The sequence below is a fragment of the Coregonus lavaretus genome (assembly GCF_964263955.1).
Source record: "Coregonus lavaretus genome assembly, chromosome: 17".
NCBI classification, from domain to species: Eukaryota; Metazoa; Chordata; class Actinopteri; order Salmoniformes; family Salmonidae; genus Coregonus; species Coregonus lavaretus.
Genome location: NC_140004.1, coordinates 43,590,018 through 43,662,106, shown reverse-complemented (window position 1 = coordinate 43,662,106; position 72,089 = coordinate 43,590,018). Strand labels below are relative to the sequence as shown.

The 72,089-nt window shown below is 42.9% G+C and overlaps 2 protein-coding genes across 2 annotated transcripts in view; both read right to left on the bottom strand.

Annotated features, from left to right (window-relative positions):
- Positions 1-14,144: 14,144 nt before the first annotated feature.
- Positions 14,145-44,157, bottom strand: LOC311144565 (metal cation symporter ZIP14-like). Its single transcript, XM_084180600.1, has 10 exons — positions 43,937-44,157; positions 33,286-33,370; positions 32,051-32,387; positions 30,704-30,881; positions 23,674-23,843; positions 21,850-21,972; positions 18,262-18,435; positions 15,209-15,431; positions 14,706-14,890; positions 14,145-14,458 (listed from the first exon to the last, which is right to left on the bottom strand). Exons 3-10 carry the CDS (start codon positions 32,336-32,338, stop codon positions 14,306-14,308), a joined length of 1,494 nt encoding a protein of 497 aa, XP_084036726.1. The 5' UTR covers positions 32,339-32,387; positions 33,286-33,370; positions 43,937-44,157; the 3' UTR covers positions 14,145-14,305.
- Positions 44,158-57,151: 12,994 nt separating this feature from the next.
- LOC311144562 (MAM domain-containing protein 2-like) overlaps positions 57,152-72,089 on the bottom strand; it is a gene marked incomplete at its 5' end in the record, with an annotated part of 29,646 nt that continues 14,708 nt past the window's right edge. Inside the window, 9 exons of the mRNA XM_084180597.1 lie at positions 57,152-58,614; positions 60,823-60,910; positions 61,559-61,818; positions 61,966-62,121; positions 64,236-64,332; positions 64,447-64,712; positions 65,242-65,388; positions 66,376-66,469; positions 71,887-72,089. The exon at positions 71,887-72,089 is cut by the window's right edge and continues 54 nt beyond it. Of these exons, the coding sequence (XP_084036723.1) occupies positions 58,553-58,614; positions 60,823-60,910; positions 61,559-61,818; positions 61,966-62,121; positions 64,236-64,332; positions 64,447-64,712; positions 65,242-65,388; positions 66,376-66,469; positions 71,887-72,089 (1,373 nt within the window). The 3' untranslated portion in view covers positions 57,152-58,552. The remainder of the gene's footprint in view (positions 58,615-60,822; positions 60,911-61,558; positions 61,819-61,965; positions 62,122-64,235; positions 64,333-64,446; positions 64,713-65,241; positions 65,389-66,375; positions 66,470-71,886) is intronic.

Below are 72,089 nucleotides of genomic sequence, written 5' to 3'. Positions count from 1 at the left end.
ACTAGGTGCCTCGTCAATGAGCGCTGATGAACATTGAATCAAAAGTGCATTACAGTGGCTTGGAAATACAACGACATTCAAGTGGCAAATAATTTGTAGAAAAAATATTTTGATTTTGCCAGATTGACATTAGATGCAGTATAACGTTAGCTAAGATTGAGGGGAGGACACCGGATTTTAGCTAGCAACCATTAGCATTGGTAGTTATTTTTGACAAACTGTGCTAGCTAATGACAACATTGCCATCTGTCTAAAGTACATTTGACGGCTTGATAATGCTGGAAAAGTTGTTTCCTACTAAAGATTTGACTAGTTTAGCGATGTCATCGTATTCAGGCACCATAGTGGAATTTAGACTAAACAGTTTGTTAACCCCGTCTGCTCTAATTCGCTCACGAAACAGTAATTCAAGAAGATCTAAATGCATATTCCCATGAAACTGATTGAGATCAAACAATTGCCATGCAGACGCAGTTTGTACAACTCACTGGTAAAACGTGAAAAATGATCATTCACGATTGACAGTGACGATGCCATGGGCCATTTTGAAATTAGGTATGCCTAACTTGGTGTTTGAGGGTATTCAAAATATATATTATTGAGACACTGGGTGCGATCGTAAATTCACTCTGGCTATCTACTCCGATTTCAGAGCACTCTCGACTGAGTGTGCCAGAGTGCAGAATAACTGATGAATTTACGAACTCACGGGCCTCCCGAGTGGAGCAGTGGTCTAAGGCACTGCATCGCAGTGCTAGAGGCATCACTACAGACCCGGGTTCGATCCCGGCCTGTATCACAACCGGCCGTGATCGGGCGGCGCACAATTGGCCCAGCGTCGTCCGGGTTAGGGGATGGTTTGGCCGGGGGGGGCTTTACTTGGCTCATCGCGCTCTAGCGACTCCTTGTGGCGGGCCGGGCGCCTGCAGGGTGACCTCGGTCGTCAGTTGAACAGTGTTTCCTCCGACACATTGGTACGGGTATTAAGGGCGGTTTGGCTGGTCATGTTTCGGAGGACGCATGACTCGACTTTCGCTGCCCGTTGGGGGAGTTGCAGCGATGAGACAAGATCGAAATTGGGGAGAAAAATATAAATATAAATTTTAAAAAATAGAATTTACGAATGCGCAACACCCGTTGAATATGACCTATGTCAATAAACGTTGGCAAAAAAAGTAATGAAATTGTTGCCAGCAGCAGAGTTTCAGTCAACAACGCTCTAGATAACATGAAAACAGCCTAACCAGCTCTGCTAGGGCAAATAAAAAGGTCAGATTGAGGCGTTCTCTCACGTGTCTAGCAAGCTAGACAACTTTAGCCAGTTAGCTTGAGTGCTTGACGCTCTGAATTTATGAACGCCCAGAGGTATGTTTTTATTCATCTAGGCTACACTGTCCCGCAAAATTATCCTGTTGTCCCATTTTTGGGCTATTTTAAATGTGGTCACGGACTTGACAAAAGTGATCCGCTCGAACGCGCCCATAAAGTGGTGGTGAGGAGTTCCAGGGTTCTGACTAGAGGGAGTACAGCTGACTGGAAGTTACTTTTTTGTTGCAGGTTAGGAGACGTAGGTTAAGGTTAGGAAAGGTTAGGGTTAGCTAAAATGCTCTCCTAACCTGCTACTAAAAGTCACTTCCAGTAGTAGTTGTACTCCCTCTAGTCACAACTGAGCTCCACAGAGTCCGGGAAGTAATTTAGCCATTAATTGTACACATTGGCGATCTGTAGAGTTGCTATTGGGCGAGTTTTAGTGGTAAGCCGAAAGTAGCCGACCTCCGGGGACAACTTCTGCTGTTTCTAAGGAAACGCAACAATGGCAGACATGGCATTCACCTTTGTATTGCAGATGAAGTGGATGCTATCAAAATTCCACTTCTCCTACACAAAGCTGAACATGCTCGTCGTACATTGAGGACTCATAATTTCTTGCCGAGGCCAGCGGAGTAAAAAAACTCATAATTATCAGCTTCCATTCAGTAAGCGCATAAAACTTCTTCGCCAGGCCAAATACAGTATATACACTCCTTTCTTGAAACATTAACCTAGTCATGGTGGACTGAAGACAGCGGTGCAGAATGCCTTAAGATAAAAACGGAATATTCAATATCTGTAAATTCGACTAAATATTAGCACTTCACTCCACATACTCGTGGGCAATAACCCTCAATCTGGATAACAACACAAAACAAATTATAAGGCTAGAGAAATGTATCTACCAATATTATCAACACAGTCAACACCTAAACATGTCAGAGAGTAAGCATAGAAAACCAATCCCTAAAAGAAAACGAGACTCCTCAACGGACACAGACGATGTATGCTTTTCACCCCCGGGAACGGTAAGTGTAGAAACTGACTTGCTAAATGATAAACTGGGCATACTTGAACTAGTCAGTAAAGACATAAAAGAAGTTGAAGGCGAGCCTCGAGATGAGTGACAAAAAAGCTGCGACAATTGAGAAAGAAACAAACAAGCTAAAAGGTGTCGTCAATAATATTGAAACAGACGTTAAAGAACTTAAGGAGAATATGTTTCTTAGAGAAGCTTTACTTGAAATACAGACTAGATATGAGAGAAAATCTGGTACTTACTGGTATCAAAGAGGATGAGGGTGAAGATCCTGAGAGTGTGGTTAAAGAATAATTTCTTAGAGCACTGCAGATCCCAGGCGATACTGTCGACAAAATCAAACTCGAACGTGTACAACGTTTCAGACAGATATGAGTGCCCAATCGTTGCCAAATGTGCATTCTTTAAAGATAAAATAATGGTTAAAAGCCTGGGCAAAAGACTCGATGGCACGAAAATAGACATGAATGATCAGTTCCCTAAGGAAATTGCAGAATGGCGCAAAGTTCTGTACCCACTCTTCAAGGTGAATAGATTAAAAGGGAAACGTGTAGCTCTCGTGGTCGATAAACTGTATATTGATAACCAACTGTTCCCGAGACGCCAAGACTACTCCATGGCTATTCTAAATAATACAACGTTCCCATAGAGGAGTGGAATAACGGAACAACCAACACTATCCATGGCAGGGATTGTAATAAGTAATATATAGGAAAACAATCAAATACAACAATTGATAAAGAAAAACTACAAATACACTATATCATTCAAGTTAGGGAATGTTGTAAAATAATTAGTATTCGACTGTCTATATTATTTACTGTATAAATAGATAAGACAGAATTAGAAGAAAGGATCATTATTGAAATAATACATATATAAAGGAACTGGAACACAAAAGTACTCAAAAGCCTGAAGTTAGGTAGGAATCAACATGGTAGAGATAAACGCACAGCAAACAGAGGACGTAGAAGGCACAGTATGTGGGTATGTGCGGGTGTATTGTGATGGAAGGTGGGGTGGGTGGTTTTGTGTTTGGAAAAGTGTGGTGAGTTAAGTGAGTGAAAAAGGGAAATGGTTGCAAATGCCAGAGCCTAATGTGTGTCTGCGAGGCAGGAGTTGTGACAGAGAGCTTTCAAATTTTGTGCAGCTATGGAATATACATTTTAAAATAAATGATATAGTTTATTTATTGTCCTATCGTGATGGAATGGTCCCCAACCCTATACCCTAGACACCCACTTGAGCGACCCAAACACTAAGGAGAAGTCCTTATCTGTTTTATGGGCCTAATGCAAGTAGCCTATACGCAGCCAAGACAGAAAGATAAATGCGGTCAGAGACCCACTAAAGCAACACTGCCCCCTCAAGTCTGAGCCTGCCTGGCTGGGTTGGTCCAACAAAGCCAAAGCCCCCGGATTGGTGAGCATAATATACAAGGAATTTCTCAAAACTGCTAATGAGAACCTTGACGACCTTGTACCTAGCCGGTGGGGATTCCAGTGGGGTGACCCCACCCAGGTAGTGGTAATGCTGGCAACAACCCATGAAAATGTAGGTGGAAACGCTTTTATCCGCAAATATTGATATAATAACCATCAAATCGAGGTAAACTTGGAGTCACGCTATGACATGTTGTGTGGTCCTCCCACAACGACTCGGGAAACCATGCAGTTTAAATTAGGCTACAGATGAAATAAATGGTGAACTTCACAGGCTGGTGAAAGTGCAAGGTGATGAGCTTGATGCTCCTTTCCAATAAATATTGAGGGTCTTAATCTGGTGACATGATAATCGATGCTTGGCTGCCATTTGACAAATAAAAATAATGTCCACAATAATAATCTCATCATGTAGGCTATACGTCTGCTCTAGCCAACAGTGTGCAGATAGCTCTGTTAGCCAATACCAGAGTGGGAACACTCGTGTAGCTCAGTTGGTAGAGCATGGCGCTTGCAACGCCAGGGTTGTGGGTTAGTTTCCCACGGGGGGCCAGTATGAAAAAAAAAAAAGTATGCACTCACTAACTATGTCGCTCTGGATAAGAGTGTCTGCTAAATGACTCAAATGTAAATATAAGGCACCATTTTTTTGTGAGAAAACAAATCAGAGTTGAAAATGCGATGGAAACCCATTTAACTTGTATTTTTTATTAGGTACATGGGAATGAAACCACAAAAGGTATTTTTATGTGCACTACGTCATCACGCACAGTCTTATCTGAAACAAGTCAAATTGATGGAAACATCTCTGGTGGGAAAATGGCATATTGTTTTTATGCAGATTGTTGAATATTCACATGAAAATCTGTCGCCAATTGGATGGAAACCTAGCTACTGATCCTAGACATTTAGCACGCAATAATGTAACCTAAATCAAGTGTAGGCCTATTATTTTGATCGATCGCATATAGGCAACTCCAAAAGCCCGCGAGGTTGTGAAATATGAACAGGAAACATGCTTTTGAAAATAGGATTGCTATTATTTTCTAATCGGTATTATGATGAAGATACTTTCAATTTAAGAACCTACGTCTGCTCCCTAACAAAGCGGAGTGAGGTTAGGAAAGAGATTAAACGTGGATCAAAAAAAATCATAGGCTTGGGCTGTTTCAAAATATCACTTTTTTTATACGACAGTGTTTAAGTTCCCATGACAAGTTGTGTGCGAAAAAATGGGCCTGTTTGTAAGTGGGTCATATAAACATTTCCCATATTATAATTTGATTTTACAGGCAAAATACCGTAAATCCTATGTGAAAGCAGTATCACTGTACAATGATGTTACTGTATTCTCTCCCACCCTCCACCCTCCCGCTCACTGGCTGGTATGTTATGTGTATGTGTGATAGTGCATCTACCGGTACAAGGTGGTGACTAATGGTGGGAGTGTCTGTGTACATGTCAAGACCTGAGGTCTTTGAATCGGTCCTGGAATTCCATGTTTCTTTCTGTTGGATGTTTGCCTGAGGGACATGTGACCCCCTCTAAGGCATGCTCTTCCACACATACAGTGGGGGGAAAAAAGTATTTAGTCAGCCAACAATTGTGAAAGTTCTCCCACTTAAAAAGATGAGAGAGGCCTGTAATTTTCATCATAGGTACACGTCAACTATGACAGACAAATAGAGAATTTTTTTCTCCAGAAAATCACATTGTAGGATTTTTAATGAATTTATTTGCAAATTGTGGTGGAAAATAAGTATTTGGTCACCTACAAACAAGCAAGATTTCTGGCTCTCACAGACCTGTAACTTCTTCTTTAGGAGGCTCCTCTGTCCTCCACTCGTTACCTGTATTAATGGCACCTGTTTGAACTTGTTATCAGTATAAAAGACACCTGTCCACAACCTCAAACAGTCACACTTCAAACTCCACTATGGCCAAGACCAAAGAGCTGTCAAAGGACACCAGAAACAAAATTGTAGACCTGCACCAGGCTGGGAAGACTGAATCTGCAATAGGTAAGCAGCTTGGTTTGAAGAAATCAACTGTGGGAGCAATTATTAGGAAATGGAAGACATACAAGACCACTGATAATCTCCCTCGATCTGGGGCTCCACGCAAGATCTCACCCCGTGGGGTCAAAATGATCACAAGAATGGTGAGCAAAAATCCCAGAACCACACGGGGGGACCTAGTGAATGACCTGCAGAGAGCTGGGACCAAAGTAACAAAGTCTACCATCAGTAACACACTACGCCGCCAGGGACTCAAATCCTGCAGTGCCAGACGTGTCCCCCTGCTTAAGCCAGTACATGTCCAGGCCCGTCTGAAGTTTGCTAGAGTGCATTTGGATGATCCAGAAGAGGATTGGGAGAATGTCATATGGTCAGATGAAACCAAAATAGAACTTTTTGGTAAAAACTCAACTCGTCGTGTTTGGAGGACAAAGAATGCTGAGTTGCATCCAAAGAACACCATACCTACTGTGAAGCATGGGGGTGGAAACATCATGCTTTGGGGCTGTTTTTCTGCAAAGGGACCAGGACGACTGATCCGTGTAAAGGAAAGAATGAATGGGGCCATGTATCGTGAGATTTTGAGTGAAAACCTCCTTCCATCAGCAAGGGCATTGAAGATGAAACGTGGCTGGGTCTTTCAGCATGACAATGATCCCAAACACACCGCCCGGGCAACGAAGGAGTGGCTTCGTAAGAAGCATTTCAAGGTCCTGGAGTGGCCTAGCCAGTCTCCAGATCTCAACCCCATAGAAAATCTTTGGAGGGAGTTGAAAGTCTGTGTTGCCCAGCGACATCCCCAAAACATCACTGCTCTAGAGGAGATCTGCATGGAGGAATGGGCCAAAATACCAGCAACAGTGTGTGAAAACCTTGTGAAGACTTACAGAAAACGTTTGACCTGTGTCATTGCCAACAAAGGGTATATAACAAAGTATTGAGAAACTTTTGTTATTGACCAAATACTTATTTTCCACCATAATTTGCTAATAAATTCATAAAAAATCCTACAATGTGATTTTCTGGATTTTTTTTCCTCATTTTGTCTGTCATAGTTGACGTGTACCTATGATGAAAATTACAGGCCTCTCTCATCTTTTTAAGTGGGAGAACTTGCACAACTGGTGGCTGACTAAATACTTTTTTCCCCCACTGTAGGACTGAGTTGTTGTAGTGGCACACTTTTTCAGTTGAGGTGGAATCATGGTGAGTGGCAATTGGCTGGGCGAGGTGACATGAATGACCACACACACCTCCACCTCTGGTCCTGGCCTGGCTATGGTTTGGATGTCTGGACCTGTATTTAACTGACAGGATGTGGTTCCTTGTTCTTCCAGGTCCAGAGGTTTCAGTCTCTCCCTGATTCTCTTCTCCCATTGGTTTCTCCTCTCTCTTTAGTCCTGTGTTCTGTTTGTCGTTCATTTGATGACGATGATGTCAAAGCTAATGATTCCATCACTCCAAATATTTGTGAATGGATTTGTTACATGCCAAAAATAAAGCTTGTTTGTCATTCTTCACTCACTCAGTCAGTTGACACTTTGGTTAAACTGAAACTACAAATCATATCGGACCAAATAAGTGAGGTGTTTCGTGTCCCTTTAAACATTCCACCAACAGGGCACTTGGCAACCAACAAAGTTCTGTTATCGTTGTTCTAATTATTGGCAGGAAAACTAGAATGTCTTTACTGATAGATAACAGAAAAAGGCCAACAGTAAATGGCGGTGACTCTCCCGGTAGAAAGATGATCTGACTGATGAAGAGGAGGACTCTGGGACTTTGGAAGGACCCTGGGTAGGGGTCATCAATCAGGGGTCATGACCATTGTCCTTTCACCTCAAGAATGGCTAAGCCCAGAGTCTTCCATCTATTGCCTTTCTTTCTTTCTTTCTTTCTTTTCTTCATTCATTGGCCACCAGCATCCCTTCTTGTACACACCATCCAGTTGGTCAGTTGGTTGGTCTCCATGGCAACACTTCCTGGTCAGTCATCAGAAGGGGATCATGCCTTTGTTCCTCTTGTAGCCGGACATTGCCCTGCGGTTGTTGTTGGTCTCTGTAGTCTGGCCCACCACACCTCTCTCTCTGGCGGGCTCCGGACGGTACCTGAGGAGGAGAGGAGGTGTTGAAATGGGAAACACACCTTGCTCATGAACAAACCTCAATTTAGGATGCCTCACATTGCAATTGCAAGACATGTTGCAGAACCTTTTATGGCAAATACAGTGCCTTGCAAAAGTATTCATCCCCCTTGGCGTTTTTCCTATTTTGTTGCATTACAACCTGTAATTTAAATGGATTTTTATTTGGATTTCATGTAATGGACATACACAAAATAGTCCAAATTGGTGAAGTGAAATGAAAAAAATAACTTGTTTTCAAAAAATTCAAAACAATAAATAACAGAAAAGTGGTGCGTGCATATGTATTCACCCCCTTTGCTATGAAGCCCCTAAATAAGATCTGGTGCAACCAATTACCTTCAGAATTCACATAATTAGTTAAATAAAGTCCACCTGTGTACAATCTAAATGTCACATGATCTGTCACATGATCTCAGTATATATACACCTGTTCTGAAAGGCCCCAGAGTCTGCAACACCACTAAGCAAGGGGCACCACCAAGCAAGCGGCACCATGAAGACCAAGGAGCGCTCCAAACAGGTCAGGGACAAAGTTGTGGAGAAGTACAGATCAGGGTTGGGTTATAAAAAAAAAATCAGAAACTTTGAACATCCCACAGAGCACCATTAAATCCATTATTTAAAAAATTTAACGAATATGGCACCACAACAAACCTGCCAAGAGAGGGCCGCCCACCAAAACTCACGAACCAGGCAAGGAGGGCATTAATCAGAGGCAACAAAGACACCAAAGATAACCCTGAAGGAGCTGCAAAGCTCCACAGCGGAGATTGGAGTATCTGTCCATAGGACCACATTAAGCCGTACACTCCACAGAGCTGGGCTTTACGGAAGAGTGGCCAGAAAAAAGCCATTGCTTAAAGAAAAAAATAAGCAAACACGTTTGGTGTTCGCCAAAAGGCATGTGGGAGACTCCCCAAACATATGGAAGAAGGTACTCTGGTCAGATGAGACTAAAATTGAGCTTTTTGGCCATCAAGGATAACGCTATGTCTGGCGCAAACCCAACACCTCTCATCACCCGAGAACACCATCCCCACAGTGAAGCATGGTGGTGGCAGCATCATGCTGTGGGTATGTTTTTCATCGGCAGGGACTGGGAAACTGGTTAGAATTGAAGGAATGATGGATGGCGCTAAATACAGGGAAATTCTTGAGGGAAACCTGTTTCAGTCTTCCAGAGATTTGAGACTGGGACGGAGGTTCACCTTCCAGCAGGACAATGACCCTAAGCATACTGCTAAAGTAACACTTGAGTGGTTTAAGGGGAAACATTTAAATGTCTTGGAATGGCCTAGTCAAAGCCCAGACCTCAATCCAATTGAAAATCTGTGGTATGACTTGAAGATTGCTGTACACCAGCGGAACCCATCCAACTTGAAGGAGCTGGAGCAGTTTTGCCTTGAAGAATGGGCAAAAATCCCAGTGGCTAGATGTGCCAAGCTTATAGAGACATACCCCAAGAGACTTGCAGCTGTAATTGCTGCAAAAAGGTGGCTCTACAAATTATTGACTTTGGGGTGGGGTGAATAGTTATGCACGCTCAAGTTCTTGTCTTATTTCTTGTTTGTTTCACAATAAAACATATTTTGCATCTTCAAAGTGGTAGGCATGTTGTGTAAATCAAATGATACAAACCCCCCCCAAAAAATCTATTTTAACTCCATGTTGTAAGGCAACAAAATAGGAAAAATGCCAAGGGGGGTGAATACTTTCTCAAGCCACTGTATCTGTATTCCCAGTCATGTGAAATCCATATTAGGGCCTTGTGAATTTATTTCAATTGACATATTTCCTTATAAAGAACTGTAACTCAGTCAAATCTAGCTAGCTAGCTAGCTAGCATGAGCAGCTGAGCTTGCCAACCATTCAGCTCGAGAGTTGGCTTGTAATTACTAGCAAGATACAATGCATTGGTTAACCCCATTAAAATCATGCAATTTTCTCATGACATTGTCCATAAGAGCAATGATAAACTCACTTCTTATTTTTTATTTATTTTTTATCTACGGCCATTATGAGCCGTGCCACTGTTCTGTTTTGCAAGCAAGCGATCTGCGTGAGGGTAGCTGGAAGCGCCCAAACATGTTTACGTCGCACACGCGCAGCTCCACGTTCGGGGTGAAACGAATCACGTTCAAGCTTTTATAAACCCCCATTACAATACCTCTTCATACCTCTGTGCCTAATAATACTTCAGAAATCAGCAAATGTCATGTATTATAAAAGGGTGGCAAAATAAATAATGACACATTTGGAAAAAGCACAAGCTTTTGGTCACCCTTTAACTTATAAATGATCTGTTTAGAATGTATGTATTAGTTCTAATAATGAGGACTTTATGAAGTACCTTTAACTTTATACATTGTAAATTGTGCAACAAAGTAATGAGACATGAGTTAATTTAGGAAAATTGTTTATATAAAAAAAAAAATGTCCCAGCTCCCACAACACATTGCAAAAGGTACAACACTTCCTTGACACCGCTATTCACAGGAGTCCGACTTCTTTACTTCATCAATAAATAACGTCTTTAAAAAGTCTAGTCAGTTTGAATCAGGGTTGGGGTCAATTCCATTTCAATTGAGGAAGTACACAGAAATTCCAAATCAAATTCTCTTTAATGCTTTTCAAAATTGGAATTTGGTTTGCTTTCTGAATTGACCAGAATTGACCCCAACCCTGGTTAGTCACACACAATGAGGTGTTTGAGACAGCAAAATCCTGCATGGAGGTATGGACTTGTCGAAATGGAGACTGAACATGTCGAGATGGAAATGTGTGTCGACTGTGAATGTACTCTGAATTGAGAAGTGTTGTATTGATGTATCCATATGACTAACAAATGTGCGACATGTAAATTACAGCTTAGAAGAAAATTAAATAAATACAATAAAAATATTGCATCATTGTCTAGTTTCCCATGGCTTGTGTAGTCTGTAGTGTGCATAAACTTAAATGTAAAATGCATTTAAAACATTATGGCTTAAACAATAACACGTGATTAGCCATTCAACTAACCGTTTTCAAAAACGTTCAATTCATTATGGTTGACATTGTACATCATTCATTTCATGAGATGGTTTATTTCATATAGATTAACTCAGAAAAGGGAAAGAGTAATTATTCACCTAATCATTTAGGATTTTGACCTATTCTATGCTAATAACAACAAGATAATTGTAGACTGACATTGAAGTCAATGCATAGCAATTATATAGTACTGTTCTGAGCAAATATTCAATGAAGGGGGAAACAAAACATTCTCTACTGCTCTATGCTGCTACATTTCATAAGCGGTGTCTCCCTCTAGGGGTCACATAATATTACTCAAACTTGATGGTACAATACATTCTTCTCCAATCACAAACCCTAAATTCTGTTGGGACTGAGGAAGACTACTGGTCCTGCATCGTCCTGATCTTACAGTTTTGTTGACGTCACGTCACAGCACATTTATTTTACTACCACATGGTCCCTGATGGCAAAACTCCTATCAATCCCAAACCTATAACAACTGTTCCTTATAACTCCTCTCTCCATAACAACTGTTATAACTTTTGTACCACTATAGCAGTGTCATGAACACTGCACTAATACAACGCTTCATAACTCAATGATCTAATCAACCATTTACATTGTAGAAGCTGATTATTTTACAACTTGATGTTAGATGGTTCCTCACCCTGAAAGTAGTCTATGGGCCTGGAGAAACTGTAATCATCGTTCAGTTTTCATTAAAAACAGCCATTCCCAACTTTAGCCAACGCTAGTTAAAAAATCAATGGCAGTGATGGAAGCAGGTGAGCATGTGTTTTTTTATTTTTTTATTTTAAGGCCAAATCACTTTTAAATAACATCAAACAAAATATATCATTTATTTCAGGTGATTTGGACATTCTACTTTTTAAAACATGCTCACATACCCATCACTTCCATAGATTTTTAACTGGCGGTGGCTAAAATTAGGTGAAGTTTGTTGCGGCTGTTTAAAGAAAACTGAACCGAGGATTACAGTTTCTCCTGGCCCACAGACTACTTTCAGGTCGAGGAACCATCCAACATCACGTTGTAAAATAGTGAACTACCTCTAAGTGTGACTATGGGTTCTGTGTAGTCTTTGATTCTAACCATTAATTCATCAATACATACATACAAATAATAAAACAATAGACGTTATCTCAATATGACAACGGTATGGGTAAGGAATGGAGGATTGCATTCAGAGAGTCAAAGAGTATTTGAAAAATCTAGTCATTGACATACGATGGGCACAGATGGTTAGCTAGTTGGGGAACTAATTGTGAGAAATAGGCTGTGGCTTCAGGTGCCACCATAGTCCGTCCATCCATCAAACATAAGTTTTGTCCAAAATGGCACCCTATTCCCTACAGTGCACTTATTTTAGGTTCTACCAAAACGTAGTGCACTATAATAGGGCGCTATTTGCTGACATCTTAGTAGAGAACAATGTCAGACGAGGAAACCAGGAAAGAAAGCTAAAATCAGGAGGAAGTTGTTCTTCACTCTTGTCACACTTTGGAGGATAAATAACACGTCTCAATGGAGACCTTCACCATGAATGGTCCGTCTGTCCACATTTGGTTGTTAAAATTCACAAGTGCTGCGTTTTTGTCTGGTTCCTCCTCAAGTAAAACATAACATCTACGTACTCACAAAGACACTTTAGTCCCATGTTGGGGAAATGATTTGTTCTTCTTCACGCCGGCTTGCTCAATTTTCCAGTTCAAGTTGATATATATATATATTTTTTTGGTATGGAATGAAAAAAGGCTTTGCACTCTGACAATGAAAAAAGGAGAAAGTCCAAGGATGTCTACAATACAACTGCTATTACCTGATTGTGCTGCTGAGGCCACCGTAGTTTGGCCCATGGGCACACAGAGGCATATGGGTAATATAAATACACTATTTCCAAGTCCCTGGACCCTGGGATGTAATCATCACGCTGATTCTGTTGCAAAATGTTTTGCAACAGAAACCGTTTACTCCAAACGGAAAACGCAAATAAGCGTTTCTATTGGACAAATTCTGGTAGGTCCCTTCCCGTTTTGTTCCGTTTGCTCTGTTTGGTTCTAAAATGGTTTCCGTAGTGAATACACCCTTGGTTGCTCAAAAGGTCCAAGTCAAGGCTCATCATGCATGTCCAAAATAACCAATGAGAGAAGGACATGATCTCCATGACAACAGCAGAGTCTTTGTAGAGCCGAAATGGTCTTTCAGTAGTCTGGGGAACAAGGAATTGTTTGATTAAATAACGTTTTTTTAATTTAATTTTTATTCAACCAACAAATTCTTATTTACAATGACGGCCTATACCGGCCAAACCCGGACGATGCTGGGCCAATTGTGCGCCGCCCTATGGGACTCCCAATCACGGCCGGTTGTGATACAGCCTGGAATTGAACCAGGGGGTCTGTAGTGACGCCTCAAGCACTGAGATGCAGTGTCTTAGACCGCTGCGCCACTCGGGAGCCCATTTATACCCAGTTAAGAGTTTATATATAGACTTTATATATGAACTATGTTTATATAAATAGTTTGTTGATATTGCATGTCTGTTGGTCATCAGCATAGGAGATAATATGGTTGTCCTGCCCCCTGACTATGGCTTGTACCGGTCCCTGCAGGTGGCATAGAACAGAAGGGGGGGCTAGTCAGCTAGGGGTCAGAGAAAGGGAGTAGGGGTCAGAGAAAGCCCAAGAGAGATGAGGGAGGGGGGGAGAGAAGGCCCAAGAGTGATGAGGAAGGGGGTACCCCTGCCAGTGTACTAGGGGGGGAGAGAAGGCCCAAGAGTGATGAGGGAGGGGGGGTACCCCTGCCAGTGTACTAGGGGGGGAGAGAAGGCCCAAGAGAAATGAGGGAGGGGGGGAGAGAAGGCCCAAGAGTGATGAGGAAGGGGGTACCCCTGCCAGTGTACTAGGGGGGGAGAGAAGGCCCAAGAGAAATGAGGGAGTAGGGGTCAGAGAAAGCCCAAGAGAGATCAGGGAGGGCGGGTACCCCTGCCAGTGTACTAGGGGGGAGAGAAGGCCCAAGAGAAATGAGGGAGGGGGGTACCCCTGCCAGTGTACTAGTAGCTACTGCATATGGGAACTGCTTATGAAAGTGTTTTGAGAACTTAAGTCTTATAATGTGCGTTCCTGCCGCACTAGAACCGAAGCCCCGGGTCTCTAGGGGGAATTCAGGGCAAAATGGGGCCTGAGAGGGAGAGAGGGAGCCTGGGGAGGGAGGGCCAGGCATTCCCTTTCAGCTCCAAAGGGAATCATTCCAGTTATAAGCGGTTGGATCTGGTTGAAACCGGTAGGGTGTAGTTGTGTGAGTGTTAATGCTAGTCTATAGTGATGGCTCCAGAGTAGGTGGTGAGTAGCAGCATGATGGCGAAGCCGGTTAGGAGGCCCGCGTTCTGGATGATGAAGGTCACAAGGAAGCTGCTGCCCCCCGCCTCCTCCTCCTCACGACTCACCTCGTTCATCTCTGGGAACTAGGGAGAGAAGGAGGGGGGGGAGCAGGTCAGTTCCTTATTGCCCACACAGTTATCCTTAGAAATTACACTGGATGGGTAAATGGTAAATGTTGTGCTCTATATCCATTCTCAGTAGATACACAGACAGACCCACACAGAGAGAGACGCACGCACGCACCCCCCCCCCCCCCCCCCACTCACACCCCTCACTCCACCGGACCAACCCCGCCCTTGTCCACCCCTCCACGTCCATCCCCTCTCTCACCATGTCTGCCAGGGCGATGTAGAGGAACATGCCCCCTGCCAGGGCAAAGACCCATTGAGGTGAGAAGCTGTTTCCTGCCAGGATGCCAAAGCCCATGCCCAGGTAGCAGCAGCAGGCAGACAGGAAGTTAAAGAACAGAGCCTGCTGGATGCTCATCCCAGCGTTCAACAAGATCACAAAGTCTCCTGGAGAGAAGTAAAGAGAGAGAGAGAAGTAGAGAGAGAGAAGTAAAGAGAGAGGTAGAGAGAGAGAGGTAGAGAGAGGTAGAGAGAGAGAGAGGTAGAGAGAGAGGTCGAGCGAGAGCGAGAGAGCGAGAGAGCGAGGGGTGAGGACAATATCAGCACAGTCAGACAGATATTGCTTGGATAGGTGGAAGAGTGCTGGATTCACATAAGCCCAGTTATAATCCCAAACATATAAAACATTAATTCATCCTAGATGTTTTTTTGTTTTTGGGGTGCTGGACTCACCCCTTCATTAGACTGTAACCATTGAACACTCACCCAGCTCATGGGGAAACTCCTCACAGAGTATGGCCACGGAGGTGCTGATGCCCTGGAACGTTGAGGCAGTGAAGGAAGCGCCGATGGCCAGGCCGTCGATGAAGTTATGGAGCCCGTCGCTCAACGTGATCATCCAGGCCAGCGTGCCGATGTCAGAGTACGCTGTGCCCTTCAGCCAATAGCAGCCTCCTCTGCTGTTCCCTCCGCCCAGGCTCTGAGAGTCCTGTTGGAGAGGAGGAGAGGTGTGAGGGAGGGATGGACGGTATGTGAGCGTCTCTCACCGGTGGGGTCGGTACGGGCGTGAGTGTATGTGTGTGAGAGTCTGTGTGATGGAGTGTTTGTGTGCACTCGCGCTCTCACATCGGTGGGGTACGTGCTGGGGTGTGTTTTAGAGCTGGGACAATAAACCGAAAATGACCGACATTCCCCCTCCTCTTACCGAAGCATTTTGCTTAGGGTCGGTAATTTTCTGTGATTTTGCTACACAACGTTCCTGCAGATTTCTTTGTTGTAAAACCATTATTTGGTCAACAGTAATAGCCTATCCATTATGTTGACTCCTGCTATGAAAGTATGAGCCTGTCCCTGTTTCGCTGTAGGCTGCTATATGAGCGAGCCACTCTCCCTCCCCTTCCCCACTGTGAGGAGAGGGAGAGATGCATTTTGATAAGCAAAGCATATTACTTTCTCAAAATGCAATTTCAGGGAAAAATACAGTTCTAAAAGCAACTATTGTTGTTCTAGTTACAGAGAGAGGAGAGTCACAGCTTTCTGGGAGTATACAATGTATTTCAATATTGAGTTCATAGCACGACTAGCTGAGCTGCGCACGCCATTTGCAGTGAATAGGCCTACATCAAGTAGCCAAGGCCTAGCACTGGAAAGTTTTGTAGGACATTACATTTACTGATAGATTAATCATTTAGCCTACATTGCTATCTAGCAACAATACCATATTCAGGAGTTATCAATCTAGTGTTTTGGGTTCCCACTTCCTCAGGTGGTGAATTATATAGCCTAGACCAATAGTCCTAGGTACAACGATGTCAGCAAATTCATCTCTGAAGAGACTAAAATAAATCTGATCGTTCTGGATCCTATTTTGACCGGTTGCACATCAACATATAAAATCATGCATTCCCTGGACACGTTATATGAAAGTTTTTTAAATTTTTTTATCATAGGCTATACCATCTCATACTTGGCACTGTAAAAAAAATCCCTGCCGCTAATGGAAAGTAGGCCTAACTGTAATCGTTGTATTTATCATTAGCGCAAAATAGTTACATTTATTGCCATATGAAGTTTTGTCCATATCGCCCAGCTCTATTAGGTTTGTCCTCTCACTGGTGGGGTCAATGCGGGGGTGAGTGTCTCTCTCTCTCTCTCCCTCTCTCCGGTGGGGTCAATGTGGGGGTGAGTGTATGTGTGTGTCTCACTGGTGGGGGTCTCTCTAACCCGGTGGGGGTCAATGTGGGGGTGAGTGTGTTTACTCTCACTGGTGGGGGTCAGTGCGGGGGTGAGTCTCTCTCTCTCTCTCTCGCTCTCTCTCTCCGGTGGGGTCAGTGCGGGGGGGTGGGGGGGTAGTGTCTCTCTCTCCGGTGGGGGTCAGTGCGGGGGGGTGAGTGTGAGTGTCCTCCACACCCTTCCTCTCTGCGGACGATTTTATCAACCACTTTGAAAAGAAGGTTGACGACATCCGCTCCTCATTCACTCAGCCTATTGAGTCCACTGATCCCATTGTGTTTCTTTCATTTGCGAATAATCGCACCAACTGTTGTCACCTTCTAACCAAGCTGCTTGGCGATGGTCTTGTAGCCCATTCCAGCCTTGTGTAGGTCTACAATCTTGTCCCTGACATCCTTGGAGAGCTCTTTGGTCTTGGCCATGGTGGAGAGTTTGATTGATTGATTGCTTCTGTGGACAGGTGTCTTTTATACAGGTAGCCAGCTGAGATTAGGAGCACCCCCTTTAAGAGTTTGCTCCTAATCTCAGCTCGTTACCTGTATAAAAGACACCTGGGAGCCAGAAATCTTTCTGATTGAGAGGGGGTCAAATACTTATTTCCCTCATGAAAATGCAAATCAACTTGTAACATTTTTGACATGCGTTTTTCTGGATTTTGTTGTTGTTATTCTGTCTCTCACTGTTCAAATAAACCTACCATTAAAATTAGACTGATCATGTCTTTGTCAGTGGGCAAACGTACAAAATCAGCAGGGGATCAAATACTTTTTTCCCCTCACTGTAAAATGGTCTCACCGGTTGGGTCAGTGAGGGGGTGTGTTTCACTGGTTGGTTCAGTGAGGGGGTGTGTCTCACTGGTTGGGTCAGTGAGGAAGTGAGTGAGTGTGTGTTTTCACTGGTGGGGTCAGTGAGGGGGTGTGTTTCACTGGTTGGTTCAGTGAGGGGGTGTGTCTCACTGGTTGGGTCAGTGAGGGGGTGTGTCTCACTGGTTGGGTCAGTGAGGGGGTGTGTCTCACTGGTTGGGTCAGTGAGGGGGTGTGTCTCACTGGTTGGGTCAGTGAGGGGGTGTGTCTCACTGGTTGGGTCAGTGAGGGGGTGTGTTTCACTGGTTGGGTCAGTGAGGGGGTGTGTCTCACTGGTTGGGTCAGTGAGGGGGTGTGTTTCACTGGTTGGGTCAGTGAGGGGGTGTGTTTCACTGGTTGGGTCAGTGAGGGGGTGTGTCTCACTGGTTGGGTCAGTGAGGGGGTGTGTCTCACTGGTTGGGTCAGTGAGGGGGTGTGTCTCACTGGTTGGGTCAGTGAGGGGGTGTGTCTCACTGGTTGGGTCAGTGAGGGGGTGTGTTTCACTGGTTGGGTCAGTGAGGGGGTGTGTCTCACTGGTTGGGTCAGTGAGGGGGTGTGTCTCACTGGTGGGGTCAGTGAGGGGGTGTGTTTCACTGGTTGGGTCAGTGAGGGGGTGTGTTTCACTGGTTGGGTCAGTGCGGGGGTGTGTTTCACTGGTTGGGTCAGTGAGGGGGTGTGTCTCACTGGTTGGGTCAGTGCGGGGGTGTGTCTCACTGGTGGGGTCAGTGCGGGGGTGTGTCTCACTGGTGGGGTCAGTGCGGGGGTGAGCATGCGGTCCCCCTCTCCTCCGTCCACCTTGGGCAGGTTAAGGCCCGCCTCTCCACTCTGCTGCAGCTTCTCTGTCACGCCCTCCTCCATGTCGCCGTTGGCTGCAGCGTACAGCTGCTCTGAGGCTGGGAAATTGCTGTGGTCATGGCCCTGGAGAGAGGGGGGGGGGAGAGAGAGAGAGAGAGAGAGAGAGAGAAAGAACCGTTAGCAAGGGAATCAGAAGTCAAGTCACATGAAAAGTATTTCCCACCAGGAAATGGCAGGGATATAATATAGATAGATTGCATGAAGGATTTCTCCTCAGTTAACAGATAGTTTCAGTGAATAAACATCGTTATTTAAAGTATTACTGCGTTACTGTCAGACTGTGTTGGACGACACCACGTTGGCCCCTGTACAGTATATGGGTCAAGTAGACTATATAATTGGCTTAAGAGGCCACACCAGACCAGTGTTAGTTAAGGTATTACATTGGCTTGGCTGTACCATAAGGTCTAAACCATATGGCTCAAAACTGCACTATGCTGAATGTCCACTAGGAGGAAGCATCACCTCAAACAATGTCAACAAGAGACATGAAAGGCAGATGGCATATTATTATACAGTACTACATCAAGGGGTTACTCTGGGTCATATCAATACATAAAATAAAAAACAGACATCTCATCAACCACTAAACTATCCACTGATACTAGCATAGCTAAGATTTCAAAATCCACTGATGCTAACATAGCTATTCTACCTTCCCGGAACTTTCCCTGGGCTACAGAGACATGTCCAGTGTTGGTGGTAAAGTGTTCTTTCATGTCTCTACTCTACCTTCTCATTTTCATGGCTTGGTTGATGCCATTTTCCCCACAAGTAAACAATGTGAAGCATATTTTTAAAGGCAGAGTTCACACTGCCACTCCAAATCAAACTGGTTTCTTTCCTGGATGGCATTCTCATTTATCATCAGTGACTACTGTGCGTGTCTTAGATGCCATTCTTCCACACTAAACAATGTGAAGCATTTCTCCAGTGGTGGGAAAAGTACCCAACTGTCATACTTGAGTAAAAGTATACATACCTTAATAGAAAGTTACTCAAGTAAAAGTCAGCCAGTAAAATACTACTTGAGTAAAAGTCTAAAAGTATTTGGTTTTAAATGTACTTAAGTATCAAAAGTAAATTAATTTCTCAAATATACTTAAGTATCAAAAGTAAACAATTCCTTATATGAATCAAATCAAAATGTATTTGTCACATGCACTGAATAAAACCGGTGCAGACCTTAATGTGAAATGCTTTCATACAAACCGTTAACCAACAATGCAGTTAAGAAAAATTGAGTTAAGAAAATATTTACTAACTAAAGTAACACAATAAAATAACAATAAGGAGGCTACAGTATGTACAGGTACCGAGTCAATGTGCTGGGGAACAGGTTAGTCCAGGTAATGGAGATAATATGTACATGTAGGTAGGGGTAAAGGGGCAAAGCAGCCCGCACCATTGTCTTGTTTTTTAAATGTATGGATAGCCAGGGACACACTCCAACACTCAGACATCATTTACAAAAGATGCATTTATGTTTAGTGAGTCCGCCAGAGGCAGTAGGGAGGACCACCTGTTCTCTTGATAAGTGCATGAATTTGACCATTTCCCTGTGGCAGCGAGTACAGCTGTGAGTCTTTCTGGGTAAGTCTCTAAGAGCTTTCCACACCTGGATTGTGCAACATTTGCCCATTATTATTTTCAACATTCTTCAAGCTCTGTCAAATTGGTTGTTGATCATTGCTAGACAACCATTTTTCAGGTCTTGCCATAGATTTTCAAATAGATTTAAGTCAAAACTGTAACTCGGCCATTCAGGTAAATTCACTGTCTTCTTGGTAAGCAACTCCAGTGTAGATTTGGCCTTGTGTTTTAGGTTATTGTCCTGCTGAAAGGTGAATTCATCTCCCAGTGTCTGGTGGAAAGCAGACTGAACCAGGTTTTCCTCTAGGATTTTGCCTGTGCTTAGCTCCATTCCGTATTTTTCGCATTTTTCCTTTAGTGCCTTGTTGCAAAACAGGATGCATGTTTTGTAATATTTGTATTCTGTACAGGCTTCCTTCTTTTCACTCTGTCAATTAGGTTAGTATTCTGGAGTAACTACAATGTTGTTGATCCATCCTCAGTTCTACTATCACAGCCATTAAACTCTAACCGTTTTAAAGTCACCATTGGCCTCATGGTGAAATCCCTGAGCAGTTTCCTTCCTCTCCAGCAACCGAGTTAGGAAGTCACACAAACGCCGTTAGCAAAATGCTAACGAGCAAAAACGAACAAACTAAATTGCAAAGACAAGCAAATCCAGTTCATAAAGTTATACAAGCATAACTTGTAGCTACTGAATGTCATTTTCGGTGAGTGTGGACATTTACAAGCGAAAGTGAATGAGAGAAATTGTGCAAATGATCAACGTTGTGATGCATGCTTTTCTATATATAATCTATATTTAAAACATTTTAAATTCAGGCTGTAACAACAAAATGTGGAAAAAGTCCAGGGATGTGAATACTTCCTGAAGGCGCTGTATGTGAACTTGTGGTGCAGGTGTCTACTTCACTTCAGTCCGTCTTAAGTACACGTGTAATTATAAATGAGCCTCATATGACATTGACTCACATCCAAGTATGGCCCTCCTCCCTTCTACACCACACAAAGCATAAAGACTGACGTCATCATCCCAGAGAGTCATTAAGCCAATGCTACATTACACACCTGTTTCAGTCCAAGCCTACAGGTGAAACTTTACTGTTCAGAAAAACAACGCCCTGTTACACAAACTAAACCGGACTTGACTGATGTAATTTTTTCGCCTGTTCACAATGCATACTGTAATATCTCTCCACTCCATCTAAAGAGCGGATGCTTATCTGTGTGTGAAAAGCCCTGGTTGAGACTAGTGGATGTTTACGAGCATCATAGAGCCGTGCTACAGAACAGTATTAATCAACCTTCCGTCTTCTTGGAAGAAGGAATACCAGTCATTTCACATTTTTTTGTTCAATTCCAACACTAGCACACCGGATTCAACTTGCCAAAGGTGTTAGTCCCGTGTGGCTCAGTTGGTAGAACATGGCGTTTGCAACGCCAGGGTTGTGGGTTCGATTCCCACAGGGGGCCAGTATACATTATAATTTTTTTTTTTTTAATATTACAAAAAATGTGTATGCAGTCACTAACTGTAAGTCGCTCTGGATAAGAGCATCTGCTAAATGACGTAAATGTAAATGTGTTATAAGTGAGACACTACACTAGAGTCAGGTGTATATGGTTATATAATGCATGTGCAGTATATAACACTTTTCTGATTTCTGATCAATCCCAATGGGTTCACATATTAGCCACTGAGGGAAAGGAAACACTCGATGTGTTCGCACCAGGGAAAACTAAACCCCTTAAACCATGCAAAAAAGATCGGGTGAAAGAAATGACGAATCCCATGTTTGTCATCCTTGTGCATTTTTCAGTCAGTTACTTTGCTGTACCCAAAGCAAATACCAGCAAAAAAAGGTTCTTGAAACGTGGACTCACCTTATCCTTGGGTCTGAGCAGCATCTTGAGGACCTTCTCAGTGAAGAAGAAGAGGTAGAACCCTCCAAACACCACCGTGGACTTAGACACATAGTTGTCCACCATGGGGTCAAAACCAAACGCCTAGGAGGACAATATACACAGTTAACTAAAAAGGCATCCGTCAAATTGGTTAATAACAGGGTATTACATTTGACTGTGAAAGGATTTGTGTAAAAAGCGTCATTGGCTTGACTGAACTAGGTAGGGCCCTATTACATTGGAAGTATCAATTATGTCTCTGTCACGATTCCGCACAATTCAAGCTGAACATGTCAGTTATGTCCCGTGTAGCTCAGTTGGTAGAGCATGGCGGCTTGCAACCCCAGGGTTGTGGGTTCGATTCCCACGGGGGGGACCAGTATGAAAAATGTATGCACTCACTAACTGTAAGTCGCTCTGGATAAGAGCGTCTACTAAATGACAAAAAAATGTAAATGGCTGGTGAATGAGGCGCTATTGTCTCACTCTATATCAAGGTTTTTGACCTACTGTATGTGTTTGGCATTGGGAATGAAAAATAAAAAGGATTGGTAATACCAAACAACCTTAACTTCACACTGACAGACTGTTCTTTTATAAATGGTATGTGAACAATACTAGGTGCCAACTAATCTCAAGAAGTCAAGTGTTAAGTCAATTCTCCCTGATATCTTATTGAGACTATGGGGCAGAGACATAACAATCACTGGCTGGCTGTCTGGAAGGACAGTACATTATGAACGCTAGCCAGCTTCTCTCCTCAAGGACACAATAAGAGGCTAAGAGATAGGCTACTGTTATAAACATCACCAATAAAAACACTAATTAGAGAGCACTATTAAAATGGCAAAATACTGCTTCAAGCATTTTTTTTTAAAAGGCAGACATTGTATCTACATTTCACTGTAAAATCTTTGAATGGCACATCAGCACATTGGCTAACACCTTGGGCTATTTGTCGGCTAAAGGTAAACTACTGTGGCCCGGTTCCAAATATGGTAGTGCTTTTCAGCCAACTCTTCTCTGCTATGTTGGTTTGGTGTCATGTGATAACTGATATGTGATTAGCTTTCTGGTGCAAAATGGACCCATGTGGATGAGGTGAATTTCTATTCCATCTAAGAACAGCCTAAAGCAACAAATGCTATTTTCCTCAGTGCTTCCCCTTTCCAGGCCCTCAGAGAGGCAAGGCCCACCAGCAGCTCAAAGGGTCTGCTTTTCAGAATCACATTTGGGGTCAATAAAGTGATATACTGTTAATTAAGTGGATGGTTCACCTAATTAAATCTATGGGCCAGGCATGACTGTAGTTAGTCTGGTTTCATTTGGTTCCATTTTGGCTGAGGGCTGCTTGAAGGGGGGGAACAACTGAGGTAGTGGACCACATCCGATTTCCTATATAGTGCACTACTTTCGGCCATAGCCTCAGCCAAACGTAGTGCACTATAAAGGTGAATAGGGTGCCAAACGTAGTGCACTATATAGGGAATAGGGTGCCAAACGTAGTGCACTATATAGGGAATAGGGTGCCAAACGTAGTGCACTATATAGGGAATAGGGTGCCAAACGTAGTGCACTATATAGGGAATAGGGTGCCAAACGTAGTGCACTATATAGGGAATAGGGTGCCAAACGTAGTGCACTATATAGGGAATAGGGTGCCAAACGTAGTGCACTAAGAGGGAATAGGTCGCTAAAAATATTTCACCACATAGGGAATAGGTTTCCGAAGTTGTTCACTAATTAAGGGAAAGGGTGCTAAAGTAGTGCACTGTGTAGTGAATAGCATGCCCTTCACACTACCTCTGGGATGAGCTGAAACAGGGCGTTGGAGTAGAGGGTGCCAATGGCCAGGGCTATGAAGTAGAGGAGCAGGCGCTTGTAAAAGGTTTTCCTCATGAAGGGGACCACACTGGCCCCAACCAGCGAACACAGAGAGATGATGGTCACGCATAGGAACCCGTAACCCCAAACTGACCACGACCAGGGGGGAGGGGGGGAGAGAGAAAGAGGGGTGAGAGGGAAGGGGGACCAAAAAGAAGAGGAAAAAGGACAGAAAAAGGGGAAGATTATCATGAAATCATTAAAGATATTATTTTTCCCAGTAGAAGGATTAACCGGAGGATAACACCAGTAGATGTCAGCCCTGAAGAAAAGAATCACATCACCCTTAGTGCTGTTCCCGGAGAACAGGAAATGCCCAATCAATCGACACTGACTGTCTATTCACAATCAATGTCCATTCACAGACCTGTGCGTGTGTGTGTGTGTGTGTGTGATCACTGTATGATGAGGAGACACCATGATTTGTTTCCCATCAGACCAGTGTTCTAACCCCAAACAGCCTGTGATTAAGAGGAGCGGGAGATAATGATGTCGTCACAGATCAGAGGAAGCAGAATCCTCAGGCCTTTATGATGCATTCTGGAACCACTGGTGCTTTGAGCTGGAGCCGTCACACAATACAGGTGGAAATTAGGGAGTACGCAACACTGATCAGATAAAACCAGAGAAAGATAGGGACATGGTAGCTAGAGATACACACACACACACACCATTGTCTTTCAGGCCAGGTGTGTGTCTGCTCTGAACCACTCCACTAGCTAGCTGCCAGCAGCCCCTGGGCATGATCTGAGCTCCTGTCGCCTCTGGCTCACTGCAGACAGACACTAAACAGTCACGCTGCCTGAATAGAGGGGGAAGCTAGAAAGCATTTATTGTCTCTTGTAGAGGTTACTCATCAACTAAGGGACTTTATAAGGGCACCTTGCTTTTTATGCCTTAAATTGTAATATTCACCAATAGTATTTTGAGAAAGGGGGTAAAGTTGTGGGACATTGGGAGCAGCAAATACCCACCTGGTCTGGTTTCCCTGAGGTGAGGTTAGAGGCACTGTTCAGCCAGCCAGCCAGCCAGCAAGCCAGCCAGCAAGCCAGCCAGCCAGCCAGCAAGTCAGCTAGCCAGCCAGCAAGTCAGCCAGCCAGCCAGCAAGTCAGCTAGCCAGCCAGCAAGTCAGCTAGCCAGCCAGCAAGTCAGCTAGCCAGCCAGCAAGTCAGCTAGCCAGCCAGCAAGTCAGCCAGCCAACCAGCAAGTCAGCCAGCCAGCCAGCAAGTCAGCTAGCCAGCCAGCAAGTCAGCTAGCCAGCCAGCAAGTCAGCTAGCCAGCCAGCAAGTCAGCTAGCCAGCCAGCAAGTCAGCTAGCCAGCCAGCAAGTCAGCCAGCCAACCAGCAAGTCAGCCAGCCAGCCAGCAAGTCAGCCAGCCTCTCTCCAAGGAGAACCAGTCTCACAGATTGCATATATTCCACAGCCAGTGAAGAATGAAGAGTAGACAGACCAGCCCATGTAGACTCACACACAGATAACAGACAGAGAGAGAGAGAAAACAATCCATCCAGAATTCCAGTGGCAGAGAAAAGCACTGAGGCAACCGTAGAATCACAGTAGCTCTTTGATGACCGCTGGTCGGTTGAACACGACAATTCCCAAGCTGCTAATTACAATCCCAGGAAGGGAGGGAAGAGAGAGAAAGGAGGAAATGCCCAGAAGGAAGTGAAGAATTGAGAGTGCTGTGGTCAGTGGGGCATTGTTGTTAAGGGAATATATATAGAGAGGGAGGGGAAGGGGGAGAAGTATTCTTTTTCCAACAGGGGATTGATGGATACCGCACCTCTGGTAGCAGCTGGAACACAGCGGTGGAGTAGAGAGTTCCGATGGAGAGGGCGATGAAATAGATGAGCGCCCGGCGCATGTGACTCGTCCTCATGAGGGGAACCAGGAACACACCAGTGAGAGAGAAGGCACTGACCAGGGTCACACTCAGAAAGGAGAAACCCCACACTGTGATGGGAGGAGGAGGGAGGAGAGGAGGCACACAACACAGCAAAGAGGGGGTTTGAAGTGAACACTAAAACACACATGCTGTTTGTGTAATATGAGAATTACTCTGTGTGCTGTGACAATGATCACAGAGGACTGTGACTGCAGGAGCAGTAATGATCACAGAGGACTGTGACTGCAGGAGCAGTAATGATCACAGAGGACTGTGACTGCAGGAGCAGTAATGATCACATGAAGAACAGGGAGGAAAGGAAAAACAATGACATCATAGATATGAAGGATATGTACAGTGGGGAAAAATAAGTATTTAGTCAGCCACCAATTGTGCAAGTTCTCCCACTTAAAAAGATGAGAGGCCTGTAATTTTCATCATAGGTACACGTCAACTATGACAGACAAAATGAGAAAAAAAAATATCCAGAAAATCACATTGTAGGATTTTTAATGAATTTATTTGCAAATTATGGTGGAAAATAAGTATTTGGTCAATAACAAAAGTTTCTCAATACTTTGTTATATACCCTTTGTTGGCAATGACACAGGTCAAATGTTTTCTGTAAGTCTTCACAAGGTTTTCACACACGGTTGCTGGTATTTTGGCCCATTCCTCCATGCAGATCTCCTCTAGAGCAGTGATGTTTTGGGGCTGTCGCTGGGCAACACGGACTTTCAACTCCCTCCAAAGATTTTCTATGGGGTTGAGATCTGGAGACTGGCTAGGCCACTCCAGGACCTTGAAATGCTTCTTACGAAGCCACTCCTTCGTTGCCCGGGTGGTGTGTTTGGGATCATTGAAAGACCCAGCCATGTTTCATCTTCAATGCCCTTGCTGATGGAAGGAGGTTTTCACTCAATCTCACGATACATGGCCCCATTCATTCTTTCCTTTACACGGATCAGTCGTCCTGGTCCCTTTGCAGAAAAACAGCCCCAAAGCATGATGTTTCCACCCCCATGCTTCACAGTAGGTATGGTGTTCTTTGGATGCAACTCAGCATTCTTTGTCCTCCAAACACAACGAGTTGAGTTTTTACCAATAAGTTATATTTTGGTTTCATCTGACCATATGACATTCTCCCAATCCTCTTCTGGATCATCCAAATGCACTCTAGCAAACTTCAGACGGGCCTGGACATGTACTGGCTTAAGCAGGGGGACACGTCTTGCACTGCAGGATTTGAGTCCCTGGCGGCGTAGTGTGTTACTGATGGTAGGCTTTGTTACTTTGGTCCCAGCTCTCTGCAGGTCATTCACTAGGTCCCCCCGTGTGGTTCTGGGATTTTTGCTCACCGTTCTTGTGATCATTTTGACCCCACGGGGTGAGATCTTGCGTGGAGCCCCAGATCGAGGGAGATTACAAGTGGTCTTGTATGTCTTCCATTTCCTAATAATTGCTCCCACAGTTGATTTCTTCAAACCAAGCTGCTTACCTATTGCAGATTTAGCCTTCCCAGCCTGGTGCAGGTCTACAATTTTGTTTCTGGTGTCCTTTGACAGCTCTTTGGACTTGGCCATAGTGGACTTTGGAGTGTGACTGTTTGAGGTTGTGGACAGGTGTCTTTTATACTGATAACAAGTTCAAACAGGTGCCATTAATACAGGTAACGAGTGGAGGACAGAGGAGCCTCTTAAAGAAGAAGTTACAGGTCTGTGAGAGCCAGAAATATTGCTTGTTTGTAGGTGACCAAATACTTATTTTCCACCATAATTTGCAAATAAATTAATAAAAAATCCTACAATGTGATTTTCTGGATTTTTTGTTCTCAATTTGTCTGTCATAGTTGACGTGTACATATGATGAAAATTACAGGCCTCTCATCTTTTTAAGTGGGAGAACTTGGCACAATTGGTGGCTGACTAAATACTTTTTTTCCCCACTTATATATATATATATATATATATGACATCTGTGAAGGGGAGATATCACAGGGCGGTAAGGAAGGGAAAGGGAATCTGTGGAAAGGGAAGTAAGATGGGATCAGTGACATTGTGGTAGGTGCAGTCGACATGTAGCCTACATTGCGGTGGTGTTGAGCATAAAACTACTGTAATGTTTGGTAAATGAACGGTTAAAGAGTTTCCTCTCTGATCCTTTCAGCACACAAAAAGCACCTGTACCCTGTGGGAGAGAGGAAGACGTGGCAACTTTGGTTGTGGTGTGGATTGCAGAAGTGACACACGGTCTGTAAGAAGAGTTTAGTTTATTATTAAATTCGACCATAAAAAAAAAGCCATAGACGCACATGAGTAAAATCATGGAGGATAACACACAATAACGCCTGAGACTTATTTCCATTGAGACAAGATGGCTAGGCAAGAGCCAACATGGTGGAACACAGTATGACAGAGAGATAATACAACATAAAAACAAAGAAGAAGAACATCTATCTCATCAGTGCAGTTACATCGTAAGGTACATTCAAATGGGCACAGAAGACATCAAACCGTTTTTTACTTTATTTTTTAAAGCTCCCCCAGAGAGGATGTAGTTTTTAAAATGGGCAGAGGCAACTCATTCCAGTGCTATGCAAACAAGGAGAAGAGACTACTGCAGTGTAAACACTTGAAAGGACAGTCCTCCTTAGCATTATAGTGTGACCTGCAAAGAAGAGGGAAACATTTGAAGGACGGACCAAACCCGCCTACCCTCCAAACCCTCCTTCCCTCTGCAAAACGAACACACATTGTCTCAATAGGAATCAGTCATCTTGAAATACAGTGCTTGAAATCCAAAACAAAAAATGGGACAAGCACAAATCTTGGAGCAAAACAGAGGAGGAGGCCATTTCATGAACAGAGACTTGTAAAAGGAGGGCAATGGGACACATTGAACTGACCTCACTCTGCCCCCACTGCAGCAGCTAGCAACTGGGTTACATCGAGACACCTCAGCCCGAGTCACGGCTGGCCAAATACCATGTCCCAGACCTGGGTTCAAATAGCATTCGAAATCTTTAAATATACTTTAGCTGTGATTGAGCTTGCCTGCCGCAACAGAGCCAATGGAATCGTTTCAAACGTGCAAACCATGCCACCTACCACTCCAGGTTTGGCTTAAGCAAACACAGTAGATTTCAAATACTATTTGAACCCAGGACTGCACTGGGGAGAGCGCTCTAGGCATTAATGGAAGATGAGAGTGAAAATATATCTCTGGCCAAAACACATGCTGTATCAATGCTTCTCCTGCCAGAAATTATGACACAGAAAGGGGCAAATACCATAAACAGTGAGAGGTTTTTAAACATCTTCTTGAACAACATCAAGACAATCACAGTACAGCGTTCTCTTCCAGCATTGTCAGTTCATGTGTTAGAATCTTTGCAAATTGCAACTAGAACAACTGTTAGCTGGTATAGAGATGGAGGCAAAGCATATCAACATTCTTGACTTTGGTTTCTAAACACACCACAAGTGCTGTAGACCACATAAACAGAATATGTAGAACCTGACACGGCTCTAAAATCCTCATGACTTTCTACAGCCAGTTCCAATGTCCTTTTCTATGTCCTGTAATTCTAGGTGCAGTGGCCCAGTGCGAGGATCACACTAGTTTACTACATTCTCCAAGCCTGTCATTAACAGTCTTTTTATATCCACCACCTACACCAGGGACAATTTAGACTGGGCTCTGATGAGAACTAGCTAGTAGCTACTGTTCTTGTTTGTATGTTATAAAACTAAAATATACCCTAAAAACAGCCTGTACAAAAGCGTACGCTGCAGCCCACATACATCCACAACACAAGCACATAGATTAGACCCAGATGCTAAAATGGCTTCCAGAGTAATAACAAGGACATCCAGTTACATGGCCTGCCAACCTCTGATGTCAGCAGTCTGAGAAGCTGCGGGCAGTGCGAGCCAGACGGATCCAAGATGGTGGTGCCTTTATGTATTATTTGTACCTGCTAAGAGGATTCTGTACCTAGTATCTGCTGACAGTGGCGTTCTAATAATGGCTGTTCTGTGCTAAAGTGGACCAGGAAGTACAAGATGTTGAATGCTGGATGAGAAACAGAACCCACTGCCTTTGAGGGAGAACCTTGACCTCCCTTTGAACTCCATATTGCAGGCAAATTCTAACCCACAACGGAATTTTAGAGAAGAGGGAATTCCATTCTTCTAATGGAAACTTCTTGGAGAAAGTTTAACATGTGACAATCCAGTTGAAATTGGCAACACTTTACGTTATGTTGCCATTGTTGTGTCATATAGTGACTTAACTTACTTGATAAACAGAATGTAAGCAGTCAGCAGTACACTGTAACTGCAGTGTTGATACATCAAACAATGATTGAATTGTGACACCACTGCAACTAGCACAGTTGTAGTGGCCCCCAAAAGTGTATTTGTGGCGGGGGGGGGGGGGGTTAGTTTTGTCTGAAAACACTAAAACTATCAGGAATTCAGCTAAAAATGAGCTTCAAAATAAATCGTCCTGCGGCTGACTATTAGCGTACCCCTGACGTAGGCAGGCTATAGTAAATCAGTGTTGATATTCATTTAGCAGCAATTGTTGCCGCTACTCCCAAAGACAAAAAGAAAACTGATATAAAGTATGACGAAAAGATAAATGGAGGTATTTATATATTTTATAAGATCATCTTTGAGAGGTAACAATTACCTAAATAGAAACTAGTCAGGGAGAATCTAAAATTCCCAAAATGGCATGGGTCCCTCATTGATTTTGTTATGTTTGAGTCAGACAGCGTAACAACACAGCATAAGCCATGGCAAAATGTGTAGAATTGCACAAAAAAACAAAAAAAAAAAACTTTTCAAACTGCACATTTTCCCTCAGATCCCAAGGCAAAATGTATAGAAATGCAGGAAATTTACTTTTTTTAATTGAGGACGGTCACAAAAATGTTCGGTCAGAGACTGTGCCATTGGCTACGCCCACTGCCACCCCCCCCCCCCCCCACGCAAAAAAAAATCCTAGGGGAAACACTGCAAATATATTATGAAAGGGTATATGAGTTGAGAGGCTCACCTTCAGCAGCAGTGGGTTTGGAAGGTGGGTCTTTGATAAGCTTCTCCCCTTTCTCCACCCCACAGGCACCCGAGTCCAATTGCTGTAGCATTGTGGGGCAGAGCTCCTGTAGGCCACGCCCATCCAGACGAGACTGCTCGCTCATACTGTACACTGCCAGGGTGTCTCCAGGTAAGCACTGTGGAGGGAAACACGCAATCAGTCACTGACACACACACACACACACACACACACACACACACACACACACACACACACAGACCACAAAAAGAAACCACCTCTGACCTCAGACAGACCCTAATCATTTACTATCTGATAAGGGACATTATGTTTTCCCTTCATGGAAAACTAAAGTGAGATTAAGTTATCCATATAGATATGATGGAACTGGTCTATGGAAGGTTCCATTCCTTGAGCACACAAACTCTGGGAAAAAAAGGTAAACTCATTCCCTTAGCTCAGGGACACGGGACACGACCACGACCACGAACACACAGCTCTCTCTAACATGAAGAGAAGCCACAACTAGTGAGTCAACTACATGGCATTAAAGCCCGGTAAGAATATCAAGCATCCCAGCTCAGTGTTTCAGCTGTGGTCATTTAGCCTCCGCTGTGGTCATTTAGCTGTATACAAGCTACTGATGCGAGCCTTTGGAACATCTACATTTTATTAAAAATCAATAAAAAAAATATATATTTAAATATACACCATCACAATAAATCCATTACTTATTTTAGTCAGGTCTAAAGAAACACTATTGATATGAATAAAATGTATGCCAACTAGTTGAAAGACCACATTTGGAATCTGGCTAATGATTAGCCCAATAGGGTAATCATTTTAGTAATAGCCTATTTATTTATAGCCAATATGCTGCATCAGTTGGGCTGATAATGCTTATTGCTAATAGCATACCTGATAATATGGACCATGCATACATAGCTAGGTTGTATGCATGGTCCAATATGTTAAAAATAATTAACAAATAATAACTGTACCAATATGTTGTTATTTGGCTCATATCTGGAGGTGGAAATTATATTTTAGATGGTGTCAGCATAATTGTATTTTCATTCATGTTGGAATAGAATGTCCTTTTAAAAAGTAACCAAAACTGAGATTCTTAGTCCTTCTACATAAAAATTATCCGGGGGGACACGGACCCGCAAAACGGGGGGGGGGGTGCACCATTCAACCCCCCCTCCACAAGCCATTTTCTTTCTCCAGAGGAAACACTGTCCCAGCTATTTGGGTGAAAGTGGAAGCAAGACGGACTGGATATAGGGATGTCACTTATTTTAATTTTACAAAAACAGATATAAATATGTATATAAATATACATACTTTGGACAGGTTGACTCTGGGCGGCGGCGGTGGAGCTGTCCCCTGTGCTACGGTGGCGTTGTCCCCCTGGCCAGGTGCACTGAGTCGGGCCAGCAGAGAGCGGAGCTGGGGGACAGAGATGGTGGCATTGTCCCCATATCGCTCCAGCAGGTCCTGCAGCACCTGGGCCGGAGAAGCCTGGTCTTCTCCTAGTGCTCTCCCCAGGGGACACAGCAGCAGGGCCAGGGCCAGGAAGACCGTCAGCTGGGCCACACAGACAGAGCAGCCATGGACGGGACTCTGGGTCATGATGATGATGATGATGATGATGACGACCCTTCCACTGGCTGGGTTACGGCTGGGGAACAGGAAGAGAGCAAAGTGGGTTAGTTAGCAGCTCTGGCTGAGGGGAGGCGAGGTCACTGAGGTGGGTTGGTAGGTAGGTCTAGCTGAGGAGAGGTCACTAAGGTGGGTTGCTTAGGTAGGTCTGGCTGAGGAGAGGAGAGAGCCAAGGTGGGTTAGTTAGTAGGCCAACACAGTGGGTTCTGGCTGGGGAGAGGAGAGGTCATAGAGTGGGGTAAGTAGGCAAAGAGTGAGTGGTTCCCAAACATTTTTGTGCAGCCAGCAGGCCACACACACACACCAAGTTTCATTGTCTTACACCTGGTAGAATGAACAGAGGAGTGGGCAGGGAAAATCGATCCCCAGCACCTCAGCCCAAACTGATCTCGCATAACGGTAGCCCTTACACGAGAGGAAGTTGGGGAACCTACAATGATGCACATTTGTGCATGGGGGGCCTTGGGAGCCTTGTCTAAAAGGAAAAAGTCAGTCTAACCCACACAAAGGACCAATTCAGTCAACACTCCACAGTCTAACCCACACACAGAGGACCAATTCAGTCAACACTCCACAGTCTAACCCACACACAGAGGACCAATTCAGTCAACACGCCAGAATCTAACCCACACACAGAGGACCAATTCAGTCAACACTCCAGAGTCTAACCCACACACAGAGGACCAATTCAGTCAACACTCCAGAGTCTAACCCACACACAGAGGACCAATTCAGTCAACACTCCAGAATCTAACCCACACACAGTGGACCAATTCAGTCAACACTCCAGACATCAATAATCCATATCACATCATGGCAGTTGACTAACTGAGGTAAGGGAGGGAGGCGAAATAAATGCAGAGTAAACTGTTCAGAACAACATTTCCATTCATTGCCTTGCAGTATGAAGGACTTACCTCTTCCAACCTCTGCGTGGTGTGGCTTTTACGTAGAGCCCTTGGTGCAGAGTGGAGCTCTTAGGTCTTCAGTCAGGCTTGGGCGCTACAGAGAAGAGATCCTGTGGTGAGAATATAAACAAAACCCCCTAGAACAGCGTAGCAGCCAGTCACCACGGAAACACAACTTGTATCCCCCACTTGCCTCACACTAGAGTGTAGCAGCCAGTGAGAAATCAAACAAGATGCCACAAACCCACAACCGTCATTGTAAGAACTGCAGTGACATTGTTTGTGGATTCCGGTTTAGTTTGATATGCTTTATAAAGTTCCGTGCCATTATTTTATATTATATGATTTTATAGTAAGAAGAAGTTTAATTGAACTCAGCTGAATAAAATAGAAAGGATATTTTTCCCCATTCTGGAGCAAGTGCGCATATGAAGTGGCTACTGTTTGTTGTAAAAGCGATCATTTGAAACAGATCCTATAAACTAGATTTAGAGTTATTTGGCAACTTTAGTTGTGAATGATACAATCTTTATAATCAAAACATATGGGCTGCATGATGCGACTACAGGCTATTGAGTTGAGAAAGTCGCAAAAAAAAGCTTGCTCTCGGTTCCTTGCCTCAGGCTGCACAGCTGTTCTCTCATCAAATGATCACATTTTAAACCCATCAGACTATTCTCAATGTAATCTTGACTTTATTAATATGTTAAATTAGTTTAGATTTAGAACGGCCCATTATCAAATGGACAGGATCAGGGGGGGAAAAAAAATACATGTAATCCGTATGTACTACAATAGCGAATGGAGGCTTTCCAGTCAGTTCATTTTGTAGACTACTTCGATTTTATAGCGGAGCCTGTGCTTAATATGAGCAGCTGAGAAAGAAATATAAGAGCACTTATTTCACTCCAAACATCAACCACTGTTTCAGGGTGATATTCCACCCAAACTCCGTATGTCATGGGCTCCCCAACCCTGTCCCTGCAGCTACCCAGTACTTCATTTGGGAAACCAAGTGAAATCTGTTCTGGACCATCGATAGTAACGTTTTCACAACTAAACATATTTCACTAAACTGTTGACAGCCCATCTGCACACTCGAGAAAGGAATAAAGGAGAGAGAGGAGGAGATGGGAACGCACGGTGATGAGATATTCTGTATAGCTAAAAAGGTAAAGTGTCACTCAATTAATTATGAAAATATATATTTTTTAATCCTATTACTTGGTTTTTCCAAATCAAATACAAATTCACTATAATTGCTGACTAACTGTAAGCCGCCCTGCACAATCAATGAACCAACAGCATCGCCTAGGCCTATACGTTCTCTCCCAGACTCTTGGATAGAAATGTTGGAGCGTAGCTAACCACTCCATCCAGTATGCATAATAATACAGTCCACACTAAGGTGATAACTCAAATGTGTTTAATTTTGGAGTATAGGCTAGACCAATTATGTACCAAAGACATCTTAAATCAGTTTTGTTTTATGTTTTTCTGCCAGTGCGTAATATGTGGTAGGCTATGTATTGTATAACAGCAAAATCATTTTAATTCAGGTTTTTCCAGGCTTGGGCCCATAAGCCTATGCACATCCCACAGGGGTATGAAAGAAAAAAATGTGTGTATGCACTCACTAACTGTAAGTCGATCTGGATAAGAGCATCTGCTAAATGACAAAAAAAATAAAAAAAAATAATATAATATAATATATATATATATATAAGCTCTAGATGCGTATGGTTGTTCTGAAAAAGTGCTGTCCATTTCATTGTGTTAAGCTTTGAAACAACATCCACAATGACCATGTTTTCCACTCAGTTTCAACCTGCTGTTGAACTTCTTTCTTCAAATTGATCATCGCAGTGAGGTGAGTTTTAAAAGCATGATACTGTGTTTGATGTGATTTTAGATTGCATTTGCATTGATGTCAGAGTGGTTAGAGGGACAATAGAGCCCTGAGTACCAGGTCATTAGGACCTGATGGTCGTTAGCAAGTTGGGTGCTACCAAAGCATGCCCAGAGTGCAAAACAGGAGATTACCGTGACTCATTGGTCACGTGGAATTTTACTGCGGTCATGACTAATGGCCTGCCAGTGTGGCGGTAATACGGTCACCGCAACAGTCCTAGTTGCACTCCCTTTTGCCCTCAGAACAGCCTCAATTCGTCAGGGCATGGACTCTACAAGGTGTCAAAAGCGTTCCACAGGGATGCTGGCCCATGTTGACCCCAATGCTTCCCACAGTTGTGTTAAATTTGCTGGATGTCCTTTGGGTGGTGGACCATTCTTGATACACACGGGAAACTGTTGAGCGTGAAACACGCAGCTGTTTGAAAAGATTGCCTGAAATTTCAGCCCGTTTTGGTGGGATGGAGTTTCGGCCTGCCTGGTGACAGCACCAGGCGGTAAATTAGTTAATAGACCAATAAGGAAAAAAATGATCTGCCAATAACAGCTCGTTTTCAGTTTTCCCCTTCCCAACTCAGACCACTGCCAGACAGTCCTAGCAAAATTCTTGCTTGGGAAATTGCTCTCTGCTAAGAAGAATATTTTTGTTTATTTTTTTAACCATTTTAATTGAAAACACAGTAAGGTACTTGATCGTTACCCAGAAATGATTTGATATTGAGATAAAAACAGATGCACTGGACCTTTCAATACTGTGGTCCAAAAATTAAAGGAATGGATAGAAAACCCCCATAATCCCGTGCAGGGCTGACTCAGTTCTCAGAGTGATAATAGTGAGAAGGTTCACAAGGCCCAGGCATCTGTCTTAGAGTCCAGAGGCTATTTCTAGACCACATATAGATAAGGTGGTGGGATCAGTCAGTCTGCTCTGCACGTCTGCCAGGACCCTGGTTTCTGACCCGCGTGTTGGCTGTGCTGCTGCATAGAGAAACTACGGTTTGGGACTATGATGTAAAAGACTACACATATTTAGGTTATTACATACAGTACTTGACATGGATGGAGACAGAATAGACTGGAAACCACTAGGCTACGTGGATGGAATACCAAAACACTAGTCACATCCACCTACCGTGGGGTGCAATGGCGCAGTCTCCGGCCGAACATTTTAGAGGCTCTCCTCTTGGCCGCACACACAACATGTTGCTATTTTAAAATGTAATATCCGGCAATTTCTAGACATTTTGCCAATGGTGTGAAGAGAACATTTTACAGTTTTAAAGCTGGTTTCCTACAACTCTACACATTTTGCTATGGCTTTATGCTATCTCCCTGACTCTAGTCTTTCATCTTGTGGTTGTTAGTTCTCAGAGAAGATATTATTTAAAAATATGCAGCTCTGTTTTCGACATACTTTACATCTGGTTTTAGTCGTTTAAGTTTAAACTGAAAACGTTTTATTATCCAGAAATAATGGATAACGGTAAAGAGCTAAGAAGCTATTTGTTTCTTTTTGACCATTTAAATTTAAAAACAAATCACAGTAAGGTACTTGTAACCCAGCAATGATTTGATATTGAGATAAAAACCGCTGCATTGCACCTTTAACTAGCGTGCGACAGCACACACAGTTCTGGGACCAGGCTTAACGACCTTTATCTGCAGAGTCAGCAGGAAACTCCTGATAGGACGCCAAGAATCAGGGAAAGCGTAAGACAATCAGTAGGAAACTCAGTGCAGTAATACTTTAATAACCTCAAAAAAGGGACTGGTGTTCTCTTTTATCACCGTCTGTCTGTAACACAACACTGTCCCAAGCCTGCTAGAGGTTATTCAATGGAATGCAGGCTATCACAACACACCGACAGGAAAAGCCAATGGAAGGAAGTGAGATGGGGTTACAGTTAGACACTACAGCAACTTAAAAACGAGCTTGGCGTTTATGCACGCAATGTGCACAAGGATGACTTTCTCTAACCAGCGACAAGTTGTGCCATAAAGCCATATATGCTACACATCATTGCATAAACCATATCTTTATGAGAGAAAGTCAATCATTGTGACGGCGCTACTCTTTTGACTAGACACTTCGCATCTTCTTGCAAGTGTGAAGTCAGCCTTGCACAGACAACCCACATTCAGCTAGTGTAAGAAGTTGGCGCCTGGCCTCCATAATAAAAGTTAATCAAAGCAATTTGATGACTGTAAAAAAAAGAACAGTGATGGTGGAACACTTAAAAGTCTGTTTAAGGTGTGTGTATAAAGTTTCCTCAAAATCGGCTGAAAGCAGCACTATCCTGAAGACGTAATTCTAGACACACAGCAGAAATGATACACTACCAGCAGCCCACTTAACCAGAGTTCTCAGCCTACTTTAGAAACCTTTGTAATATTCTGTCTCCGACAAAATCACAGTGCCCCCGAACTCCACATAGCCTAACAAGCACCAAACTCTGTACAGGTTGAAAATCAAAAGTAACTTGCCAGCTTCAGAAGATCTTTTCTCGTGAGAAGAAACGTTGATAAAAGCTGAAGCTTTCACCTCAGAAACAGGTTGCACTTCTTCAAGAAGCTTTGACTGACAAGACTATCTTATAGTGTAGGGGGAGATTGGGGGAGGGGGGGGGGGGTGTAAACCATATAGAGGGGAGATGGGGGAGAAAGCACACAACCCTAACATTATGTGGGAACGTAATTATAGAGTTCAGTAAAAATCTCAGGACAGGTGATGTTATTAACCACTGACAGAGCATTTACTAGATCAGGGAGACTCAGAAAACACACACACAGTCACCAGTCAAACAGACCTCAGAATGAGCGCACAGGAGTGGCAGAACACAAAGTCATCATGAGAAATGCCATTACAATGTATAGAGCATTCTATGTATTCATTATATGGGCGGGAATACTAATCCATCCATGAATAGAATTCCTCACAGAAGTAAAAAAATAAGTTATGCAAGCTTCTACAACAGCTTCTGGCAAGATCATTTACAAAGACCGTGTGCTTCTTTGCTCCTCCTTTGATAAACTGTAATGTTAACTTTAGGCATAGGAATTAGTTACATTGAAACAATAGCTATTGAAGACAGCAAAGTGGTTTGATGAATGACACGAGATAGCTGCAATCAACCCTCTTTAGTTCTAGATAAGACGTCTACAGCACTCTCTCTCTCTCTCTCTCTCTCTCTCTCACCCTCCTCCTTGATCAAACACTTTTACTAATCAGCGCAGCGGTCATATCAAAGTAATATACAGAGTAACAAGCATTATCTTACGCGCACACCCCCCCCCCCACCCCCACATTTAGCTACTGTTGACCTGGCTAGACTAACCCAGATTAGTTAGGGGATTAAATAACTAACGTTAACTAGTAGATAGTAAAGCTAGCTAGCTGGTTACATATATTTCTAGCTAACTAGCTTGTGATGCGTAGATGAGGTTGATGCAGCTCCTCGAGTTCATAGCTGGAGAGTCGAGACCCAACCAGTGTGATAGTTAGCAGCTAGCTAACCCATTCATACACGCTAACAACCTTTAGTGCCTATTGATGATAGGATCTTCTGGCCGGGGAGATTTTGTTAAGACATACTGCAGTACTTTGGCGCTTAGAAAGTATTCTATAAAACAACCCGCTTTGGGCTGGATGTGTCAAAGTGTAGTTCCTTCACCCCTTTTTGACTTTTTCCACATTTTGTTGTGCAAGAATTTAAAATGGATTAAATTGAGATTATGTCACTGGCCTATACAGAATAGCCCAAAATGTCAGTGGAATTATGTTTATAGAAATTTCTACTAATGAAAAGCTGAAATGTCTTAAGTCAATAAGTATTCATTCCCTTTTGTTATGGCAAACCTAAATAAGTTCAGGAGCAAAACATTTGGTTAAACCCCCAAGGTCGATATAAATATGACAGAGCTAGAGCTGCGTTTGTTAGACCATGAGACATCACGAAAATTGGTCTTCTCACAAAATCGTCTGTAGCGTCCGAACGGTTTGCCCTACAAACTAATATGACCCCTCTCTGGAAAGATGAGACTCTCACGAACATGTCAGTGTTTTGCTGTAGGACACCCACAGGACTCACAAGACTCATCTGAAGGTCCCCCTGTACAAGTCAAAAAAATTAATGGAAGTATATTGAACAAAACTATAAAACACAACATGCAATAATTGCAATATAAGGAAATTAGTCCATTTAAATAAATAAATTGGGCCCTAATCTATGGACAACCTATAGGAGGGTAGATCTCCAGGAAGCGGGTTGGAGAGCCCTGCCCTATAGGGTTAGGGTCACCATACTGCCATATTTCCATGTTACAGTGCTTGTTTATAGAAAACAGACGTAAAACATTGGCGTACCTTTACCATGGTTATCCCATGGATATTCAGTCTGAAATAAGTTTGCCTAAAAACAATGCAAGAGTCTCTACAACCCAGAATGTTTAATAAAATATTTACACTTATATTAACGGTTGCACAGTGCATTCAGAAAATATTCAGACCCCTTGTCTTTTTCCACATTTTCTTACGTAACAGCCTTATTCTAAAATTGATTAAATTGGGGTTTTTTTTCTCATCAATCTACACACAATACACCATAATGACAAGGCACAAACTGGTTTTTAGAAATGTTAGCAAATTTATAAAAAATTAAAAAACTGAAATAGCACATTTACGTAAGTATTCAGACCCTTTACTCAGTAATTTGTTGAAGCACCTTTGGCAGCGGTTACAGCCTCGAGTCTTCTTGGGTATGACGCTACAAGCTTGGCACACCGGTATTTGGGGAGTCTCTCCCATTCTTCTCTGCAGATCCTCTCAAGCTGTCAGGTTGGATGGGGAGCGTCACTGCACAGCTATTTTCACGTCTCTCCAGATGTTCGAACGGGTTCAAGTCCAGGTTCTGGCTGGGCCACTCAAGGACATTCAGAGACTTGTCCCGAAGCCACTCCTGCGTTGTCTTGGTTGTGTGCTTACAGTCGTTGTCCTGTTGGAAGGTGAACCTTCGCCCCAGTCTGAGGTCCTGAGCGCTCTGGAGCAGGTCTTCATCAAGGAGCTCTCTGTACTTTGCTCCATTAATCTTTCCCTCGATCCTGACTAGTCTCCCAGTCCCTGCCGCTGAAAAACATCCCCACAGCATGATGCTGCCACCACCATGCTTCACCGTAAGGATGGTGCCAGGTTTCCTCCAGACGTGATGCTTGGCATTCAGGCCAAAGAGTTCAATGTAGTTTCTCATGGTCAGAGTCCTTTACCTGCATTTTGGCAAACTCCAAGCGGGCTGTCATGTGTCTTTTACAGAGGAGTGGCTTCCGCCTGGCCAATCTACCATAATGGCCTGATTGGTGGAGTGCTGCAGAGATGGTTGTCCTTCTGGAAGGTTCTCCCATCTCCACAGAGGAACTCTAGACCTCTGTCAGAGTGACCATCGGGTTCTTGGTCACCAACCTGACCAAGGCTCTTCTCCCCCGATTGCTCAGTTTGGCTGGGGGGCCCGCTCTAGGAAGAGTCTTGTTGGTTCCAAACTTCTTCCATTTAAGAACGATGGAGGCCACTGTGTTCTTGGGGACCTTTAATGCGCAGAAATGTTTTGGTACCCTTCCCCAGATCTGTGCTTCGACACAATCCTGTCTCTGAGCTCTAGGGACAATTCCTTCAACCTCATGGCTTGGTTTTTGCTCTGACATGCACTGTCAACTGTTGGACCTTATATAGACAGATGTGTGCCTTTCCAAATCATGTCCAATCAATTGTATTTACCACAGGTGGACTCCAATCAAGTTGTAGAAACAGTTCAAGGATGATCGATGGAAACAGGATGCACCAGAGCTCAATTTCGAGTCTCATAGCAAAGGGTCTGAATACTTATGTAAATAAGGTATTTCTGTTGATATATTTTTAATAAATTAAGTCTAAAAACCTGTTTTTGCTGTCATTATGGGGTATTGTGTGTAGATTGATGAGGGAAAACATGTATTTAATCAACTTTAGAATAAGGCTGTAATGTAACAAAATGTGGAAAAATTCAAGGGGTCTGAGACAAAGTGGAGTCACAATTCAACGGCTCAGACACGAGACGTACGTGGCAGGGTCTACAGACAATCACGGACTACAAAAATAAAACCAGCCACGTTGCCGACACCGATATCTCGCTTCCAGACAAGCTAAACACCTTCTTCGCCCACTTTGAGGATAACACAGTGCCACTGACGAGGCCCACTACCAAGGACTGTGGCCTCTCCTTCTCCGTGGCCGACATGAGTAAGACATTTAAGCAGTTTAACCCCCGCAAGGCTGCAGGCCCAGACGGCATCCCTAGCCGCGTCCTCAGAGCATGCGCAGACCAGCTGTCTGCTGTGTTTACGGACATATTCAATCTCTCCCTTTCCCAGTCTGCTGTTCCCACATGCTTCAAGATGGCCACCATTGTTCCTGTACCCAAGAAAGCAAAGGTAACTGAACTAAATGACTATCGCCCCGTAGCACTCACCTCTGTCATCATGAAGTGTTTTGAGAGACTAGTCAAGGATCATATCACCTCTACCTTACCTGTCACCCTAGACCAACTTCAATTTGCTTACCGCCCCAATAGATCCACAGACGATGCAATTGCCATCACACTGCCCTATCCCATCTGGACAAGAGGAATACCTACGTAAGAATGCTGTTAATTGACTATAGCTCAGCATTCAACAGCATAGTACCCTGCAAGCTCATCATTAAGCTCGAGGCCCTGGGTCTGAACCCCGCCCTGTGCAACTGGGTCCTGGACTTCCTGACGGGCCGCCCCCAGTTGGTGAAGGTAGGAAACAACACATCCACTTTGCTGATCCTCAACACTGGGGCCCCAAAAGGTGCGTGCTCAGCCCCTTCATGTACTCCCTGTTCACCCATGACTGTGTGGCCAAGCACGCCTCCAACTCAATCATCAAGTTTGCAGATGACACAACAGTAATAGGCTTGATTACCAACAATGACGAGACCGCCTACAGGGAGGAGGTGAGGGCTCTGGGAGTATGGTGCCAGGAAAATAACCTCTCAACTTCAACAAAACAAAGGAGATGATCGTGGACTTCAGGAAACAGCAGAGGGTGCACCCCCCTATCCACATCGACGGGACCGCAGTGGAGAAGGTAAAAAGCTTCAAGTACCTTGGCGTCCACATCACTGACAAACAGAAATGGTCCACCCACGCAGACAGTGTGGTGAAGAAGGTGCAACAGTGCCTCTTCAACCTCAGAAGGCTGAAGAAATGTGGCTTTGCACCTAAAACCCTCACAAACTTTTACAGATGCACAATTGAGAGCATCCTGTCGGGCTGTATCACCGCCTGGTACGGCAACTGCACCGCCCACAATCGCAGGGCTCTCCAGAGGGTGGTGCGGTTTGCCGAACGCATTACCAGGGGCAAACTACCCGCCCTCCAAGACACCTACAGCACCCAATGTCACAGGAAGGCCAAAAAGATCATCAAGGACATCAACCACCCGAGCCACTGCCTGTTCACCCCGCTATCATCCAGAAGGCGAGGTCAGTACAGGTGCATCAAAGCTGGGACCGAGAGACTGAAAAACAGCTTCTATCTCAAGGCCATCAGACTGTTAAATAGCCATCACTAGCACATTAGAGCTTGCTGCTGCCTAATGAAATCACTGGCCACTTTAAGAAATTGAACACTTGTCACTTTAATAATGTTTACATATCTTGCACTACTCATCTCATATGTATATACTGTATTCTATTCTATAATATTCTACTGGATCTTAGTTCATGCCTCTCTGTCATTGCTTGTCCATATATGTATATATTCTTAAATTCCATTCCTTACTAGATTTGTGTGTATTGGGTATATGTTGTGAAATTGTTAGATATTACTTGTTAGGTATTACTGCACTGTCGGTGCTAGAAGCACAAGCATTTCGCTACACCCTCAATAACATCTGCTAAACACATGTATGTGACAAATAAAATTTGATACATTTCAACATTCTGACTTGTAATTGGGATGTTCGGGAAAGCTGAGCCTACATGTTAGAGACGAGAGTGTAAGTATTTCACTCTTGGATTCTAAAAAGAGGCAAAGTCGTACCTTTGCCAATTTGACAACAAGAGCAGGTCCTTGTTTTGTTGACCAATAAAAAGCATGTGCCATTAAAATGCAATTGTGTGTGGGCCCAATACAAAAAAATGTTTTTTGGGGGGAATATTGTGAAACACATTCCACCATTACTGTAAATATAAAGACATTTTCTGAAATTACAATCCAAAAATATTACTTTTACAGTAGCTCCTTTAACACCGGGCAAAACAGTGTACAGTAAGTGTACATTTTGCATTTGTACAATTATTTTGCTGTGATATGAAAGTAGATGGCTTTATGTTTCTTGATCTACGTTTCTTGAACCGTACCGCAATTGAGAATTGATTCACGTTTAAATGGAGTATTTGGCCGTTTTGGCCGCCAGAGCCAATTCGCATCTTAACAGAACAGGTCCGTCATAAGGAGTAACGTTAGGCTCCTTTGGTCCATTATTGAACTAGCAGCTAACGTTAGATAGCTAGCTCTGTTAGTTAGCCCATTCACAGTGAGTCGCACAATTAGCAAAGCCTATTCATACAAGAGACATGTTAACATTGATAATAGTCAGCTAAATTGTATATTCGTCAACTAGCTAGCAAGCTACCACGACAGACCAAGAAGCCAAGATGATGCATCATTAGATGACGTGATGCATGCTCACCTACCCGCTGGTGAAGATCAGCTAGCTAGCTAACTAACTCCCGCACGTGTGTGACGTCTTCCTTCCTTTGCATATATTGCAATCACTCGTCCATAAAGAAGGGCCCTTTTTCAATGCATCAAAGTTGCAACAAGGCTACAAATCTCCCTCTCTCATGCCAAGACAACGCTGGACCAGATTTGGTATTATATCTTGGCCCATTCGCTTTCTGCGTTCACGTGTGAGGCGGTGACAAGCCGTCTATCAGTGACGTCGAAAGTTAAAAGACCGCCCCCTTCGGCGCATGACATTTTGGCCCCGTTTCAATCGGTCTCAATCCGTTTATGTTTGAGCCCTCGTTCTTCCCCTCTAAAATGGTCAACAATTAAATTGTGGATAAACTATGATTTTCAGGTAATATTCTGATTAGAGCATAATAGACAGAGGATTTTTTAGCAGGCTTTGCATTTATATAGCTACTGAATAGTTTTCTAGACTTACATGTTGATGATGACGTTCCATTCATGAATGAACCAGTATTTTCTTAGGATTTAGCGCCCTCACGTGGATATAACAGATATGCCACATATACTTGTGACAGGATAGGACCCAATTTGGTCAGTGGTTCGCAGGGGACCCTAATTAATGGGGAATAATTAGGGTCCCCTGACTTGGGCCAGGGTTTTGCTTCTTTACTGCAGTTTAACTGACGCCCGGCCCAGAAAGACAATGTCCATATAGAGAAATCAGATTAGAAAATTCCTAATAAGACACTTTAGTCATCACCTTTGTGCACAAAACATCCATTCAATTATTCAAATAATTGTGTATAGGCTGTGTGTGTTTAGGCTGTGCGGTGTATAAGGCTGTGGCGGTGTCATTGCTCTCCTAGTCATTTGTTTGAGGCTTTTGAGAGCCGTTTGAAAACCATGCTGTCCTGATTGTTTAGGGTGCTAGAAGGTATGTTTGTTTAACCCTCCCGTTGTCCTAGGGTCAAAATGACCCGCCACTGTGTTGAACCAACTTTATTTAATTTTTATATTTTTTGGATCATTTGTGAGAAGGAGGCAGTGATACTTTCTTTAAAGTCTCACTGCCTCCTTCTCACAAATGATCCCAAAAATATAAAAATTAAATAAAGTTGGTTCAACACAGTGGCGGGTCATTTTGACCCTAGGACAACGGGAGGGTTAATCAGTGTTTGTTTATTTATGTTTGATAATATTACAAATAATTGTGTAGAGTTATGTCACTGCAGTAATACCCTGTTTGGAGAGGCTTGCGGTCCAAGCAGTTAAAAGCACCCTCCCTTATAAGGTGATGAATTGTCTTAGTAAACTAATTTGTATTTCTATTCAGTTTATTTGTCTGGTGCAGACAATCGAAACTGTGTAGAAATGATAATGGACCTACATTCATACAGTTTATTGACTGTGTCCAGCTCGCTAATAATAACTGAGATGAAAGGTAGACAGTCAGGGAGCATCGAAAATTCGAAAAAGGATGGATAGAGGACTATTTTTTGCTAATTTTGACTGTGAGGAAACTTTAAAATATGATCTATCACTTCAAAATCTACATACCAGACATGATCGGAATGACCCTATAGTGCGTGACCTTGTGTGCTGTGCCAGTGCAAGTGGGCCGTTGCCCAAGGAGAGAGAGCGCGACATGACAGACAGACTAACTAGATTCAAAACATTATTTGTAGCAGTTATCTACACTCTAAAAAATGCTGCGTTGTTTGAATGAACAACTGCTGGTTTGCAAGCATTGGGTCACTTAGTTGGGTTGTTTTCTTTAAAAAGAGCAAGGTTGGGTTGTTAATGCTGGGTTATTGATGTTGGGTTATTGAGAAATGACCCAGTGGGTGGGTTAATTCTCCCACCAAATCCAGAAGATCAAAGTGATCCTGCACGCAATGAAGATTGTTTCAGCTGTGTAGCAAGTCTACCAGACAGTGCAGCCAGCACTGAGTGGAATTAGCTAGCTCAAACTCATTTTAAAATATTTATTGCATTTAAAATATATAAGGTTCAATTTTGACAAAAAGCCTTGTGTTTTTTTCTCCTCTGATTCAGAATCTACAGAGAGCTTTTTTAAAAATGCCGCCATTCTAGTAAACTATGGATTGAAATTCATGAATGGTTGTGTATAAAATCTCCCAAATTAGCCATGTTTAACTTTGATGATGTTAAATGGCGTTATGCTTATCCTTGTAATTCTGATCACAACTATTTTATTAACATTATTATTCTCTTGGACAAATATTATATTCACAAATGTAAATGGGGTGGAGACAATGTACAATGTAAGAAATCCCTCAAACTTGTGAAACTGAAAAAGTTAGATTTTTTTTTTTAGAAGTCATGTCTCTGAATGTCTGTCAATGTCTTATCGCCTTGTCACATCTAAAGATGTCCTGAATTATTATTATCATAATTACATATTACATATCTCAGTCATTGACCATTTTTGATAATCTTAGCTAGCAAGCTAGCTAGCAAACAACCCCATGAATGCTAGCTCAAACACTAACATTTGCTAACATAGCTGGCGACTGTATTTTCCTGTGCTGTGTGTGGTTGTAGTAGGAAACATTTGAGGTTTTTGTTGAAGTTTGGCTAGCTATGTCAGTGTGTTACTGTGCGGTGCATTATTTCACATCAAGCCGCACTGCTTCTTGACACACTGCTTGCTTAACCCGGAAGCCAGCCACACCAATGTGTCGGAGGAAACACCGAACAACTGGCGACCGTGTCAGCCTGCATGCGCCTGGCCCACCACAGGAGTCGCTAGAGTGCGATGGGACAAGTACATCCCGGCTGGCCAAACCCTCCCCTAACCCGAACGACACTGGGCCAATTGTGCGCCGCCTCATGGGTCTCCCGGTCGGCTGCGACACAGCCCGGGATCGAACCTGGATCTGTAGTGGCCCCTCAAGCACTGCGATGCAGTGCCTTAGACCGCTGCGCCACTCGGGAGGTCCCTTGAAATGAAAGGAGTGTCTCCATTGTTCATCCAAGTTTAGGCTATCCATTTTGACTCTCCACTTAATCTGTGTGAATGTTATGTCTTTGTCCCCCACTGCCCAGATACTAGAGGCTGCATGGCCCTGAGAGTGCTTATCCCACCACCAGTGAATGCAGGTAGCTACATATTGAAATGAAAATAGTGTCTCAAATGTTCATCCACATTTTTTCCATTTTGTCTGTCCCCTAAAACCTTGTTATGTCTTTCTCAACCAGGTACTAAATATATGATCCTGAGAGTGTTTCTACCACCACCAGTGTAATGAGTTGTAAAGAAGACTGCCCGCCCAAGCATTGATGTCATATTGTAGCGTAAGTATACATGTGGAATATTGAATACTATTTAATATGTAATACTGTAAACCAGAGGTGGGAAGTAACTAATTACAAATACTCTCGTTACTGTAATTGAGTAGCTTTTCCAAGTACTTTTTGTATTTTTCAAAGTCAGTCATTTTACTTCTACTTGAGTCAAATGTCATTGAAGTAACAGTACTTCTACTTGAGTGGGATACTTCAGTACTCCTCCCACCCTTGCTGTGTACAGCTGCATCAAAATTGGGACCGAAAGAATGAAAAACAGCTTCTATCTCAAGGCCACCAGACTGTTAAAAATGCCATCACTAGCCGGCTTCCACCCGGTTACGCAACCCTGCACCTTAGAGGCTGCTGCCTTATATAAAGTACCAGTCAAAAGTTTGGACACACCTACTCATTCAATGGTTTTTCTTTATTTTTACTATTTTCTATATTGTAGCATAATAGTGAAGACATCAAAACTATGAAATAACACATATGGAATCATGTAGTAAGCAAAAAAGTGTTAAGTGGTTGAAAAACGAGTTTTAATGACTCCAACCTAAGTGTATGTAAACTTTCGACTTCAACTGTATGCTGAGCACTTGTTGGCTGCTTTTCCTTCCCTCTGCCGTCCGACTCATCCCAAACCATCTCAATTGGGTTGAGGTCGGGGGATTGTGGAGGCTAGGCCATCTGATGCAGCACTCCATCACTCTCCTTCTTGGTAAAATAGCCCTTACACAGCCTGGAGGTGTGTTGGGTCATTGTCCTGTTGAAAAACAAATGATAGTCCCACTAAGCCCAAACCAGATGGGATGGCGTATCGCTGCAGAATGCTGTGGTAGCCATGCTGGTTGTGTGCCTTGAATTCTAAATAAATCACAGACAGTGTCACCAGCAAAGCACCCCCACACCATAACACCTCCTCCTCCATGCTTTACGGTGGGAATTACACATACGGAGATAATCCGTTCACCCACACCGCGTCTCACAAAGACACGGCGGTTTGAACCAACAATCTCCAATTTGGACTCCAGACCAAAGGACACATTTCCACCAGCCTAATGTCCATTGCTCATGTTTCTTGGCCCAAGCAGGTCTCTTCTTCTTATTGGTGTCCTTTAGTAGTGGTTTCTTTGGAGCAAATCAACCATGAAGGCGTGATTCACACAATCCCCTCTGAACAGTTGATGTTGAGATGTGTCTGTGACTTGACCTCTGAAGCATTTATTTGGGCTGCAATTTCTGAGGCTGGTAACTCTAATGAACTTATCCTCTGCAGCAGCGGTAACTCTGGGTCTTCCATTCCTGTGGCGGTCCTCATGAGAGCCAGTCTCATCATAGCGCTTCATGGTTTTTGCGACTGCACTTTAAGAAACTTTCAAAGTTCTTGAAATGTTCCGTAGTGACTGACCTTCATGTCTTAAAGTAATGATAGACTGTCGTTTCTCTTTGCCCATAATATGGACTTGGTCTTTTACCAAATAGGGCTATCTTCTATCTTCTGTATACCAACCCTACCTTGTCACAACACAACTGATTGGCTCAAACGCATTAAGAAGGAAAGAAATTCCACAAATTAACTTTTAAGAAGGCACACCTGTTAATTAAAATGCATTCCAGGTGACTACCTCATGAAGCTGGTTGAGAGAATGCCAAGAGTGTGCAAAGCTGTCATCAAGGCAAAGGGTGGCTATTTGAAGAATCTCAAATATAAAATATATGTTGATTTGTTTAACACTTTTTTGGTTACTAAATGATTCCATATGTGTTATTTCATAGTTTTGATGTCTTCACTATTATTCTACAATGTAGAAAATAGTAAAAATAAAGAAAAACCGTTGAATGAGTAGGTGTGTCCAAACTTTTGACTGGTAGTGTACATGGACTTGGAATCACTGGCCACTTTAATAATGGAACACTAGTCACTTTAAAAATGTTTACATACTGCTTTACTCATCTCATATGTATACAGTGCCTTGCAAAAGTATTCATCCTCCTTGGCGTTTTTCTTATTTTGTTGCATTACAACCTGTAATTTAAATTGATTTTTATTTGGATTTCATGTAATGTACATACACAAAATAGTCCAAATTGGTGAAGTGAAATTCCAAAAATAACTTGTTCCAAAAAATTCAAAAAATAAATAACGGAAACGTGGTGCGTGCATACAGTGGGGAGAACAAGTATTTGATACGCTGCCGATTTTGCAGGTTTTCCTACTTACAAAGCATGTAGAGGTCTGTAATGTTTATCATAGGTACACTTCAACTGTGAGAGACGGAATCTAAGTCCAGAAAATCACATTGTATGATTTTTAAGTAATTCATTTGCATTTTATTGCATGACATAAGTATTTGATCACCTACCAACCAGTAAGAATTCCGGCTCTCACAGACCTGTTAGTTTTTCTTTAAGAAGCCCTCCTGTTCTCCACTCATTACCTGTATTAACTGCACCTGTTTGAACTCGTTACCTGTATAAAAGACACCTGTCCACACACTCAATCAAACAGACTCCATCCTCTCCACAATGGCCAAGACCAGAGAGCTGTGTAAGGACATCAGGGATAAAATTGTTGACCTGCACAACGCTGGGATGGGCTACAGGACAATAGGCAAGCAGCTTGGTGAGAAGGCAACAACTGTTGGCGCAATTATTAGAAAATGGAAGAAGTTCAAGATGACGGTCAATCAACCTCGGTCTGGGGCTCCATGCAAGATCTCACCTCGTGGGGCATCAATGATCATGAGGAAGGTGAGGGATCAGCCCAGAATTACACGGCAGGACCTGGTCAGTGACCTGAAGAGAGCTGGGACCACAGTCTCAAAGAAAACTATTAGTAACACACTACGCCGTCATGGATTAAAATCCTGCAGCGCACGCAAGGTCCCCCTGCTCAAGCCAGCGCATGTCCAGGCCCGTCTGAAGTTTGCCAATGACCATCTGGATGATCCAGAGGAGGAATGGGAGAAGGTTATGTGGTCTGATGAGACAAAAATATAGCTTTTTGGTCTAAACTCCACTCGCCGTGTTTGGAGGAAGAAGAAGGATGTGTACAACCCCAAGAACACCATCCCAACTGTGAAGAATGGAGGTGGAAACATCATTATTTGGGGATGCTTTTCTGCAAAGGGGACAGGACGACTGCACCGTATTAAGGGGAGGATGGATGGGGCCATGTATCGTGAGATCTTGGCCAACAACCTCCTTCCCTCAGTAAGAGCATTGAAGATGGGTCGTCGCTGGGTCTTCCAGCATGACAACGACCCGAAACACACAGCCAGGGCAACTAAGGAGTGGCTCCGTAAGAAGCATCTCAAGGTCCTGGAGTGGCCTAGCCAGTCTCCAGACCTAAACCCAATAGAAAATCTTTGGAGGGAGCTGAAAGTCCGTATTGCCCAGCGACAGCCCCGAAACCTGAAGGATCTGGAGAAGGTCTGTATGGAGGAGTGGGCCAAAATCCCTGCTGCAGTGTGTGCAAACCTGGTCAAGACCTACAGGAAACGTATGATCTCTGTAATTGCAAACAAAGGTCTCTCACAGTTGAAGTGTACCTATGATAAAAATTACAGACCTCTACATGCTTTGTAAGTAGGAAAACCTGCAAAATCGGCAGTGTATCAAATACTTGTTCTCCCCACTGTATGTATTCACCCCCTTTGCTATGAAGCCCCTAAATAAGATCTGGTGCAACCAGTTACCTTCAGAAGTCACATAATTAGTTAAATAAAGTCCACCTGTGTGCAATCTAAGTGTCACATGATCTCAGTATACCTGTTCTGAAAGGCCCCAGAGTCTGCAACACCACTAAGCAAGGGGCACCACCAAGCAAGCGGCACCATGAAGACCAAGGAGCTCTCCAAACAGGTCAGGGACAAAGTTGTGGAGAAGTACAGATCAGGGTTGAGTTATAAAAAAATATCCGAAACTTTGAACATCCCACGGAGCACCATTAAATCCATTATTAAAAATGGAAAGAATATGGCACCACAACAAACCGGCCAAGAGAGGGCCGCCCACCAAAACTCACGGACCAGGCAAGGAGGGCATTAATCAGAGAGGCAACAAAGTGACCAAAGATAACCCTGAAGGAGCTGCAAAGCTCCACAGCGGAGATTGGAGTATCTGTCCATAGGACCACTTTAAGCCGTACACTCCACAGAGCTGGGCTTTACGGAAGAGTGGCCAGAAAAAAGCCTTTGCTTAAAGAAAAAAATAAGCAAACACGTTGCGTGTTCGCCAAAAGGCACGTGGGAGACTCCCCAAACATATGGAAGAAGGTACTCTGGTCAGATGAGACTAAAATTTAGCTTTTTGGCCATCAAGGAAAATGTCTGGCGCAAACCCAACACCTCAAGAACACCAGCGGTACCCATCAAACTTGAAGGAGCTGGAGCAGTTTTGCCTTGAAGAATGGGCAAAAATCCCAGTGGCTAGATGTGCCAAGCTTATAGAGAAATACCCCAAGAGACTTGCAGCTGTAATTAATGCAAAAGGTGGCTCTACAAAGTATTTACTTTTGGGGGGGGTGAATAGTTACGCACACTCAAGCTTTCTTTTTTGTCTTATTTCTTGTTTGTTTCGCAATAAAAAATATTTTGCATCTTCAAAGTGGTAGGCATATTGTGTAAATCAAATGTTACAAACCCCCAAAAAATCAATTTTAATTCCAGGTTGTAAGGCAACAAAATAGGAAAAATGCCAAGGGGGGTAAATACTTTCGCAAGCTACTGTATACTGTATTCTATTCTACTGTATTCTTAATTCCATTATTTTACTTAGATACTACTGCACTGTTGGAGCTAGGAACACAAGCATTTCGCTACACCCGCAATAACATCTGCTAAATATGTGTTTGTGACCAATAAAATTTGATTTGATTAGAATAGACTGTATAGGACTATAGCATGTTCTGAGCAATAAGAAAGGCCACAATTTGTCCGTGCATGCGCAGGCTTGTGCAAGAGGGTGCGATGAATTTCTTGATTATTGTTCAACATTTTATAATCATATTCTCTGATCCCCAGGCTGGAACCAATATGGCTGAATATCTCCGCCAGGTGAACAAGAGACCCAAACCCTTCGTTCTGACTCTCGGAGACAATCGCCTCTACTCACTGGCATTCACCATCATGAATGGGCAGACTCTGGAACAGGAGACATGTTAGATTCTGGAACAGGAGACATTATGTTTCATTGTTTTGAATAAATTGATGTTTGAAAATGGATACCTGGTTGGGTAAAAGGTTTACTTTTCTTCAGCCCCGTTCCTCAGCTTTAATTGGCTGCTGGGATTTTTAAAAAGATGGATTGTGCATCTAAAGTTTTTGTTTATTTGTGTGTTTCTTTTGCCTGATTTCATTTTGTAACTGAAATTAATATCTGAAAATAAACATTTTGTATTTTCTATACAATTTGGACATGATTGGCCATTTGTCATTTTAAGAATTTCATAGACTGTGTAGTAGCGTTATAACATTGATTGTTATTGTTAGAACTATTTGTACCTTTAGAAAATTAACAGATTCTGTAAATAAGAGGTGGAGAAAAATTACCCAGCAAAAAAAGTTAAAAGCAACCCACTTTTGGGGTAAATCTAGTAACCCAACGTGTTAGGTCATTCACGTAACCCAACAGTGCGGGGTCAAAATAACCCAGCGCTGGGTATGTACTATAGTGACCCAGCTGGGTATGTACTATAGTGACCCAGCTGGGTATGTACTATAGTGACCCAGCGCTGGGTATGTACTATAGTGACCCAGCTGGGTATGTACTATAGTGACCCAGCGCTGGGTATGTACTATAGTGACCCAGCGCTGGGTATGTACTATAGTGACCCAGCTGGGTATGTACTATAGTGACCCAGCTGGGTATGTACTATAGTGACCCAGCGCTGGGTATGTACTATAGTGACCCAGCTGGGTATGTACTATAGTGACCCAGCGCTGGGTATGTACTATAGTGACCCAGCTGGGTATGTACTATAGTGACCCAGCTGGGTATGTACTATAGTGACCCAGCTGGGTATGTACTATAGTGACCCAGCTGGGTATGTACTATAGTGACCCAGCGCTGGGTATGTACTATAGTGACCCAGCTGGGTATGTACTATAGTGACCCAGCTGGGTATGTACTATAGTGACCCAGCTGGGTATGTACTATAGTGACCCAGCGCTGGGTATGTACTATAGTGACCCAGCGCTGGGTATGTACTATAGTGACCCAGCTGGGTATGTACTATAGTGACCCAGCTGGGTATGTACTATAGTGACCCAGCTGGGTATGTACTATAGTGACCCAGCTGGGTATGTACTATAGTGACCCAGCGCTGGGTATGTACTATAGTGACCCAGCTGGGTATGTACTATAGTGACCCAGCGCTGGGTATGTACTATAGTGACCCAGCTGGGTATGTACTATAGTGACCCAGCTGGGTATGTACTATAGTGACCCAGCTGGGTATGTACTATAGTGACCCAGCTGGGTATGTACTATAGTGACCCAGCGCTGGGTATGTACTATAGTGACCCAGCTGGGTATGTACTATAGTGACCCAGCTGGGTATGTACTATAGTGACCCAGCGCTGGGTATGTACTATAGTGACCCAGCTGGGTATGTACTATAGTGACCCAGCGCTGGGTTACAGAAATGACACAAATTGGGTCATTATTGACTCATCTCTGTTTTGGTGTAGTTAACTATAGCTAACTAAGCATTAATGTTGTTCTTGCCTTTCCACTGGCCTAAATACATCTGCACTGTTGGAAAGCTGGGATTCCCCTCTATTAAACAATGGCTGTGTAATTGCAACAACTTTGAAAATATTGACAAATAACTTGCTGTGCATAGATCTCCCCTGAAACGTGAATGTTTTAACCTTATATATAAACACGTCTAGTTAGCAACCTTGCTTTGAAGTAGCCCACCTTATCCATTTGATCCCTGATTCATTGAATGAGGGAATCATTTTATAAAGATACAAGTATTTGGTTGTAATGTTGCAATATTTTAGATCAAGGGTGGCAACCGTCCTCCAGGATAGCTACTGGGTGTGCAGGCTTTTATTCCAGCCCTGGTCTAACCACAATGTAGCCTGAAGATCAGCTCAACAGGACCTTGATAACCAGACTTGGGTGTTTCAGGGCTGAATCAAACGCCACATCTGCACACCCAGCAGCTCCCCAGATGGAGGGTTGACCACATGTTGACAACATGTGACTAACAGTGCAGTTCTTCTTTGTGGGGGGTTAAGTGCCTTGATCAAGGGCACAACGGCAGGAGACGGTAGGCCTACAGCCTTCCAGTGTCAATAATACTTACTTTTTCATGTAGGCTATAATAATAGTCATGGAAATGTGGTTAAAAGTCATGGAGAAGTCATGGAAAATGTGTTTAAACCCTTAACAGTAAATAATCAGAGGTCTCTACAGCATAATGTCATTTATGAATTTCGGTGAACATAGTCTAATGGACCGACTTGGAAAGACAGCTCCTGCACTTTCATCCCAAGTCAAGCACTGAGAGCATTAGCCTATTTATTTCTGCAACAACACACTCATCACAACTTGTAAGCATGCTAGTTACAGTGCCTCCTAAATATATTATTGAAATCAGGAACGGAGGGTAGGCTATCAGCTGACCATTGATATTGATGATTGATGTAAATCTGCTAGTTGGCTAGCTCGATTTCTTTTAGTGATTTACTTCCAGTGCTTAATTTGTAAATCGGGAGGTGTCGGAACAACAAGTGAGCGCTAGAGTGGAGTGACCTGGGGAGCTTTGAGGTACCGGAACGCAAGAGAAAAGAAAAAGATCACCTTTATAATAAAGCGCTGCATGCATATCATCACATTTGCTAGTGGCATAGAGCAGTAGAATAGAGGCACTTAAAGAAGATGCACACATGGAGAACATTTTTAGTGGCCTATGGTCCGGGGAAAATCTGGACTTTTATAAATGCATTTCATGAAATTCTACTTCATTTTACATGATTGGAGACTTTCGCAGAATCTTTTTTAATACCGCACAAATGATCGAAATGGCAGGCTACTTTGACACTGACACACAGAAAATCTGAGATCAATAAAAACGACCTTGTCTTGAATCCATCACTAGCCTAGGCCTAGGTGTGAGGAGACACATATTGTAAGCTACAATATGAGGAGGAAATTATAGTCCTAAAAATGCTTTCCAGTTTCACTGACTCGCCCATTGATGCGCAACTCACTTGCTGGTGATGGCGGATGCGCTCATGCCAAAAGCCTATCTCTCTATTTCTCTTTTGTAAAATAATATTTGGAAATTGTTCAAATATTATGGTAGCCTACAGCATAGTCTTCTCTTTTCAGTAGGAGCAATTTGCTTTACAACCTGTGTTTTCCCTCGATTGTATTTGAAATATTGCGAGAGGCCTGTCTTGTCTGATTGCTGCTTTTTCCACTGTAGGCTATTCCTTGTTATTGGGCTACAATCCACAGCTAAGCTATTTTTTTTTTTTAAAGAAGCGATTGATCCTCTGTGGCTAAATTATAGCCCTTCTCGTGGTGTAGTAGGCTATTCTGAATGATTTCATTTCTTTCTGAACAGACAGCAGTAATTCTATAACTTTGGCAAATGTATTTCAATGTATCAGGGGTGCTGCAGTTCCTTCAGAATCCATCGCGCGGCTGTGATTCTATAAGGAAATACATGATGAAGTGCAACGCTGGAGAGATGAGAGTTACAGGCTCGTGTCTATCAGAGCAGCGAGGGATCACAGAAAGCGAATCTCATTCTAGTTATGTAATAGATACTGGCGCGCTTCTCACACAGCCACCACCACGCGTTGGTCTCAAACATAGGTTACAATGTTGCGCAAACCATAAACCCGGTCCCGCCCAACCCAAAACGACTCTTAGAATATTAGGCCCGGGCTGAAAATCTACTTTTTCACATAACGTTTTTTTGTGGGGGCAAGAGAATTGAACATTGATCTATTTTGTGAAAAGTGAAAATAATTGTTCATGCCACGAAAGGTACCGGATCCGGCCAAATAGGTTCCGGAACAAAACAGTCCAAAACCGAGCCTGAACAGGATCCGGCTCAAATTAGGAGTTCAACCTCTCTGTCTTTCTGCCTTTCTCTGCTGCGCGTGTCAGCCAACCAGACCGAATATTGATGATGGTGTAGGCTAAATCAAGTGTTAATCAAATGTTATGCTTTTGTAGCAGCACTGTTGATATTTAAACTAGGTAACTAGCTACACACACTCGACCGGTGACCGCATCTCTCAAGCCATGCATGTTTGGATACCGGGCGCGCGAAATCTTCATACAGGGCACGCGCAGACTTGGAAAACGCAACCGGGCGAGCGCAAATTCAGTACAGGGCAGATCAACAGGCGCAACCAACGGGGGTGGCGAACTTGACGACGACTTGCGGGCAGTGTGTTCCGAACATCAATGACAAAAAATCTATACAGAAATATATTTTCTGGGGAAATTAAACAACCACCCAACAGGGCACGTTGGAGACTGGAACGGCAAAGGGGCGTGTAGAGCACTATCTGTGCACGTGCCTGCACCCTGGTCTTTGGCTAACTGTTTTATTTGTCAATGTTTTTGGTCAGTTGTGAACTCGGTCAGTCGCCTTTACTAGTCTGTAGCACTTTAGAAAGTGACAGAGCCGTCAAGTGAAAGGAACTGAGATATTTGTGTACTCGTGCCAATACATTTTACTGTAATCCTATTTCAAACAAGCAAACCTAAACCTGAAATATTTAATGCACACGGCTTTTTTGTATTTATTTTTATATCTGCCTCGCGACTGTTTCCGTCTAAATTGTCATAGAACCTGTGATTTGAAGTTACATTATGAATATGCTTTTTTTTTTAAAACACAACAAAAAAATAGAAAATATATATAACATCTTATCATTTTTATTTTTATTAAAACAGTACTCTATATATTGCTGCATACATCTGTAAACAAACAGATACATTGTTTAATCATGTTCCTTTTGCTCTTTTACCAGACTAACTTTTGAACTGTAAACTGGTGACATCATGAGAAGGCACAACACTGGAAGCAGCAGGTAGCTGAGCTAAAAGGGACTTTTCTGACCAGCATCCCATTGACAGCCCGACTAGCCAAAATCTAAAACTGACCCATACCTTAACCCTGACCTTTACCTTTTCTGAAATTAAATATTCGTTTGCACGTCAGCCAAGTCCCTTAGTTCACGTGTCAAACTCATTCCACGGAGGGTCTGAGTGTCTGCGGGTTTTCGCTCTTCCCCTGTACTTGATTGATGAATTGAGGTCACTGATTAGTAAGGAACTCCCCTCACCTGGTGGTCTAGGTCTTAATTGAAAGAAAAAAATTAAAACCAGCAGACACTAGGCCCTCCATGGAATGAGTTTGACACCACTGCCTTAGTTCTATTTACTTTGACTGTCAATCAGACAGGAATACTGATTTGGTCACACAATTCCCCTGACAAGTGGTCAAGGTTCTATTAAAACAAATAATGTGTGAATTTAATTCAACGTTTATTTGTAGAGCATCATTTACATACTAAATTTAAGCAGAACATAGCCCTACGTAGGAAAACATGTTATGGAAGAGGAAAGTTAGAAACCCGAGGAAGAGAGAAGAGTAGCCTATCCCAGTAGACGTTGTTATATGAATCTCCGGTATCTTGTGACTTCAGACCTAAAGCTGGACACAAATCCTTTGTCACAGTGAGGAGTTATATATCATTACAATGCATAGTGTGAATGTTAGATACACATTCGATATACAGGTGGGTCAGTGCTTGTCAAGTTTGGTCGAATATTTACTATTGTATTTGTACACAGACTATTCATGTATAATTTTTTGACAGAAAACAGATCTCCCACCACTAGGTGTCAGACATGAACTGTGCAGTAGAAACGTTGAGTTTTAAAACAATATGAACAACTAAAGACCCTTTTGGACAAGTCATCCAACAAGTTATTTCTGCACTGACAATACATACATCGAAGTGAGTATGAAGAAATTGACATACATCCAGAAAATTTGATTTCTTATGTTTGGGTGATCAGAACATATTGAATACTTTTCTACTAAAAAAGTTTTGACTGTACAATGGTCTGTAAGCCTACATTATATCCTACCTTGTACAAGAAGAAGAAACAGTTGGGAAAAACTAATGACTGTCACTGAGCATGGCTCTACTCTAGGTCAATTGTCTTGCTGGTGTTACTCACACACACAAGCTCTCACCATTGTCCCCACCCAGTCTTCTATCACACACAGTCACACAGCCACTCCAGTGTTTCCCTCAGTACTCGATCTCGTTGAAGTTTTCTGAGAAGCCGGAGTATGGAATAGTGTCTCCAGCATCTAGAAGAGAAATTGGAAATATGAACACGCATCCACAGGAGGTTGGTGGTACCTTCATTGGGGAGGACGGGCTCGTGGTAATGGCTGGAGCAGAATCAGTGGAATGGTATCAAATACATCAAACACATGGTTTCCAGGTGTTTGATGCCATTCCATTTGCTCCGTTCCAGACATTATTATGAGCCGTTCTCCCCTCAGCAGCCTCCTGTCCATGCATCTGTGAAACAATCTCATGTTGGAAGGGAAAGGAATCGAGAACAGTGTCTATCATGGTTGGGGTCAATTCCACAAATTCTATTCTAATTAAATTCTCTCTCCCTGTAAATTCTATTCTAATTCAATTCAAATTCCAGGTCAGTCTTTGAATTCAGAGATAATTAAATTCCTCTTAATTCCAATGTTAGGTCAATTCGAATAATTCAATTCCCAATTCAATATTATCCCCAACAATTCCACAAATTCCTATTTGAATTCAATTCCTTCAGGCTTTCAGGCTGTTCAGACAACCTAGCTATCCTGGAAATATAGGAATACAGTTTGAAATGATTAAAAACCAATCCTACAGTACATTTTTTTAAATACTATGTTCATTAATTCCATTAACTGGGACATGTACAAATATTTTATTTAATTCAATGTAAATTCTCCACTTCATGAGTGAATTCAAAAAATTGAATTGGAATTTCAAATTAAATTGGAATTGACCCCAACCCTGGTGTTCTATTCCTATTTCTATCTATAGAGAACTGTATTTTCTATACCTGATAAGTCTATCTATAGAGAACTGTATTTTCTATACCTGATAAGTCTATGTATAGAGAACTGTATTTTCTATACCTGATAAGTCTATCTATAGAGAACTGTATTTTCTATACCTGATAAGTCTATGTATAGAGAACTGTATTTTCTATACCTGATAAGTCTATGTATAGAGAACTGTATTTTCTATACCTGATAAGTCTATGTATAGAGAACTGTATTTTCTATACCTGATAAGTCTATGTATAGAGAACTGTATTTTCTATACCTGATAAGTCTATGTATAGAGAACTGTATTTTCTATACCTGATAAGTCTATGTATAGAGAACTGTATTTTCTATACCTGATAAGTCTATGTATAGAGAACTGTATTTTCTATACCTGATAAGTCTATGTATAGAGAACTGTATTTTCTATACCTGATAAGTCTATGTATAGAGAACTGTATTTTCTATACCTGATAAGTCTATGTATAGAGAACTGTATTTTCTATACCTGATAAGTCTATGTATAGGGAACTGTATTTTCTATACCTGATAAGTCTATGTATAGAGAACTATATTTTCTATACCTGATAAGTCTATCTATAGAGAACTGTATTTTCTATACCTGATAAGTCTATGTATAGAGAACTGTATTTTCTATAACTGATAAGTCTGTGTATAGAGAACTGTATTTTCTATACCTGATAAGTCTATGTATAGAGAACTGTATTTTCTATACCTGATAAGTCTATCTATAGAGAACTGTATTTTCTATACCTGATGAGTCTATCTATAGAGAACTGTATTTTCTATACCTGATAAGTCTATCTATAGAGAACTGTATTTTCTATACCTGATGAGTCTATCTATAGAGAACTGTATTTTCTATACCTGATAAGTCTATGTATAGAGAACTGTCTTTTCTATACCTGATAAGTCTATGTATAGAGAACTGTATTTTCTATACCTGATAAGTCTATCTATAGAGAGCTATGTATTCTATACATCCTATTTTTAGAGAACCGTCTCTATTCTGACTGAGGACCTGTGGTAGGATGCTGTACTTCAGTGTGTGAATGAGGTTAGTATACTGAGCTACTGAACTGTGATTAGACAGGATGCCATCTAGCAGGTAGTGTACTGTACAGACTGCACCAGCGCCTGTCTACACCGCGTTAAGCTGTTCTATCGCAATACAAAAATAGCTCAGTTATTACAGTATCAGAGTACAACTTTGCCGTTGATTTAGCGTGCCAGTATTATGTCATACTGAACTGGTTGAAGTTTTTCCCAGATAGAGTATAAATGTGTTAACTGTGGAATGTGTGGAATGTGTGTTCTAAAGTCCAACTATACAATCTCAAGTCCTGAAAATCATTTTTCTTCTTTCTTTATTACCTTTCTTTACCCAGGCGAGTCAATTAAGAACAAATTCTTATTTACAATGACGGCCAGTGAACCTACCTGCTGTGCATGGTCCTTTTTTAAACACAATGTCATCAATAGCGATATCACTTCTTATCGATGGTCCTCGGATCGCTTCAAATATAATCTGTAACGAAAGTCAAAGAAAATCATCATCCCAAACCACGTTTCAATCCACATTAAAGTAAAGTAAAGTCATACCGTATAAAAAAAAACTTTACGTCAGCTGTGATGAAAACAGGGAATTTCGGTACAGTTTGATAAATGCAAACAGATAATTTGTTTGGTCGACATGGTGGGATCTTTTTGTAAAATTAATTATGCGAGAAATGGCGATAGAAATGCCTTTATGCGCAAATATTGATTTATATAATAACTATTATATCGAAGAAAACTTATCCTCAACAAGTCCGTTTGGTGGGAACACACCACTGGTGGGAAAATGTGCATATTTTCTTTATGCGGATTTTAGAATATATACATGAAAATCTGTCGCCAATTGGATGAAAACCTAGCTACAGTTCTCAAAATAGCATTAATATCAATGGATATGGAATAAAACAGAATATTTATTCCGATGGAGTCTGATGAAACAAATGATTCCCCGTTTTCTTTTTCTTCTGAAGTGAGTGTGCACTCTATCTATTCTGTCTGTCTGTCTGTCTGTCTGTCTGTCTGTCTGTCTGTCTGTCTGTCTGTCTGTCTGTCTGTCTGTCTGTCTGTCTGTCTGTCTGTCTCTCTGTCTCTCTGTCACTGTGTGTGTGTGTGTCTCTACCTGGTGTCTGCGGTCACACTCGTAGTCCACCGTTGCCCTCATCCAGGAGATGCTCTGCTCGCCGCGACGTCTCCATAGCAACGCATCCCGCTCGCTATCGCTGCGGTGCAGGAGTACGCTCAGCAGGCCGGTGCCAGAGCCGTACATGTGGTAGTAGAAGACCAGACACTGTGGCCCTGCAGAGCCCCTCAGGTCAGAGGACAGCAGACGGGCTGTGTGACCAGGACGCATCAGAGAGGCCTCGACGTACATGAAGTACCCTGAAGAGAGATATGAGATATGACAGGTTACTGGGTGGAATGTAAACACTCAGGAGGAGGTGGTGTTTATCGTCAGCGTTACGTGTGTGTGTATAACTGATTCTGGGTGTATGTATGAATGACGGGATGAATGAACTGGTGACTCACCCACCCCTGTAGTGTGGTCCCCTCGGGGCCCGGTGTAGGAGGTGGGGGTCTGCCCTCGCACCCGGAGCCAATCCCCTTTGTCCGAGTCCTTCTCCTGACTGTAGCCACAGTCCCCTGTCTCAAAGTTACACTGGCCAGGCAGGGGTCTCAACGGCCCTGGAACACACACATATACACGTACGAGGACGCACACACACACACACACACACACACACACACACACACACACACACACACACACACACACACACACACACACACACACATAAACACACAGCTGTTTTAAGGACTCTGACAGCAAAGCTTGATTAAATGTAGAAATATGGTAATAACTGTATATGGTCTACATCAAACGGGTTCTCACTCACTGGGGGTTGGCAGTTGACAGTGTTGTTTGAATGATCACTCAAGTTATTTCATAATGAGATAAGGAATAACTGTGATGCCTGCTTTCCCACTGGGCAAAAACTGGTTACATCAACGTTGTTTCCATGTAATTTCAACAAAAACATTCTATCTGATGACATTGAATTAACGTGGAAAACGAATTGGATTTGCAAAAAGTCATCAACGTAAAGGAATGTAGTCTTTTTTTCACCCAACTTTTAACCTAAATCCAATGACATGGTAAAAAAATAAGAAATTCACGTTGAATTCACGTGAATTGACATCTCAACCAAATGTAAATCAAAACTAGATGTTGAAATGACATCTGAGTGGGTTGGCTCCATTTCCCCATTGCTCTTAACCACCAGGGTTAATGGCTGAATCATATGCATCAGCAGCAGTTATGTAAGCCATTAGCAACACAATCACAGCCCTGATGAATGGCGGTGTACTTTGGGACTAAAATAGTCTAAATCCACTGCCGCTTTGAAGATAACTGTTGTCTTAATAGTTGACTAATCTTTTGCCATTTTTTTTTAAATTTAAGACTGAGAACATTATAACAAAACCTTACAAGTGCTTAGAAATTATTTCTGTGATGCATATGTGAAATAAATTATTATTACAATCAAAGCCAACTCATTTAGTCTCTGAAAAGTTGCAGTAATATTATCATATCATGGTCCTAGAAGAACCACCCATCTAAACCGTTCCAAAGGCCTCATTTATGGTTTTCACTACAGCGGCCTGAGTACACAGCCCTATTGGCCTAGAGAAACTGCTGTCAAAGCAAAGAGGCCGTCACTGCCCGTGTAATTACCAGGTAACATCATAGACGGCGAGACCAGATGTTTTCCCACAATGGCTGATCATCTAAGGCTGCATTTACAATTATGGGCAAAGGATCTGATCTGATTGGTCAAAAGACCAATTAGTGGCAAAAGATCTGAATTGTGCTGCCTGTGTAAACGCAGCCTAAGAGCTTTATAAATAGCGACAGTTTAACTGAAGGACCCAGCCCAGTCTCTCAGCAGCTGGCTAAAGAAGACCAGTAGGAAAACCACAGCCGGGGCCGGGGCCTGAGTAGGAGAAAAAGAGGAGAGTTGTGGTTGATTTGATTCCAGCTTGATATTTTCTCAAGCTACTATCTACTCTGGCTTGAGCAAAGTGGCTTGCCATTCACAAGATCTATCGATGAATATGGCATTGTAAGGGCCAGGATAACCCTGCTTGCGAGGTAGCACTGCCTGCAACTTTTAAAATCAGTGTCAGCCCTTGGCCCAAGAGGGACTTTCCTCTTGTTCTAATGGTTAAGATGTTGGTTTCTCCAGTGGGGGACCCGGGATCACATCCAGTCTGTGACACTTCTCCAGATCAGGTCAGGTAGTGAGGGACTCCTGGCTAAACTACAACAATCGAGTCCTGGACTGCTACCAGAGTAGCAGCATACCACTGTTTTAGTATCACACTCCTAGAACAAAGCTTTGATATGTAACTTAGCCAAACTAGCTAGCTGTCTGAGCCAGCGGTGCTAACATATAAATAGTAAAGTGTTTTAATAAACACTTCACTTTGGATGAAAACTAAAGAGCTATGGGCTTGGCAACAAGGCTATTGAAAAATATCAACTTAACTTATAGACTGTTTATTTCCACACAAAAAAAAAATCAAGAACGGAGAAGATACAGTGCTGTAAATCACCTGTCCCCATACAGTGGGTGCCCCTCTGTTTCAGTTCTGATTATAAGTATTGATGTCAATGGGAGAAATAGTTAATAGTGGCATGTGCAGTGCATATCACAAGGCAGGATTCGGTCCCATTTGCAGTATGGCAAGGTCAAAGACCTGAGGTGTACATGCCCAGGCCTGTCCTGCTGTCTTACCTGCTGTGATTCGACAGTCCCCAATGGTCACTGTGATGTCATCAAGAGCCACTTGGCCACAGTCCCAGAAGTTTTTACAGATGCTGACGAACACTACCTGGGAGAAAGACAGACAAGTCTTAACACAGATATTACCAGGCTATCGCAGAGCAAAAACTCAACTATTACCAATCCCTCCCTCCCTCCCTTCCGTGCATGCATGCGTTGTTACCTTGGTAGCCATGGGCTTCATATAGGTGACGTCCACCCCTGTCCAGACATCTCTGGTGGTATCAGCCAGGCTCCAGACCTTCTCCTGAGCCACGTTGTTCTGGTCGTAGATGTAGAGAACCAGCGCGTTGTCCACCTTCCTGAAGCCGTGAAGGGCGTAGTGGAAACGCAAACAGTACTTATGGTTGCCGGGTAGGAGAGGACCGTGGAGACGACCCACATAACCCGGCCGCGACGTGAATCGTGTGTTCGCCAGGAGGAACGAGCCTGGAGGGTAGATGTAGGATTTGATATGTTATGTCGGTCTATGCAGGACATCACTTTTACCCCTACCTACATGTTCATATTACCTCACCTACCTCAACTACCTCATACCCCTACACATTTACCTGGTACCGCTACTCCTTGTATATTGCCTCGTTATTGTTATTTTATTGTGTTACTATTTCCTTTTTTTATTTGCTAATTGTCTTGATTTCCAACTGACTCTAAATACCTGTTATTTAGTCACAATCATTTTCACTTAGTTATGCATTGATGTCAATGGGAGACATAAGTTCAAATTCGGCTTCAGCGGAAGCTAGGATTCACCCTATGAGATGACAACAAGACGCAAAGGGTTCATAAATGCTTCATGACAAGTCTTCCAGGCTTTATGGGCCGCGTCCCAAATGGCAACCTATTTAATATAATGCGCAACCTTTGACCAAGGCCCTATGGACCCTGGTCAAAAGCAGTCTACTGTATAGGGAATAGGGTGCGATTTGGGACGCGGCCATAGAGTTGTGTAACTCACCAGTCCCTGTGGTGTGGTCTCCTATTCTGTACGCGTTTGGTTTCACTGATACTCTGTTCCACACCTTGCCCTCCACTCTTTCCTGGTAGTACTGACACAGACCCTCCTCAAAGTCACAGTTGGCTATGGACGGGTCAACCACAGGTTCTGAAACAAAGCAAGCAGCGATCACACTGTAGTCATTCTATGGGGGGGTAGAAGTGAACAATGGTACTCTAATTTCCATGGGTTAGAAGTAGTCCAAATGGGCCTGTACCAGAACAAGGCCAAGAACCGGCCAGCTACGGTCACTTTAGAAAATGCTACTACACTTTAGGGAAACAAGGAAGTGGACCTAATGGAAACGTTTAATTGTCAAAGTTTCTACTGCAAGGTCTTTTTCAGGACATAGCAGGATACTTATACATGTCTTGAATGTTTACAGTAAAAAATAAAAAGTATCCATGCATTAGAAACAAGCTGTAGATTGTGTATGTACTGAGGCAGTCATGACATCAGAGCTGTGTTTAAATACATGATGTACCATGCTGTATCCTGAGCCCAGGGCTCAGGAATGGAAGACGCGTTGCTGAGGGTGAGAGAACGCTGGCCAGAGAGAGGTTCTCTTTGGAATTTAGACTGAGGGACAGAGAGAGAAGGAGAGCAAGAAAGATCCAGAAAGAGGAGAAGAGAGAGGAGACAGAGAGAGAGAGAGGGAGAGACAACAGGAGGAGCGAGAGAGAGAGACTAGTCCAACTTCAGAGGATAGTGGTATCAAACGAAGGATTCTGCTGTCTGATGATGATTATTTGTCAACTTTATAATGTTCCAATCGTAGTCTAATCAATTCCAATACTTTTCTTCAAAGTGCACACACCCTTCTCTCCCACCTCTCTTGCTGAATCATACAATATGTTGTCTGGAACACTTGAGGGTAATGAGAACAGGTTGGATGGTAGAGTAGGGACTATGTGGTACTCTAGGACTCTGTGGTAGTGGTGTAATGTAGCTAGTAGCTACTGTTGTTGAAACACACTGGGCCGGTTTCCCGGACACAGATTAAGCCTATAGTCCTGGACAAAAAAACACGCTCAATGGATTCTCTAGGATTCTCCGCCCCACTGTGTTGATCATAGTAATACTGTACCCTCTCACCTGTCTCTGTGTGGCAGAACTCTGGAGAGAAGGAGATGTCATCAATGGCCACGTATCCTCCACGGGCACTGTTAAAGGCTACCTCATACACCACCTGAAAAACACACAGCACTGTTAAAGGCTACCTCATACACCACCTGGAAAACACACAGCACTGTTAAAGGCTACCTCATACACCACCTGGAAAACACACAGCACTGTTAAAGGCTACCTCATACACCACCTGGAAAACACACAGCACTGTTAAAGGCTACCTCATACACCACCTGAAAAACACACAGCACTGTTAAAGGCTACCTCATACACCACCTGGAAAACACACAGCACTGTTAAAGGCTACCTCATACACCACCTGAAAAACACACAGCACTGTTAAAGGCTACCTCATACAGCACCTGGAAAACACAGACCAAACCAAGATATAACCAAGATATAACCAATATATAATCAGGAGATAACCATACTGTGTAAGCTCAATAGTTAGCTCAACAGTTAGCTCAATAGTTAGCCTAACAGTTAGCTCAACAGTTAGCGCAACAGTTAACGCAACAGTTAGCGCATCAGTTAGCTCATCAACAGTTAGCTCAACAGTTAGCTCATCAACAGTTAGCTCATCAACAGTTAGCTCATCAACAGTTAGCTCATCAACAGTTAGCTCATCAACAGTTAGCTCATCAACAGTTAGCTCATCAACAGTTAGCCAGATGCCACACTAAAACGACCAGGCTTGTCCAACAGAACATCATTTAAAACATGCCTCTCAGGTCAACAGAGCTTTTATCAATGCTAAATGTAAGTCATATTCAACACCTTCAATGAGTTGACTGTAATGGTAAAGACATTAACCCAGACTCTGTAGCGTGTTACATAACAGAACAGAGCGGCTCTCTTTGTAACAGTAGCACGTTGACTGGGTTGTGTAGAGCTGTAAAGGAAATGGTTGGGGCCTCACAAAGATCGTAAAACAATGACATTTCGCCAGTCCCCAGCAGGAAAACTGTTATTTTAGGCTAAGGGTTAGGTTTAGGGTTAGGTTTACAATTAGAGGTTAGGGGTTAGGGTTAGAACTAGGGTTAAAGAAAATAGGATTTTGAATGGAAATCAACTTTAGGTCCCCACAAGGATAGTAAAACATGTGTGTGTGTGTGTGTGTATGTGTGAGTGTGTGTTAAAACACTCTTCTGTCTGAGAGGAACTCTAACCGAGGCGCTCGTTACCTCAGATTTATTTATCCTGGAACTGAATAGTCAAACACACATCAGTAGAGAAAACAAAAATCACTAGGGAAGCCAGAATAAAAAGCCATATTACAACCTGTGTTGTGATAATTGTGTTGTTTGCTCTATAAGCTGTTAATTCATATGCCTTGCGATCCTGATATATAGGCCTGAGGCCTTCCCGGCAGGTAGCTTAGTGGGTAAGAGCGTTGTGCCAGTAACCGAAAGGTCGCTGGTTCTAATCCCCGAGCCGACTAGGTGATAAATCTGTCGATGTGCCCTTAAGCAAGGCACTTAACCCTAATTGCTCATGTAAGTCGCTCTGGATAAGAGCGTCTGCTAAATAATGTTTATTTTTATTTTTATTTTACAATAAGAAGACACAGTGGCAGAATAAATTCAACCACACCTTTGTTTCATCACAAAACCGGAGAGCAACAAAGTATATTGCATGTAACAAACAGTTACATGACCTTCAGCATGGTCAGGGAAGTTAATGTTTCCGATATTTTCGAACCGCTAAACAATTATTGATTTAGAACCACAGTTACCGCAAGTCGCAAAGAAAACAGGAGCTGCCTCCACTATTCCAGCACCATTTCAACATCATCAAATCACCTACAGTATGCTTAGTCTAATACAGTGACAACTAAAAGATACCACAAACTATTTAGTCCAATCAATGTAAGCAAAATATGATGTGGCTGTCTATGGTTCTGATTTCTGTGTGTGTGTGTGTGCGCGTTCGTGCATGTAGAAAAAACATGTTGACTCACCCTACTTGTAGAGAAACACCAATGCCATCCTCCTCTCTTTCATGTTGACGAAACGGTCTATCACTCTGTCATACAGTACACGCTTTTATTTTTTGTTGTCCTAGGCTAACTGGCTAAATTGCTTGCTCGCTAGCCTAACTTCCTTTGATGGGCAACGTTAGCTAGTTAACATCTACATCTGGCTACATATTGAACTTCCATCCTCTCAGGCCAGGGGCACAATGTATGAATTAATGGTTGGATCAGAATTGCCGTTATAGTCATTGTCCAGTACGTAGAATTAAGTAAAACCACGATTCCAAAACCCAATCTTCCTCCATGGCTAATTTAGGAAAGGGCAATTTTAGCTAGCTAGCTAGCCACTGGAGGACAACAACACAACGAGATGCAACAATTCAAGTTGTTTCTGTCAATGACGTATGCTCTTGATGCGATTTGATGGGAATGACGCCAAATCCAAACTGGCTTCCTTTAACACTTTTTTTTTGGTGTGCCAGGACCATTCACAGTTGAGCTCACTCACTTTAGCTCAACGCTGATTGGCTATTGTTATTATTAATTTTTTATCAAGGGTGGCCAAATGCTCGCTGGCTTCTCTTACATTCAATGCTACGGAAGGCAACAGTGTCATACTCTTTTTGACCAGACAGCATCAGATAGATGGCCTACACATACAGAGACAGAGGGGCGCTGTTTCGCTCGCTCTGATGCTTTCTCCGGTGAGAAACTGTACCTTCAGCATCTTGTGAATTGAAGGAAAATTATGAAACACAGAGACGGAAGATACATTATTTTATTTATTGTTTTCTTGGTCAATTTTTTTGGGATGCCTGGCTTCTCTTGGTATCCATGAATACACGCCACTGTACATACTGCCCAGTTCTACATGTTTAGGTTAAAGGGCAGTGCAGTTAAAAATGTGATTTTCCTGTTTGTTTGATGATATTTCCACACTATGAGGGTCAAAATAACACTCTGAAATTGTGAAAATTATGATAATGCCCTTTATGTGTAAGAGCTGTTTGAAAAAGAATGCCTGGAATTTCAGCCTGTTCAAGTGGGATGGAATATTTGGCCCAGATCATGACATCACAATCTGATCTGATTATTCTGACCAATGACCAGTCATCTTTTATTTGCATATGTATCCTCCTACTTTGAAGGGGTAAGCAGGGTAGGCTCTCTAGAGTCTAGACGATCCTATCCGCAGTGGTGTAAAATACTTAAGTAAAAATACTTTAAAGTAATACTTCAGTTGTTTTTTGGGGTATCTGTACTTTACTATTGATATAATTTTTACTTTTACTCCACTACATTCCTGAAGAAAATAATGTACTTTTTACTCCATACATTTTCCATGACACCCAAAAGTACTTGTTTCATTTTGAATGCTTGGCAGGACTGGAAAATGGTCAAATTCACGCACTTCTCAAGAGAACATAAAACCCTACTGCCTCTGATCTGGCAGACTCACTAAACACATATGCTTTGTTTGTAAATTATGTCTGAGTGTTGGTGTGTGCCCCTGGCTATCTGTAAATGATGTCTGAGTGTTGGAGCGTGCCCCTGGCTAACTGTAAATGATGTCTGAGTGTTGGTGTGTGCCCCTGGCTATCTGTAAATGATGTCTGAGTGTTGGAGCGTGCCCCTGGCTATCTGTAAATGATGTCTGAGTGTTGGTGTGTGCCCCTGGCTAACTGTAAATTATGTCTGAGTGTTGGAGCGTGCCCCTGGCTATCTGTAAATTATGTCTGAGTGTTGGAGCGTGCCCCTGGCTATCTGTAAATTATGTCTGAGTGTTGGAGCGTGCCCCTGGCTTTCTGTAAATGATGTCTGAGTGTTGGTGTGTGCCCCTGGCTATCTGTAAATGATGTCTGAGTGTTGGTGTGTGCCCCTGGCTATCTGTAAATGATGTCTGAGTGTTGGAGCGTGCCCCTGGCTATCTGTAAATGATGTCTGAGTGTTGGAGCGTGCCCCTGGCTATCTGTAAATGATGTCTGAGTGTTGGAGCGTGCCCCTGGCTATCTGTAAATGATGTCTGAGTGTTGGAGCGTGCCCCTGGCTATCTGTAAATGATGTCTGAGTGTTGGAGCGTGCCCCTGGCTATCTGTAAATTATGTCTGAGTGTTGGTGTGTGCCCCTGGCTTTCCATCCATTTTTTTTTAAAGAAAGAAAATTGTGCCGTCTGGTTTGCATAATGTAAGGAATTATAAATAATTTATACTTTTACTTTTATTTTTGATACTTAAGTATATTTTAGCAATTACATTTACTTTTGATACTTAAGTATATTTAAAACCAAATACTTTTAGACTTTTACTCAAGTAGTTTTTCACTTTTACTTGAGTCATTTTCTATTACGGTATCTTTACTTTTACTCAAGTATGACAACTGGATACTTTTTCCACCACTGACTATCTGCCAATCAGGGCTGTGTATGTAAATATATTTACATTTGTATCGACATGCCCACACGATCAGATGGAGCATTTCAATGGCAAAAGGAGGCTGAGGGCAATAAATTATAACAAATATATTTGGAGTTATTTTCATGAAATAAACACACACAGGGATTTATTAGATATACAGTGATTATTTAAAAATAAAAAGACTGCCAGGGGGCTTTAACACGGTAGACAGAAAACAAACACCGTGCTCCTTCTTCAGTTCCCAATGGAAATCAATATTATGCAAAAAATATTCAACCTAAATTCTATGAAAAATTGACATATACTTCACATCAAAATCTGACAGGAAGTCACCAGTCTGCTATAAGATACATTATAACACTACAGCAGCAGCAGAGAACGAGACCAAACATTTCCTTTCCTTTCTATTCTCTTCCAACAACAGATTAATAGGAGGAGAAGGGGGCGGAGGAAGAGAGGAGGAGGAGAGGAGGAGAAGAGGAGAAGGATGAGGACTGGGAGGAGGAGGAGGAGGAGGAGGAGGAGGAGGAGGAGAAGGGGAAGAGTCATCCAAACTCTTCCCTGAATCTTCTTCATGGTGTTCTACCCTTGAAGGAACTCACTCAGTCTCTGGCGCTATGGCAACAGTAATTAATAACACCCTTCTCCTGTCTGGCTATTTATATCTGTCCAGGGAATCCACAGGGAAGAATACTGCACAGACCAAAGATTTCAAAACAAATCCAATCAAATTGGTCACATACCAGTGTTTAGCAGATGTTATTGCGGATGTAGCGAAATCTTTGGAGACCAAAGATATCTAGTGTGTGTGTGTGTGTGTGTATGTGTGTGCCTGCCTGCTTGCGTGCGTCTTTCTGTCTGTCTGTCTGTCTGTCTGTCTGTCTGTCTGTCTGTCTGTCTGTCTGTCTGTCTGTCTGTCTGTCTGTCTGTCTGTCTGTCTGTCTGTCTGTCTGTCTGTCCTTGCCCTCTGACCCCTGAACTATAAGGTGTGTAGGGCCAGTACTGACCTCCAGCCTTGATGTCCACAGTGACTAGCGTCCAGGCGTGTGTCTGTTTGTCTAGCACGTGTGGTGCACTACCAGTACTGACCTCCAGGGGGTGTGGGGCCTTGATGTCCACGTTGACCAGCCTCCAGGAAGGTGTAGCGTAGACGTCAGGCCTCCAGATCTCCTCATAGTGTCCCAGCGTGTCTCTAGTGAACACTGAGAAGATGTTCCCTCTCTCCTGGTCCCGCTGGTAGTAGAACGAGAAGCAGCCTGACAGCGGTGTGGTCGTCATGGGAGACGTCAGCT

Excerpts from the sequence above, each read along its gene's own strand:
- LOC311144565 (XM_084180600.1), bottom strand. The coding sequence starts at position 32,338 with ATGACCCAGAGTCCCGTCCATGGCTGCTCTGTCTGTGTGGCCCAGCTG. Across the intron at positions 23,844-30,703 it reads CAAACCCACTGCTGCTGAAG|TTTGGGGTTACGGGTTCCTA; the intron begins GTGAGCCTCTCA and ends GGTCGTGGTCAG. Across the intron at positions 15,432-18,261 it reads CCCCCGCACTGACCCCACCA|GACTCTCAGAGCCTGGGCGG; the intron begins GTGAGACACACC and ends CCTCTCCAACAG.